This window comes from Bufo bufo, chromosome 2 (genome assembly GCF_905171765.1).
Source record: "Bufo bufo chromosome 2, aBufBuf1.1, whole genome shotgun sequence".
NCBI classification, from domain to species: Eukaryota; Metazoa; Chordata; class Amphibia; order Anura; family Bufonidae; genus Bufo; species Bufo bufo.
In genome coordinates, this window is record NC_053390.1 from 368791001 (window position 1) to 368863089 (window position 72089).

Consider the following 72089-nt stretch of genomic DNA (forward strand, 5'->3'; position numbering starts at 1 on the left):
GCATTATAGCTGCATTTCCCACCCTAGTCTTATACTCGAGTCAATAATTTTTCCCATTTTTTGGGGGTAAAATTAGGGGCTCGGCTTATACTCGGGTCGGCTTATACTCGAGTATATACGGGTAACTAGCCATATATACATGTGTCATTCAGGCTTCATTAACAAAACCGGATTGCCACACGGATGAGTATATCGCCAGTCACACCCAACCATGTAGATAGGTCAACACGGAAGTCAGCCATCCCTCCCAGGACAACAGACAACACCATGTTCGAACCAAAATCCGTAGCAAAATTAAAAAGAAAAAAAGAAAATAAATTTGTTTCATTAGGTTCATCAAAAAGTCCAGTACAATGTTTACTGCACAAAACCTTTTGACAAGGGAAGGCCACATGTGGTCCACAACTTGCTACAGCGTGAACCACAACACGGCCCCCCAAACCCAACTTTAAAAAAAATAAAACATATAAAAATAAAATAAAGTAAAATATTTTCATTTTGTAAATGAAGCCAAACAACGCAGGATTCTTTTTTTAAATAATATTATTTATATACATATTTCAGTGTCTAAATATTGACAATACATAATTAACACAGCACATGCGTGAATATGAACAATCCAAACCATGTTGTGAGAATTTCACACTCTGGACTTGTTATAGTGCAAAGTAGAAAAAGTGATCCATGCTGTTTGTCTACGCACGATTAAGAACATTCATGTTTTACAGTTAACACTGTAGTAGAATGCCGACTCAAAAGTTATGATTCACAAATTATGTCTCTATGCAGAATAGGGGCAGAAAATAACCGGTAAGTACAAGGTTATTAAAAAAAATATACAGTGGTAAAGGTCTTTAATCTGTGGTTTGTACCTGGCTTAAAATTAGGTCTAATGCTCCCTGAACCACTATTTCACATTTTATTCAAGATGCATGATGGCATTGTCTTCTTCAAGACTGCTCATGGCATCATGGAAGAAAAAATGCATTGATGTATTAATAACCTGGTCACTCGATCTGTTGAATTAGTCATGTCACCTCATTCTTGCAAAACATACTGTTGCTGAACATAGACTTGAACAACTGCTGCAACCCCAGAATATAGCACTGGACCCTTAGGCTTGTAAAGTAGGCCCTAGGCATGATGGGTGAATCACTTCATCTGACTCTCTTCTTGTTAAGCCTATCACTCTGGAACATGGTAAATCTTGAATCATCTGACAACATAACATTCTGCCATTGCTCCAGAGTCTGATCTTTATGCTCCCTAGCATATTGATTTTTGTCTCAAATTTCAGTCAATATTATTTGATTTTTCATACTGGTAAACAAATGTTCAGTCCCAATGTCTTGAGTTCCCTTTTCATTGTGCTTTTAAAAAAAAGCACTTACTTTCACTATTAAACATTGCCCGGAGTTCGATTGTGGTTTTAGTAAGATTTTATTTCATAAAATGTTTTAGTTATTGCCTAGCAGGATAATAAAGTTTATATTTCCATCTATCTTAAATATTCATCTTTCTACTTGTCAGTTCTAGGGTTCAATTTTTTTTTACAGTGTTTAGAACTAGGGTTGAGCGAACCCGAACTGTAAAGTTTGGGTTCGTACCGAACTTTAGGATTTTTGGACCCCGGACCCGAACATTTCCGTAAAAGTTTGGGTTCGGGTTTGGTGTTCGGCGCTTTCTTGGCGCTTTTTGAAAGGCTGCAGAGCAGCCAATCAACAAGCGGTTAACTGTCTGACCTTAGAAGCCATCACAGCCATGCCTACTAATGGCATGGCTGTGTTTGGCCAGAGCAGCATGTGACCCAGGCTCTATATAAGCTGGAGTCACATAGCGCTGCACGTCACTCTGCTGTTACAAGTGTAGGGAGAGGATGATGCTGGACTTGTGATTTCAGTGAGAGCATAGGAGAGAATCTAACTCAGCGATCTACAGACAAATAGTTGTGTGGGTGCAGGGCACTATCGTTTTACCCTGCCCTGAGCTCATTGACCAAAAAATACTAACTTTTACAATTCTGTTAGTTAGTTAGGTGGTTGGCGGCGGCCATTTTATGCATGCTCAGTGCACCAGCAGTGCACCTGAGCTTTTGGGACTTTGCAAATCACAATTTTTTTGGGCAAACTACAACATCTGGATTAGTCAGTGTGCAATTTAAGCTAGAAATACAGCCATCATTTTCGGGGGTTTGAAAAACACACTTTTTTTTTTCTTCAAAAAACAGTATTTTCCATATCAGCAAGTGTTAAATTCAAGTTTAATCTAAACAGCTTTCATATTCTGTTACCAAAAAAACACTTTTTTTTAGCAATCTGCAACATCTTGATTAGTCAGTGTGCAATTTAAGCTAGAAATATACCATATTTTTTGCCCCATAAGACACACTTTTTCTCCCCCCAAAATGGGGGAAAAATGCCCCTGCGTCTTATGGGGCGAATGCTGGCAGTTTTACATCGCAAGCTGCGATGTACGAGCGAGCGGGGACTCGGGGAGGGACTGGAAGGAGGAGCTGGGCAGTGCAGTCAGTGTACTATAGCCCCGCCCGATGCTCCGGTATACTAATATAAGATGTCTTATTCAATTAATAGTTATTAAACTTGCCCACTCACTCCTAATAGTACCTTACATCCTAACCGCTTCTGTAGAATGCAGGCAGGCAGGGCGGGCGGGCGGCAGCGTAACTCCCTGATTTTACGTGCCTGCGCCGCCTACTTTATGAATGAAGCAGGCGGCGCAGGCAAGTGACGTCAGTGAGTGACGCGCCTGCCTGCCTGGGTTCTACTGAAGCGGTTAGGATGTAAGGTACTATTAGGAGTGAGGGCGCATGTTTAATAACTATTAATTGAATAAGACATCTTATATTTGTATACTGGAGCGGCGGCGCGGGGGGGATCTGTGGATTACATTTTTATGGGGGACATCTGTGGATGGCACAGTTATGGGCTGGGGGGGTCTGTGGATGGCACTGTTATGGGCTGGGGGGGGTCTGTGGATGGCACTGTTATGGGCTGGCGGGGTCTGTGGATGGCACTGTTATGGGCTGGGGGGGGTCTGTGGATGGCACATATATAACAGTGCCACCCACAGTTCCCCCCTCTAACAGTGCCATCCACAGATCCCTCCTGTAACAGAGCCAGCCACAGATCCTCCTGTAACAGTGCAAGCCACAGATCCCCCCATAACAGTGTCCGTCACAGATCCCCCCATAACAGTGTCCGTCATCCACAGATCCCCTACATAACAGTGTCCGTCATCCACAGATCCCCCCATAACAGTGTCCGTCATCCACAGATCCCCCCATAACAGTTTCTGTCATCCACAGATCTCCCCATAACAGTGTCCGTCATCCACAGATCCCCCCATAACAGTGTTCGTCATCCACAGATCCCCCCATAACAGTGTCCGTCATCCACAGATCCCCCCATAACAGTGTCCGTCATCCACAGATCCCCCCATAACAGTGTCCGTCATCCCCAGATCCCCAGTAATAGTGCCATCCACAGACCACCATTAGTTCCAAACCCACCAAACACACAGAACACCTTTTTTTTCTTATTTTCCTCCCCAAAAACCTAGGTGCGTCTTATGGGCCGGTGCGTCTTATAGGGCGAAAAATAGTATTTTCCAGATCTGCAAGTGTTAAATTCAAGTTTAATCTATACAACTTTCATATTCTGTTACCAAAAAAAACACTTTTTTAGCAATCTACAACATCTTGATTAGTCAGTGTGCAATTTAAGCTAGAAATATACCCATAATTTTCTGGGGTTTGAAAAAAAAACTTTTTTTCCCCAAAAAACAGTATTTTCCAGATCTGCAAGTGTTAAATTAAAGTTTAATATATACAGATTTCATATTCTGGGGTTTGAAAAACACACTTTTTTGACAAAAAACACAATTTTCAGGCCTTGCAGCATCAGCACATATACTGCTGTCAAATTCAGTTGTTAAATAAACACTCGTTTGGGCACAAAAATTTTTGTTGGCAGCCTTTGATGGAGATGTCATTGTGAGATACACCCTTAATACATTTGGGTTACATTCAGAGATTTTAAATACAGCCATTTGAAATACAGCCATTTTGGGCAAAGAAATATTGAATTCAGGTTTACACTGGTTCAGGCCCTGTGAGATACTCCCTCTACATACAGGGGTTTGATTCAGGGATTTGAAATACAACCATTTGAAATACAGCCATTTTGGGAAAAGAAATATTGAATTCAGGCCTACACTGGTTCAGGCCCTGTGAGATACTCCCTCTACATACAGGGGTATTAATCAGGCATTTAAAATACAGCCATTTGAAATACAGCCATTTAGGGCAAAGAAATATTTCGTTTAGGCCTACACTGGTTCATACCCTCTGAGATACTCCCTCTACATACAGGGGTTTGATTCAGGGATTTGAAATACAGCCATTTTGGGCAAAGAAATATTGAATTCAGGCCTACACTGCTTTAGGCCCTTTGAGATACTCCCTCTACATACAGGGGTTTGATTCAGGGATTTGAAATACAGCCATTTGAAATTAAGCCATTTTGGGCAAATAAATATTTAATTCAGGCCTACACTGGTTCAGGTTCTGTGAGATACTCCCTCTACATACAGGGGTTTGATTCAGGGATTTGAAATACAGCCATTTGAAATACAGCCATTTTGGGCAAAGAAATATTGATTTCAGGCCTACACTGGTTCGGGCCCTGTGAGATACACCCTCTACATACAGGGATTTGATTTAGGGATTTGAAATACAGCCATTTGAAATACAGCCATTTTGGGAAAAGAAATATTTACTTCAGGCCTACACTGGTTCAGACCGTGTGAGATACCCCCTCTACATACAGGGGTTTGATTCAGGGATTTGAAATACAGCCATTTTGTGCAAATAAATATTACTTTAGGCCTACACTGGTTCAGGCCCTGTGAGATACTCCATCTACGTACAGGGGTTTGATTCAGGGATTTAAAATACAGTCATTTGAAATACAGCAATTTTGTGCAAAGAAATATTTATTTTGGGCCTACACTGGTTCAGGCCCTGTGAGATACTCCCTCTACATACAGGGGTTTAATTCAAGGATTTGAAATACAGCCATTTGAAATACAGCCATTTTGGGCAAAGAAATATTTACTTCAGGCCTACACTGGTTCAGGCCCTGTGAGAAACTCCCTCTACATACAGGGGTTTGATTCAGGGATTTGAAATACAGCCATTTTGTGCAAAGAAATATTTACTTCAGGCCTACATTGTTTCAGGCCCTGTGAGATACTCCCTCTATATACAGGGGTTTAATTCAGGGATTTGAAATACCGTCATTTAAAATACAGCCATTTTGGGCAAAGAAATATTTACTTCAGGCCTACACTGGTTCAGAACATGTGAGATACCCCCTCTACATACAGGGGTTTGATTCAGGGATTTGAAATACAGCCATTTTGGGCAAAGAAATATTGAATTCAGGCCTACACTGGTTCAGGCCCTGTGAGATACTCCCTCTACATACAGGGGTTTAAATCAGGCATTTGAAATACAGCCATTTGAAATAAAGCCATTTAGGGCAAAGAAATATTTAGTTCAGGCCTACACTGGTTCAGGCCCTGTGAGATATTTCCTCTACATAAAGGGGTTTGATTCAGGGATTTGAAATACAGCCATTTGAAATACAGCCATTTTGGGCAAATAAATATTGAATTCAGGCCTACACTATTTCAGGCCCTGTGAGATACTCCCTCTACATACAGGGGTTTAAATCAGGCATTTGAAATATAGCCATTTGAAATAAAGCCATTTAGGGCAAAGAAATATTTAGTTCAGGCCTACACTAGTTCAGGCCCTGTGAGATACTCCCTCTACATACATTGGTTTGATTCAGGGATTTGAAATACAGCCATTTTGTGCAAAGAAATATTAAATTCAGGCCTACATTGGCTCAGGCCCTATGAGATACTCCCTCTACATACAGAGGTTTGATTCAGGGATTTGAAATACAGCCATTTGATATACAGCCATTTTGGGCAAAGAAATATTTACTTCAGGCCTACACTGGTTCAGAACATGTGAGATACCCCCTCTACATACAGGGGTTTGATTCAGGGATTTGAAATACAGCCATTTGAAATACAGCCATTTTGGGCAAAGAAATATTTACTTCAGGCCTACTCTGGTTCAGGCCCTGTGAGATTCTCCCTCTATATACAGGGGTTTGATTCAGGGATTTGAAATACAGCCATTTGAAATACAGCCATTTCGTGCAAAGAAATATTTACTTTAGGCCTACACTGGTTCAGGTCCTGTGAGATACTCTTTCTACATACAGGGGTTTGATTCAGGGATTTGAAATACAGCCATTTAAAATACAGCCATTTTGGGCAAAGAAATATTGAATTCAGGCCTACACTGGTTCAGGCCCTGTAAGATACTCCCTCTACATACAGGAGTTTGATTCAGGGATTTGAAATACAGCCATTTGAAATACAGCCATTTTGTACAAAGAAATATTTAATTTAGGCCTACACTGGTTCAGCCCTACGAGATACTCCCTCTACATATAGGGGTTTGATTCAGGGATTTGAAATACAGCCATTTGAAATATAGCCATTTTGGGCAAAGAAATATTAAATTAAGGCCTACACTAGTACAGGCCCTGTGAAAAAATCCCTCTAGATACAGGGGTTTGATTCAAGGATTTGAAATACAGCCATTTAAAATACAGCCATTTTGGGCAAAGAAATATTTACTTCAGGCCTACACTAGTTCAGACCATGTGAGATACCCCCTCTACATACACAGGTTTGATTTAGGGATTTGAATACAGCCATTTGAAATACAGCCATTTTGTACAAAGAAATATTTAATTTAGGCCTACACTGGTTCAGGCCCTACTAGATACTCCCTCTACATATAGGGGTTTGATTCAGGGATTTGAAATACACCCATTTGAAATATAGCCATTTTGGGCAAAGAAATATTAAATTAAGGCCTTCACTGGTTCAGGCCCTGTGCGAAACTCCCTCTACATACAGGGGTTTGAATCAGGCATTTGAAATACAGATATTTAGGGCAAAGAAATATTTACTTCAGGCCTACACTGGTTCAGGCCCTGTGAGATACTCCCTCTATATACAGGGGTTTGAATCAGGCATTTGAAATACAGATATTTAGGGCAAAGAAATATTAAATTAAGGCCTACACTAGTACAGGCCCTGTGAAAAAATCCCTCTAAATACAGGGGTTTGATTCAGGGATTTGAAATACAGCCATTTGAAATACAGCCATGTTGGGAAAAGAAATATTTACTTCAGGCTTACACTGGTTCAGACCCAGTGAGATTCTCCCTCTACTTACAGGGTATATTCAGGGATTTGAAATACAGCCATTTGAAATACAGCCATTTTGGGCAAAGAAATATTGAATTCAGGCCTACACTGGTTCAGGCTCTGTGAGATACTCCCTCTACATACAGGGGTTTAAATCAGGCATTTGAAATACAGCCATTTGAAATAAAGCCATTTAGGGCAAAGAAATATTTAGTTCAGGCCTACACTGGTTCAGGCCCTGTGAGATATTTCCTCTACATAAAGGGGTTTGATTCAGGGATTTGAAATACAGCCATTTGAAATACAGCCATTTTGGGCAAATAAATATTGAATTCAGGCCTACACTATTTCAGGCCCTGTGAGATACTCCCTCTACATACAGGGGTTTAAATCAGGCATTTGAAATATAGCCATTTGAAATAAAGCCATTTAGGGCAAAGAAATATTTAGTTCAGGCCTACACTAGTTCAGGCCCTGTGAGATACTCCCTCTACATACAGGGGTTTGATTCAGGGATTTGAAATACAGCCATTTTGTGCAAAGAAATATTAAATTCAGGCCTACATTGGCTCAGGCCCTATGAGATACTCCCTCTACATACAGAGGTTTGATTCAGGGATTTGAAATACAGCCATTTGATATACAGACATTTTGGGCAAAGAAATATTTTCTTCAGGCCTACACTGGTTCAGGCCCTGTGAGATACTCCCTCTACATACAGGGGTTTGATTCAGGGATTTTAAAAACAGCCATTTGAAATACAGCCATTTTGGGCAAAGAAATATTTAATTCAGGCCTACACTGGTTCAGGTTCTGTGAGATACTCCCTCTACATACAGGGGTTTGATTCAGGGATTTGAATTACAGCCATTTGAAATACAGCCATTTTGGGCAAAGAAATATAGATTTCAGGCCTACACTATTTCAGGCCCTGTGAGATACTACCTCTACATACAGGGGTTTAAATCACGCATTTGAAATACAGCCTTTTGAAATAAAGCCATTTAGGGCAAAGAAATATTTAGTTCAGGCCTACACTGGTTCAGGCCCTGTGAGATATTTCCTCTACATAAAGGGGTTTGATTCAGGGATTTGAAATACAGCCATTTGAAATACAGCCATTTTGGGCAAATAAATATTTAGTTCAGGCCTACTCAGGTTCAGACCCTGTGAGAAACTCCCTCTACAAACAGAGGTTTGATTTAGGGATTTGAAATACACAAATTTGAAATATAGCCATTTTGGGCAAAGAAATATTTACTTCAGGCCCACACTGGTTCAGGCCCTGTGAGATACTCCGTCTACATACAGGGGTTTGATTCAGGGATTTGAAATACAGCCATTTGAAATACAGCCATTTCGTGCAAAGAAATATTTACTTTAGGCCTACACTGGTTCAGGTCCTGTGAGATACTCTTTCTACATACAGGGGTTTGATTCAGGGATTTGAAATACAGCCATTTAAAATACAGCCATTTTGGGCAAAGAAATATTGAATTCAGGCCTACACTGGTTCAGGCCCTGTAAGATACTCCCTCTACATACAGGAGTTTGATTCAGGGATTTGAAATACAGCCATTTGAAATACAGCCATTTTGTACAAAGAAATATTTAATTTAGGCCTACACTGGTTCAGCCCTACGAGATACTCCCTCTACATATAGGGGTTTGATTCAGGGATTTGAAATACAGCCATTTGAAATATAGCCATTTTGGGCAAAGAAATATTAAATTAAGGCCTACACTAGTACAGGCCCTGTGAAAAAATCCCTCTAGATACAGGGGTTTGATTCAAGGATTTGAAATACAGCCATTTAAAATACAGCCATTTTGGGCAAAGAAATATTTACTTCAGGCCTACACTAGTTCAGACCATGTGAGATACCCCCTCTACATACACAGGTTTGATTTAGGGATTTAAAATACAGCCATTTGAAATACAGCCATTTTGTACAAAGAAATATTTAATTTAGGCCTACACTGGTTCAGGCCCTACTAGATACTCCCTCTACATATAGGGGTTTGATTCAGGGATTTGAAATACACCCATTTGAAATATAGCCATTTTGGGCAAAGAAATATTAAATTAAGGCCTTCACTGGTTCAGGCCCTGTGCGAAACTCCCTCTACATACAGGGGTTTGAATCAGGCATTTGAAATACAGATATTTAGGGCAAAGAAATATTTACTTCAGGCCTACACTGGTTCAGGCCCTGTGAGATACTCCCTCTATATACAGGGGTTTGAATCAGGCATTTGAAATACAGATATTTAGGGCAAAGAAATATTAAATTAAGGCCTACACTAGTACAGGCCCTGTGAAAAAATCCCTCTAAATACAGGGGTTTGATTCAGGGATTTGAAATACAGCCATTTGAAATACAGCCATGTTGGGAAAAGAAATATTTACTTCAGGCTTACACTGGTTCAGACCCAGTGAGATTCTCCCTCTACTTACAGGGTTTGATTCAGGGATTTGAAATACAGCCATTTGAAATACAGCCATTTTGGGCAAAGAAATATTGAATTCAGGCCTACACTGGTTCAGGCTCTGTGAGATACTCCCTCTACATACAGGGGTTTAAATCAGGCATTTGAAATACAGCCATTTGAAATAAAGCCATTTAGGGCAAAGAAATATTTAGTTCAGGCCTACACTGGTTCAGGCCCTGTGAGATATTTCCTCTACATAAAGGGGTTTGATTCAGGGATTTGAAATACAGCCATTTGAAATACAGCCATTTTGGGCAAATAAATATTGAATTCAGGCCTACACTATTTCAGGCCCTGTGAGATACTCCCTCTACATACAGGGGTTTAAATCAGGCATTTGAAATATAGCCATTTGAAATAAAGCCATTTAGGGCAAAGAAATATTTAGTTCAGGCCTACACTAGTTCAGGCCCTGTGAGATACTCCCTCTACATACAGGGGTTTGATTCAGGGATTTGAAATACAGCCATTTTGTGCAAAGAAATATTAAATTCAGGCCTACATTGGCTCAGGCCCTATGAGATACTCCCTCTACATACAGAGGTTTGATTCAGGGATTTGAAATACAGCCATTTGATATACAGACATTTTGGGCAAAGAAATATTTTCTTCAGGCCTACACTGGTTCAGGCCCTGTGAGATACTCCCTCTACATACAGGGGTTTGATTCAGGGATTTTAAATACAGCCATTTGAAATACAGCCATTTTGGGCAAAGAAATATTTAATTCAGGCCTACACTGGTTCAGGTTCTGTGAGATACTCCCTCTACATACAGGGGTTTGATTCAGGGATTTGAATTACAGCCATTTGAAATACAGCCATTTTGGGCAAAGAAATATTGATTTCAGGCCTACACTATTTCAGGCCCTGTGAGATACTACCTCTACATACAGGGGTTTAAATCACGCATTTGAAATACAGCCTTTTGAAATAAAGCCATTTAGGGCAAAGAAATATTTAGTTCAGGCCTACACTGGTTCAGGCCCTGTGAGATATTTCCTCTACATAAAGGGGTTTGATTCAGGGATTTGAAATACAGCCATTTGAAATACAGCCATTTTGGGCAAATAAATATTTAGTTCAGGCCTACTCAGGTTCAGACCCTGTGAGAAACTCCCTCTACAAACAGAGGTTTGATTTAGGGATTTAAAATACACAAATTTGAAATATAGCCATTTTGGGCAAAGAAATATTTACTTCAGGCCCACACTGGTTCAGGCCCTGTGAGATACTCCGTCTACATACAGGGGTTTGATTCAGGGATTTGAATTACAGTCTTTTAAAATACAGCCATTTTGGGCAAAGAAATATTGAATTCAGGCCTACACTGGTTCAGGCCCTGTGAGATATTCCCTCTACATACAGGGGTTTGATTTAGTGATTTGAAACACAGCCTTTTCAAATATAGCCATTTTGTGCAAAGAAATATTGAATTCAGGCCTACACTGGTTCAGGCCCTGTGAGATACTCCCTCTACATACAGGGGTTTGATTCAGGGATTTGAAATACAGCCATTTGAAACACAGCCATTTTGGGCAAAGAAATATTGAATTCAGGCCTACACTGGTTAAGGCCCTGTGAGATACCGTATATACTCGAGTATAAGCCGACCCGAGTATAAGCCGAGCCCCTAATTTTACCCCAAAAAAATGGGAAAAATTATTGACTCGAGTATAAGACTAGGGTGGGAAATGCAGCTATAATGCAGAGTGTATGTGTATATAATGCACACACTCTACATTATATACACACATCTGCAAGAGGGTGACTCCCTGTATTTAATGCAGAGTGTGTGCATTATATACACACACACTCTGCATTAAATACAGGGAGCCATCCACAGATCTCCCCCCTAAACAGTGCCATCCACAGATCTCCCCCCTAAACAGTGCCATCCACAGATCCCCCCTAAACAGTGCCATCCACAGATCCCCCCTCCCCTAAACAGTGCCATGATGGCACTGTTTAGGGGAGGGGGGATCTGTGGATGGCACTGTAGGGGGATCTGTGGATGGCACTGACACCCACAGATCCCCCTACAGTGCCATCCACAGATCACCCTACAGTGCCATCCACAGATCCCCCTACAGTGCCATCCACAGATCCCCCTCCCCGACGCTCACAGCAGTATATTTAAACAAATCAGTAACCTTTAACTTTGGATATCTTACTTTGTCTTTGCTTCGGTAATACAGGCAGTGCGGGGAGCGGCGCTCACTCACTGACGTCACGCGCCTGCTCCCACTAGGCGGCGCAGGCGCGTGACGTCAGTGAGTGAGCGCCGCCCCCCGCACTGCCTGCTATTACCGGAGCTAAGACCTAGACTCGAGTATAAGACGAGGAGGCTTTTTGAGCACGAAAATATGTGCCAAAAAACTCGTCTTATACTCGAGTATATACGGTACTTCCTCTACATACAGGGGTTTGATTCAGGGATTTGAAATACAGCCATTTGAAATACAGCCATTTTGTGCAAATAAATATTGAATTTAGACCTACACTGGTTCAGGCCCTGTGAGATACTCCCTCTCCATACAGAGGTTTGATTCAGGGATCTGAAATACAGCGATTTGAAATACAGCCATTTTGGGCAAAGAAATATTGAATTCAGGTTTACACTGGTTCAGGCCCTGTGAGATACTCCCTCTACATACAGGGGTTTGATTCAGGGATTTGAAATACAACCATTTGAAATACAGCCATTTTGGGAAAAGAAATATTGAATTCAGGCCGACACTGGTTCAGGCCCTGTGAGATACTCCCTCTACATACAGGGGTATTAATCAGGCATTTAAAATACAGCCATTTGAAATACAGCCATTTAGGGCAAAGAAATATTTCGTTTAGGCCTACACTGGTTCATACCCTCTGAGATACTCCCTCTACATACAGGGGTTTGATTCAGGGATTTGAAATACAGCCATTTTGGGCAAAGAAATATTGAATTCAGGCCTACACTGGTTTAGGCCCTTTGAGATACTCCCTCTACATACAGGGGGTTGATTCAGGGATTTGAAATACAGCCATTTGAAATTAAGCCATTTTGGGCAAATAAATATTTACTTCAGGCCTACAGACCCTGTGAGATACTCCCTCTACATACAGGGGTTTGATTCAGGGATTTTAAATTTTGCCATTTGAAATACAGCCATTTTGGGTAAAGAAATATTTACTTCAGGCCTACACTGGTTCAGACCATGGGAGATACACCCTTTACAAACTGTCGTACTATTCTACTATTAATTAAACACCCATTTAGGGCAAGATCCTAAATTAGAAAAATATGAGGAGAGCATCAAATAAGGGACGTGGCCCAGGTTGTGGTGCTGCTGGTGGAGCTCCTGTTGCAGGGAGAAGAACGTTGTCGATCTGTGCCAGCTACACGCACAAGTGAAACCCCTTCTTCAGGTGCGAGTAGGCGACAAAACCTGCGGTATTTGGTCGAGCCTAATGCTTCTCTATGAATGGTGAGGCCTTAACAAGTACCGGTGATAGTAGATTGGGTTGCTGACAGTGGATTTAGTTCCTTCACATTGTCTCCCACCCAGTCTCCTGCTAAAAAAGACCATAGTTGGCACCTGCAGCCCATGTCCATCAGTCTTTCACCTCACGTCCTTGCAAATCAGCCAAGCAGTCTGAGCCCCAAGTCATGCAGCAGTCTCTTCTGCTTTTTGATGACTCTGTTAGCAGGGTTTCCCAGGGACATCCACCTAGCCCTGCCCCAGAAGTGGAAGAGATTGAGTGCACCGATGCCCAACCACTTATCTTTCAAGATGAGTACATGGGAGGACCATCGCAGCACGTCTCGGATGATGACGAAACACAGGTGCCACCTGCTGGGGCTTTCGAAAGTGTGCAGACCGACAAGGAAGGCGGGGGTGAAGACTGTGTGGAAGATGATGTGGAGGACGATGAGGTCCTCGACCCCACATGGAATCAGGGTCATGCGAGTGACCTATGCAGTTCGGAGGAAGAGGCGGTGGTTCCACAGAGCCACCAGCACAGCAGAAGAGGGAGCAGGGTGCAAAAGCGGAGCGGCCGTCCTCTAGACAGTACGCCTCCTACTGCCCACCGCAGCAAGGGACCGAGCACACCAAAGCCAGTTCCAAGGAGTTCCCTGGCATGGCAGTTCTTCAGACAATGTGCTGACGACAAGACACTAGTGGTTTGCACGCTGTGCAATCAGACCCTGAAGCGAGGCATAAACGTTCTCAACTTGAGCAGAACCTGCATGACCAGGCATTTAAGTGCAAAGCATGAGTTGCAGTGGAGTAGACACCTCAAAAAACAAGAAAGGTCTCTGGCTCCTCCTGCTTCCTCTTCTGCTGCAGTCATGGCCTCTTCATCCACCTCTGGAGTGACAGTGCCACCTGGTACCCCGCTAACAGAGGATCTGCCAGCAACACCAACACCTGGGTCATCAAGCAGCTCCACAATGTCCCACGGAAGCTTTCAGCTCTCCATATCCCGAATGCTGGAAGGGAAGAGGAAGTACCCTACTACCCACCCGCGATCCCTAGCCCTGAATGCCAGCATTTCTAAATTACTGGCCTTTGAAATGCTGTCATTCTGTCTGGTGGAGACGGATAGTTTTAAAGGCCTTATGGAGGTGGCTGTCCCACAGTATGTCGTGCCCAGCCGCCACTACTTTTCAAGGCGAGCCATCCCTTCTCTACACAACCAAGTAGGGGACAAAATCAGGTGTGCACTGCGCAACGCCATCTGTGGCAAGGTGCACCTGACTACGGATACGTGGACCAGTAAGCACGGTCAGGGCCGTTATATCTCCATAACAGCAAACTGGGTAAATGCAGTGGAGGCTGGGCCTGAGGCGGATAGCAGTTTGGCGCATGTCCTTCCACCACCGAGGATTGCAGGGCGCTTCAGTTTGCCTCCTGTTGCTTCCTCCTCCTACTCTGCTTCTACATCCTCTACCAGCTCCTCATCCTGGCAGCGTAACACCTTCACCACCAACTTCAGCACAGCCAGGGGTAAACGACAGCAGGCAGTTTTAAAACGTATCTGTTTGGGGGACAAACCCCACACCGCGCAGGAGCCGTGGACGGGCCTTGAACAACAGACCGATGAGTGGTTTGTGCCAGTCAGCCTCAAGCCCGGCCTGGTGGTGTGCGATAATGGGCGAAATCTCGTAGCAGCTCTGGGACTAGCCGATTTGACTCACATCCCTTGCCTGGCGCATGTGCTGAATTTGGTGGTGCAGAGATTCCTTAAAAATTACCCCGACATGTCAGAGCTGCTGCATAAAGTGCGGGCCGTCTGTGCGCGCTTTCGGCGTTCTCACCCTGCTGCTGCTCGCCTGTCAGCGCTGCAGCGTAACTTCAGCCTTCCCGCTCACCGTTTCATATGCAAAGTGCCCACGAGGTTGAACTCCACCTTGCACATGGTGGCCAGACTGTGCGAGCAGCAGCAGGTGATAGTGGAGTTTCAGCTGCAGCACGCACGGGTGAATCGCTCGGCGGAACAGCACCACTTCACCACCAATGACTGGGCCTCCATGCGACACCTGTGTTCCTTGTTGCCCTGTTTCGAGTACTCCACCAACATGGCCACTGCCGATAACGCCGTTCTCAGCGTTACTATCCCACTTTGCCTCCTGGCGATGATGGAAGAGGATGTGGCACATAAGGAGGAGGAGGAAGAGGGATCATTTCGTAGGGTTTCCGGCCAGTGATTCCCAAGTGGCTCAGAGGGTGGATTCCTGCACCCACAAACCCAAGTTACACAATTGTCCAGCAAGGGCACAGTTCTGGAGGATGAGGAGGTGGAGGATAAGGAGGAGGAGATGGAGGTGGAGCAACCATGTTCACAGCAGGGTAGCACCCAGACCAGCTCATGGCCATCACTGGTGCGTGGATGGGGGGATACAGAGGACACAGACGATACACCTCCCACAGAGGACAGCTTTTCGTTGCCTCTGGGCAGCCTGGTACACATGAGCGATTACATGCTGCAGTGTCTCCGCAATGACCGCCGAGTTGCCCACATTCTAACTTGTGCTGATTACTGGATGGTTACGCTGCTGTATCCCCGTTACAAGGACAACATACCGTCCTTAATTCCCTCACTGGAGCGTGATCGTAACATGCGCGAGTACAAGCACACGCTGGTAGACGCACTGCTGGTGGCATTCCTACCTGACAGCGGGGGCACAGTGGAAGCACAAGGCGAAGGCAGAGGAGGAGGAATAGGTCGCAAACGCAGCTGGGGCACCGCCAGCACCTCAGAAGGCAGCGTTAGCATGGCCCAAATGTGGAAAAGCTTTGTCAGCGCGCCACAACAACCAGCATCACCAGCTGATATGGAGCGTCTTAGCAGGAGGCAGCATTTTACCAACATGGTGGAGCAGTATGTGTGCACACGCCTACACGTACTGAATGACGGGTCTGCCAGCTTCAACTTCTGGGTCTCCAAATTGGGCACATGGCCTGATCTTGCCCTTTATGCCTTGGAGGTGCTGGCCTGCCTTGCAGCCAGTGTATTATCTGAACGTGTGTTTAGCACGGCAGGGGGCGTCATCACAGACAAGCGCAGCCGCCTGTCCACAGCCAATGTGGACAAGCTCACGTTAATTAAAATGAACCAGGCATGGATGCCTCAGGACTTGTCCTTACCTTATGCAGAATAGTCATGTATACCGGCACTAAGCAGCCATTGTTATACTGCAGCGCAATTGCTCATGTTTGTATTTTGGATATTTCACGCTCTTTTGGAGTGTACCTTAATTTTACAAAATTAAATTAAAACCAAAAACCTGTGTTGGCTATCTCGTCCTTCTCCACCGCCGCTTCCACCTACTCTGCTACGTCCACCGCCTCCTCAAATTCCTACTCCATATGGAACTCCACCTCATAAATCCATTTTTTTTTTGTATGTGTTTTATTTTATATCATTTCACTACTTTGTCATTTACATTTTCGGGGGAAATTCACAGATTTTTGGGTGTATAGTACCACTGCTAAACCTAGTAGACCGGTAAAAAAAAAAAATTAAATTGTCACTTACATTTTCTGGTGAAATAAACAAATTTTGGTGTGTATAGTACCACTGCTATACCTAGTAGACCGGTAAAAACTAAAAAATAAATTGTCAGTTACATTTTATGGTGAAATTAACAAATTTTTGGGTGTATAGTACCACTGCTATACCTAGTAGACAGGTTAAACAAACAAAAAAATTGTCATTTACTTTTTCGGGTGAAACTAACCAATTTTGGGGTTTATAGTACCACTGCTATACCTAGTAGGCCGGTTAAAAAATAAATAAATTGTAATTTACATTTTAGGGTGATATTCACCAATTTTGGTGTGTATAGTACCACTGCTATACCTAGTGGACCAGTAAAAAAAAAAAAAAAAAATTGTGATTTACATTTTCTGGCGAAATTAATAAATTTTTGGGTGTATAGTACCACTGCTATACCTAGTAGACAAGTTAAAAAAATAATAATTGTCAGTTATATATTCTGGTGAAATTCACCAATTTTTGGGTGTAATATACTCCTCCTCTACCTAGTTGACAGCTTAATAAATTTCAATATTTTTTCTGTTACATTCTTGGGTTGACATTATACAATTTTAGACGTGAAAAAACACCTGCTATGCATAGGTGACAGGGAATAAAATTGAATATATTATTCAGTAATTAATGCGCCACATCCTTTCATTCAATGCTTAAACTTTGAAAAGTTGTCACACTTTTACGCTTTAATAATTTCTCCCATACTTCAACTCTATAATTTTAAATTTTAAAAATGGAATCCTACCTTGGATGTGGTCTTTCTTTATCACGCTCCCTCTCTGGTCTGGAACCCTGATTCCCGGCCACACGTGATCACCATGGTAGGCGCATAAAAGAACATCGAAAGTTGATAGAGCAGATATCAAATTGGATCGTGAACATCACGGGGACGTGCGACATGGTGGGGCAGTAAGTATGCACACGCCTACACGAACTGACTGACAGGGGTCAGCCCCTGCAACTTCTGGGTCTCCAAATTGGGCACATGGCCTGAGCTTGCCCTTTACCCCTTGGAGGTGCTGGCCTGCCCTGCAGCCAGTGTATTGTCTGAACTTGTGTTTAGCACGATTGGAGGGGGTTATCACAGGTTATATTTCCCAATGTTTTGGGGTGTACCCTAATTTTGAAAATAAAATGTAACCCAAAAAGCAGTGTAGGCTACCTTCTCCTCCTCCACCGCCGCTTCCACCTACACCGCCACATCCACCACCTCCTCAATCTCCTACTCCATATGGACCTGGTCCTCCTAGATCAAGATTATTATTATTTTTTAGGGTGATATTTTAAGTCCCTATCCACATTTGTTTGCAGAGCACTTGCCATGCTCTTAACCACATTTTGACGACATTTGCAGCCCTCTAGCCCTTGCAATTTTTTGGAACCTAAACTGATAGATTAATGGCTATTAAATAGTAAAATTCTTATTGCCAAAGGAAAAATATCTCTCTAGTTATTCTGCTTGAAAACTGGTAAAATGGAAATAATGACAAGGCTTCTCTATTGCTCTAGAGTCTATTCTATACTTTGATGAATTTCAAGTGTTTAGTCTTTGCAATAATACAAAGAGGCAACTCAAGGGCAGGCAGTCCTTGATTTCTTTTCTTGAGCGAACAAAATCTGGTGTTAAAACATTTCTCACTGTTGTCAACAGAGACAAAAAAAAAATCCAAAGACATCCAAAATTGGCATATACTGTGTGTGTGTGTGTGTGTGTGTGTGTATATATAGATAGGAGTGGATCTGGGTTCTGAATTTGTGGTGTCCAGTCTGAATTTATTTACATTTGCCATTACTGTCTTAGGTAACTTTCACAGTGCAGCTTACAGTGTACATTTGCTGTTTGGTAATGCCTACTCATAGACCCCCACTCACTCCACAGAGTGTCCTTTTGGTCTTCAACTGGCTCTCACATGTTGGAATATCTTTTTTGAAATATAGAATATTGATAGGAGAAAAAGGTCATAGGGTGCATCTAGTCTGCCTCTATATTATTATTTTATGATAGATGTGTTTATCCCAGGCATGTTTGAATTCACTTAGTGTCGATTTTACAACTACATCTGCTATTAATTTTCTCTAAGCCTGAACTACTCTTTCGATGTAAAAATATTTCCTGACATTGGTTCGGATCTTCCCCTCAACTAATTTTAGCCTGTTCCCCCTTGTTCTTGGTACAATAGACACAGAAACATTCAGTTAAAAAGTATATATCACCTAGTATACATTTTTCCTTCAGGAGGCTATCTCCAACAGAGACTGCAAAATGCTGTGTGAAAGTAGCTTTTTTTTATTACTCCGTTAAACAATAAACTCTTCCAACAATAAACAGCTAAAAGTGTATTCCCATCTACATGCTTGCACAGCATGATGTCATCATTTTCTAATTTGGGGGGCTGAGATTACAAGAGCATCCATTGTAGCACATGTGTGGCAGGTGTCTACCCTAACTCTCTGAATCTCAGTGGAGTTCTATGGTACATTTCCAGAGTATTTGCAGTAGCCCTGCAGCTGTTCTATATAGCTGCAGAGAACTGGCAACTGCCCTGGAGCTGTTCAGTAGACCTGCAGAGCATAGGCAACTGCTGAGCTCTGATACTGTTAATGAAAGTTCTATTATCAGCAATGGGAGCATGCATGTACAAGCAAGTGGCACATTGATGTCAGAAAAGAGTCCCTTGTCTGTGCTTTAAATCAGACTGGAGAGTACCACCCATTGGAATGTCCAGAAAATTGAAAACACCAGAACTTCAGCGGAGGTAAGACAGAAACATAGAAAAAAAAACAATATTTTTTTATTACTAGTGGGGACTGACTGATCAGAACACCACTTTAATTTATATATGCTTTGGTAGAAGGGTTGCATCATGTCACTCAATGTGCCTTAGAATGTGACCTGCAACAGTCACATAGGATATATATATATATATATATATATATATATAGCAACAAGAAGGACAAGCCATAAAGATATGCAAATCGAGGAAGTAGCAGGTGTCGCTAAGATATGTAGATGATCAAATTATCAACCACCTAGATCCACTCTGTGGCATGTGGGAGGGCCATAAAAGCCAGAGTAAAAGTAAAGTTTTTAGCTTCATGAAACCTCAAAAATTGGATCAAGGGGCGTGGTCTGGCAGCCAAGTCTAATGGCTGTATATTAAGTTAGCTCCAGCACTGAGCAACTTTTAAAGCGACATTGTTCTATGTTCCACGCTTCCAGCAAAATACTCTCCTACAGTAGAAGATGCCCTCTTCCTCTCCCGCTCACTTCAGCGACTTACCACTATCACTGATCAGTTCTTTTTCACCAGCGATGCATAGAAACATAGAAACATAGAATGTGTCGGCAGATAAGAACCATTTGGCCCATCTAGTCTGCCCAATATACTGAATCCTATTAATAGTCCCTGGCCCTATCTTATATGAAGGATAGCCTTATGCCTATCCCATGCATGCTTAAACTCCTCCACTGTATTTGCAGCTGCCACTTCTGCAGGAAGGCTATTCCATGCATCCACTACTCTCTCAGTAAGGTAATACTTCCTGATGCAGCATTAGAGAGGCTCCCCCCCTGCACAATATACCAAATCTTCATCTCTAAAGCAAGTCTCCGCTGTGTGCAGCGCTTGTGGACCAGACACCATCTTCCTCTTCCACCATGAGGAGCCCAGAGAAGCAAAAGCCTAGACTGTAGAAGGCACAGCAATCAGTGAGTATATACTCACCTTCAACATCACATTTCTCTGGCTCCTTAGAAGGTTTCCTGACATCTGATCAGCTTGCTGAAGTAATCTTCTCGAAGATATACTTAGGACATTTAGCCAATTTCTACATGATCAGTTCTCAGCTTTGCTTACCCCTCTATAGTCCTCAGGGAAGGATTTGGATGATAAAGTCTCCAAAACTGAGACTTTGCATCTTCTCACAATCAATAATTGGACGCTCACAATTAGATATCTGACAACATTAACCAGATGAAGGCTAAGCTTGTGGATTTAAAAGGTCGATCCAGAAGAATTAACATAAAATTCTGCAGTGTTTCTAAATATGTTGCAGCCACTGATCTTAAACAGTATATTTGACATTATCATAATCCTTGAGCCCACAGGGTTCCAAAACCTAGCTATCTCCCTGAATCCATGCCAAGGGATGTATTAGCCAGAAAACAATTTTTCCATATCAAAGAGATAATACTCGGAGATGCCATCATCACCTTATCAAAACGTCAAACTTTATACAAACTTATCAACGACAACCTTACCAGCGACAGTTTACCCCTATTACAACCTACTTACATAAACAAAAACTGGCCTATCATGGGGGCTTCCAATCAAGATTTATATTTACTGCAGTGGGGTCATGCACTCCATTACATCTGTGGAGAATGGATGGAAACGCCTCTTTAGAATCAATTGGAGCCAGAGTGGCATACCATCATGTTCAAGCGTGGTACCAAGTATGGATGACGTTCTAAGCTTCCACATGATGCCTATATTCATCTGTGTTGTGACTCTCAGTAACGACCAAACCCCCTTCATAGTTAACACAGCTCATAAAGCTGTTGTTCAGTCCTTTCTTACTGTTAGTGAAGTTTATTAACCACTTATGTTTGTGTTCTACTTTGTTCTACTTTTTTAATTTTTTTTTCTGTGCTGGCATTTCTCTTTGACATTCCAATGGTTTCCTGATATGTTTTGTCCGATATTTATTAGAGGTTTATTATTTATAATTTATTATTTCTATGGATATGCAATGAAAGGTTTTACTATGGATATTAATCTTGTTTCTTTGAATGTCCGAGGACTTAACAGTCCCCAAAAAACAGTTTTCATCTGGGCGGAAGCTGTCCATCAAGGTGCAGACATTTTATCTATTCAAGAGGCACACATTGTGTCTAAAGGTGTACGTTAGATCAAGCACACTGTTTCCTCATGTGATTCAATTACATGAACGTAAAAAACAACAAGGTGTTATACAACTGTTTAGGGATACTGTTGCCCTACAACCATAACTAGCACGATTGATCCTAAAGGGTGATTTATAATCCAAGTGTGTAGTATTAATAACAACACTTTTACGGTTGTTGCTCTTTATGCACCTCTCACCAATTGTGTTTTCTCACTTGGCTAATAGTAAACTTAGGACAGTTCAACAAGGTCACCTTATTTGTTGTATTCAACAATTTTCTTGATGTATCTCTGGATTCCACAACCCACCTAACCTTTCAAACAACTCTTGGTCTGTTCCTTCTTCAGGAGAAACTATATGATATTTGACACATGGAACATGACTTAGAATGAAATTACTTATATTTTTCTAATTCCCATAGCTCTTATTCTCACATAAATCTATTTCTTATTGACAGCTCTTTACTATGAGCAGCTGAAGCATCTAAAATTTATATTATTAAGTGGTCTGACCATACTGCAATCTCCCGGAAACTGACAGACTATTTTTCCACCAGAGAAACCCTCTGGAAATGTAACTCCTATCTTCTATCGAACCGTACTTATAGACAAATTTTAAATAAGGCCCTAGATGAATATTTTAAGCATAATGCTGGCTCAGTTTCAAATCACCATAGTATTTGGTGTGCTCACAAAGCCTTTCTAGGAAGTATTTTTATAAAAGTAGGCCATAGAGCCTGGGAGGACAAAGGAAAAGAGTACTAGAGATATTCTATCACAAATCCAATCCTTGAAAATGTTAAATAAGTCCCAACCCACTACAGAACATTCTAAATTACCATACTCAAATCCCTCTGTCTTCAATTGAAAGACTGTTTTCTGTATAAATATGAGCAGAATTTAAAACACATCAAAGCACTTTACTATTATAAGAATAATAAAGCAGAGAGATTATTAGCGAACCGCATAAAAGCCTAATTAGCTAAATCAGGGATCCCTTATTTACTCAGTGATCACTCATTCGCTTTTTTACGGTGGTCATTAAGGGGTAGTGTTGATCGAGCACCAAAGTGCTCGGGTGTTCGTGTGCTCGGGTGGAGCATCCGAGCACAATGGAAGTCAATGGGAGAACCAGAGCATTAAACCAGGCACACCCTGCTCTGAAGAGGGGAGGGTGTCTGGTTCATAGGAAAAGGTCAGAAATTGATGGAAACACCACTGAAATGGTTCGGGAACAGCATGGTGAGGATGTCTGGATGCATCTTGGACTACCAGGTCACTGCTGGGAATGATGTTGTCCGAGCAGTACGCCTCTTTTACAGACTGACAATAATACGCACCAAACCAAAGATAAAATCGATTTTAGAGGAAAAATTGTTAGGAACATTCTTTCCTGTATATTCACTTGTATATAAAGTGCAAGTGCTACCAAAAATAACAAGGAAGAGGCACTGCGATACATCCTATATATCACATAATGGAGGTCTTCATTCACATTGGGGTACAATTGTTCAGGTAGTGGGACTCCTACACTCATAAAGCTTATGCACTAAGTGAAAGGGCTTGCAAAAATTACAAGGAACCGACTCTCAAAAACACTGCATGTGAGCTGACCCTCTAAAACATTACATGCGAGGGCCTGCAGGTGAGATGACCCTCTGAAACATTATATGCGAGGGCCTGCAGGTGAGCTGACCCTCTAAAAGATTGTAGGTGAGCTGACCCTCTAAAACATTACATGCGAGGGCCTGCAGGTGAGATGACCCTCTGAAACATTACATGCGAGGGCCTGCAGGTGAGCTGTCCCCTAAAATATTGTAGGTGAGGGCCTGCTGGTGAAATAACCCTCTAAAACATATGCAAGGGCCTGCTGGTGAGCTGACCCTCTAAAAGATTGTAGGTGAGGGCCTGCTGGTGAGCTGACCCTTTAAAACATAATATGCGAGGGCCTGCAGGTGAGCTGACCCTCTACAACATTAGGAGCGAGGGCAGACTAATAAGCATGTTGATATAATAGAAGAGGAGGAGCACGAGAAAAGGAAGATTAAACCATATACCCTTTTTTGTGGTGGAAGGGTGCATGAGAATACAGTGTATTCAGTACATTATAAAATCACATTTAAAGCGCCTTTATATTCAGCGGCTTTCCTCTGGTGGAGTAGAGAAGTCAGGGGCAATCCAGGCCTTGTTCATTTTGATAAGAGTCAACCGGTCAGCATTTTCAGTTGACAGGAAAATGTCCTTATCAGTTATTATGCCCCCAGCAGCACTAAATACCCACTCTGACAAAACACTGGTGGCAGAGCAGGCCAGCACCTCCAAGGCATAGAGCGCCAGTTCATGCCACGTGTACAGCTTGGACACCAAATAGTTGTAAGGCACAGATGGATCATTGAGTCTGCTACGTACTCCTTCACCATCTTCCAAAATTTTTCCTTCCTTATGACAGTAGGCCACGCATCAGGGTGAGGGTGTGGCGGGGTGTCATGAAACTGTCCCAGGCCTTGGAGAGTGTTGTCCTGCCTCTGTTAGAACTGCTGTGTGTTCCCTTTGTCTCCCCTTCTCGGTTGCCCAAGGAACTACGTACTCTGCCGCCAGCGTTGTCACCTGGAAATGTTTGGAGCAGTTTTTCTAAGGACCTTCTGGTATTGCACCATTTTGCTAGTCCTCTCCATCGGGGGTCGAGAATGGCGAACAACCAATAATCGGTGTTGGCCAAAATGCGTAAAACGCGTGGGTCACGGGAAAGGCAGCCTAACATAAAGTCAGCCATGTGTGCCAGAGTCCCAACATACAAGATTTCGCTGTCCTCATCAGGAGGATGACTCTCAGTCTCCTCATCCTCTTCCTTCTCTTCTGCCCATCCATGCTGAACAGATGGAATAAACCTGCTATGGGTACTGCCCTCTGTAGCGGAGGCAACTGTCTCCTGCTCCTCCTCATCATCATCATCATCCAATTTGCGCTAAGAAGACGAAATGGAGGGTGGTCTGGCTATCTCCCTGTGTAATGTCTTCCCCCATTTCCACCTCTTCCACAAGCAAAGCGTCGGCCTTAATTTTGAGCAGCGAGCGTTTGAGTAGACACAGAAGTGGGATAGTGATGCTGATAATAGCGTTATCACCACTCACCATCTGTGTTGATTCCTTAAAGTTTCTTAAAACCTCACAGAGGTCAGACATCCATGATCACTCCTCGCTTGTGAAGAGCGGAAGCTGACTGGAAAGGCAACGACCATTTTGCAACTGGTATTCCACTACTGCCCTCTGCTTCTCTCAAAGCCTGACCAACATGTGGAATGTCGAGTTCCAGGGCGTGCTCATGTCGCACAACAGTTGGTGAGCTGGCAATTGTAAGCGCTGCTGCAGCGTTGACAGACCGGCGGAAGCTGTTGATGACTTGCAGAAATGGGCACACACGCTGCGCACCTTCACCAGTAGCTCAGGCAAATTGGGGTAGGTTTTAAGAAACCGCTAAACCACTAAGTTGAAGATGTGGGCTAGGCATGGGATGTGTGTGAGCATGCCGAGCTCCAAAGCCGCCACCAAGTTATGGCCATTATCAGACACAACTACTCCTGGTTCTAAGGCGAGTGACGAGAGCCACAGCTCAGTCTGGTCTCTTATCCCCTGCCACAGCTCTGCAGTGGTGTGCTGTTTGTCACCTAAGCAGATCAGTATAAGCACGGCCTGTTGTTGCTTCCCCACTGCAGTGCTACACTACTTCCAGCTACCGACTGAAGGCTGACTGGTACGCTGCGCTGGGACACGGAAGTGAATGTGGTCGCTGATGGTGCTTGCGAACGTCCAGGTGCAGGGCGGGAGGCATCAGGGCCTGCGCTTTCGACAGGGGATTGGCCAGCACGTAATACAGGGGAAGAGGAGCCAGTGGTGTGACTCACAGACACTGATTGTGGACCCAGGCATTCGGCCCACCTTTTACGGTGCTTTTATGCCATGTGGCGGATCATGCTGGTGGTGGTGAGGTTGCTAGTGTTTATGCCCCTACTCATTTTTGTATGGCACAGGTTGCAAATTACAATTATTTTGTCGTCCGCACTTTCCTCAAAAAAGCACCAAACTGCGGATCACCTATCCCTTTGCAAGGGAGATTTCCACAAGGGTGTGCTCCGGGGAACAGTTGAGGGCCTGTTTGGTTTGGCTCACATTTTCCCTTTTGCCACCCCACTGCCTCTTCCAGCCTGTTGCGGTGCTGCGGATCCCTCCCCCTCTGTACTGCTGTCCTCGCTCGGCTTGCCACCTTCCCAGGTTGGGTCAGTGACTTCATCGTCCACCATCTCCTCTTCCACTTCTTCACTCTGCTCATCCTCCTGACTTGTTGACTTAACAACAACCTCAATTATTGAAAACTGTGTCTCATCCTTATCATCAACCTCTTGAGACACTAATTGCGGTTGACTTATGGGCAACTGTGTCTCATCATCATCATCCACCTCGTGAAATACTAATCTTCTTGTGACTTTGGATGCTCAAGAGTTTGGGAATCAGGGCACAAGATCTCATGTCCCTCTTCAAGCAGGCTTGTCAAGAGGCCCAAATGAAGGAATGGCACTGAAAAGAGCTCCTTTGAATATCCGAGTGTGGGATCACTTTTGTTTGGCAAGACTCTCCATGGTGGGAGCAAGGAGGATCAGGGTCAGGATTGTGTTGACCAGACTCTTGGCTACTGAGACTGGACTTGGTGGAAGACAGGGTGGTGATTAAGCATTATGGAAGCATTGCAATCCAACAGACCACCTGATTGCACTGGTCTGACTTCAAGAGCATTGTCCTGCGCCGCCCTGCAAACTGGGACATGAAGCTAGCTATCGTGGATGATTGTTTTGTTTTTCTTGTGCTCTGGCAGCAGGCACAGTTTTAACGCACCCAGGGCCACGGCCTCTGCGTGCACCATTAGCATCACCATCAGCATAGTTTTAAGGTATACAGCTGTGTAGAGTATGGTTGACATCTTTGTTTAATATATGTATTTTTTTTAAGAATTACCTACCTCTGAAAACAAGAATAAAGGGATCTTAATAGAAGCTTTTTTTGGAGTGAAAGATGATGAAGCATGCAGACTTTAATGGCCCCTATCACACTGTCAGTATTTGGCCAATTTTTTGCAACAATATTTGCTCAGTATTGGTAAGGAGAAAAAAAAGGAGTGGGTACAAAACAGAGATAACATGTGATGGAAATATTTGCATGTCTTCTGTGTTTTGGATCCACTACTGATTTTGGCTTCCAAATCATGATCAAATCCTGATGCAAAATACTGACCATGTGATAGAGGTCTTATGGATGCTCCAAAGACAGGATTTGTTGTGTTTTTCATTTTTCAGATTTCTGACAGATCAGAAGAAGGGTAAAATGAACAAGACTAAACAGGAACACTAGTGGCCCTGTCACTGAGTGGTGAAGGTGGCAACAGCATGAGGAGTCAGTATAAAAGAAGAGGCAGCTTCCAGTGAGTTGAATAATAGTACTTTTAATCCAAGAAAAGATGGTACAAGCAATCCAAATGTGCAATGTTTCGGCTATACCTTTGCCTTCCTCATACCATGCTTAAAAGCACTATTATTTAACTCGCTGGAAGCTGCCTCTTCTTCTATACTGATCATATGAATGGGCTTTTGGATACAGCTCTGGAGGCGTGCATCTAGGCTCCCAGGACTTGATCCCTCTGGTGAGTGCTGTATTTTTTGAATTTTAGCATGAGGAGTCAACACAGTGGTGCAGTCAGAGTGGGAAGGTGGGGGGCAGCAGTGGCAGTCACAGCACAAAATGGTTGGTGGCAGTAGGAAAAGATGGCAGCAGAGGCAGCAGGTGTGGCTGAGTCACGTGGCCAGAAGTATTGGGCCATTTTTCACAATGTTCTGGCTCATACTGCAGTCAGAACATTACTGCCAGAATGATCTAGTCTGATGCATCAGTTTCCAGTGTGTTGAAATCCTGGCTGATGCATGCTTGATTCATCCTTAGAAAGGTTAATCTCTCAATATTTTTGTTGAAAGGCAAGTTCTCTGTGGTAACTATGCCCCCAGCCATACTAAATTTGTCCAGGGCAAACTTGGCCAGTTGCGGCCACAATTCAGATTTGGCTGCCCAGTAGTCAAGGGGATCTTGGATCTGGGGTGACAAGGTGCATTCCAAGTATGCTACCACCTGCTGGTTCAGGTTCTGCAGCTGCTGGTGGGTGGTTTCTTCAGTAGGTGGGTAAAGTTAAGTGCTCGCTAGAGACTCAAGACTTAAGTTTCTGCTAATGGAGCTGGTGCTGCTCCTTGCCCCCATTCTCCGCTATCAGTCAGCTAAGGTGGCCAAGAAATTTAGGCGCCACGTCTCCTGTCCCCTGGCAAGCCAGATTTATCAGCATCTGCTCCAGGATGTGAAGGAGTGGAATAAAATCATTCATCCCATAGTCCTGGTGACTGACAAATAAAGTGGCCTCCTCAAAGAGCCTGAGCAAACGGCAGGTATCGCGCATGAGCTGCCACTGGATAATGTCGAAGTTACACAGGGGAGCACCCCTGTTCACCTATTGTCACGGAACCATGAACCAGACGTACAACAAGAGATAAGTGAAAATAGAAGGCTTTATTGAAAATAAAGCTGTAAAGCAAAAGTCCAAACGGATGGTGAAACCGAGCAGAGTCTTTGCGAAGCCAGAGGTCAGGAACCAGAAGGGTAGTCAGATGAAGCCAGGATCAGGAACCAGCAGGGTAGTCAGACGAAGCCAGGATCAGGAACCAGCAGGGTAGTCAGACGAAGCCAGGATCAGGAACCAGCAGGGTAGTCAGACGAAGCCAGGATCAGGAACCAGAAGCAGCAGCAGTCTTAGAAGCATGTGAACACAAGAGGACCAAGCAAGGAACTGAAGCCACAGACCTCCTATATATATGAGCTAGGCATCCAGCTCCTCCCAGGGGAAGGAGGAGCCGCAGGGTGGAAGGCTACAAGAAACCCAGGACCCAAGATGGCCGCCAGCACATGTCAAACGAAGGAGAGCAGCAAGCAGGTAAGACCATGACAGTACCTCCCCCTCAAGGGCCCCTCCTCCGCGGAGCACAAAACGGTTTCTGAGGGAAGCGTGCGTGGAAGGCTCGGAGCAAGGCAGGAGCATGGACATCTGCGGAGGGAACCCAGGAACGCTCCTCTGGACCATAACCACGCCAATGGACCAAAAACTGCAACCGACCGCGGACCAGGCGTGAGTCCAGGATATTGCTCACCTCATATTCCTCACGATTGCCCACTTGGACCGGACGAGGCCGAGGAACCGAGGAAGTGAAACGATTACACACCAGTGGCTTCAACAGGGAGACATGAAACACGTTGGAGATCCGCATGCCAGGAGGAAGCGCAAGGGCATAGGCTACCGGGTTTACCCTGCGAAGCACTCGGAAGGGACCAACAAAGCGAGGCGCCAGCTTGGGAGTGGGCACTCGAAGGTTGAGGTTGCGGGTGGACAACCATACACGGTCTCCGACCTGGTAGGAAGGAGCAGGCGCTCGTCTGCGATCAGCCTGGAATCTCTGGCGCTGCGCAGAGACCTCAAGGGACTTCTGGATCTGTACCCAAGAAGCACGTAGGACGGAAAGGTGATCCTCCACAGCCGGAATATCCTGGGGAGAGAATACCTCCGGTAACACGGCAGGTTGGAACCCATAATTGGCCATGAAGGGAGACGTCCCAGAGGAAGAGTTCACCGCCGTGTTCCTGGCAAACTCAGCCCAAGGCAGGAGGTCAACCCAATTGTCTTGGTGATCGGAGACATAGCAACGAAGGAATTGCTCCAAGGCCTGATTGGATCGTTCTGCAGCCCCATTGGACTGAGGGTGGTAGGCCGAGGAGAAGGAGAGATGAATCCCCAACTGGGAGCAAAAGGCGCGCCAGAACCTGGACACAAACTGACTCCCCCGATCCGACACAATCTCCTTAGGCAAACCGTGCAACCGGAAGACCTCCCTGGCAAAAATCGTGGCCAACTCTTGTGCAGAGGGTAACTTCTTGAGAGGAACACAGTGGCACATTTTGGAAAACCGATCCACAATCATGAGAATGACCGTATGGCCTCGGGATGCAGGGAGGTCCACAATGAAATCCATCCCCAGGTGTGACCATGGGCGCTCCCCGGTGGCTATGGGTTGCAGAAGGCCCAACGGAAGGTGCCGAGGGGACTTACTCTGGGCACAAACGGAGCATGCCGCTACATATGCGGCGATGTCGGAACGTAGGGAAGGCCACCAGAACAGACGTGAAACAGCCCAGGACAGCTGATTCTTTCCAGGATGCCCCGCGGTCTTGGAGTTATGGTAGGTTCGCAACAACCGAGTGCGCAACTCCTCAGGCACAAAACATCTGCCGTTGGGTCTCCCAGAGGGAGCACCAGATTGAGCCGCCAAAATCTGCTCACCCAGGGGAGAGGTCAGGCTGGTGCGAATGGCGGCCAGGATCTGATTCGGAGGTATGACCGAAGTCGGAATCGACTCCTCCCTGGACAGCTCGGAGTACTGCCGTGATAAGGCATCCGCCCTGATGTTCTTGGAACCGGGTAGGTAGGAGACCACGTAATTAAAACGTGACAAGAACAGAGCCCATCTGGCCTGACGTGGTGTCAATCTCTTGGCCTCAGAAAGGTAGGTCAGATTCTTGTGGTCCGTCAGGATGAGAACCGGAACCACCGAACCCTCGAGCAAGTGCCTCCATTCTTTAAGGGCCTGCACGATGGCCAATAACTCCCTGTCACCAATCTGATAGTTGCACTCCGCGGAAGACAGTTTCCGGGAGTAAAACCCACAAGGAAGCAGAGGACCCTCTGGTGTTCTACGCTGAGACAGAAGGGCGCCTACTCCCGTCTCAGACGCGTCCACCTCGAGGACAAAGGGCAACCCAGGGTTGGGATGCGACAGAATCGGAGCCGACACAAAGGCGGACTTTAGGGCCTCAAAAGCTCGGATGGCCTCGAGCGGCCAGACCTGGGAATTACTGCCCTTCCTGGTCAGATCCGTGAGAGGCTTGGCCAGCATGGAAAAGTCCCTGATGAACTTCCGATAATAATTGGCGAAGCCCAAAAAGCGCTGCAGGGAACGAAGACCACTGGGCTGGGGCCACTGTAAGACAGCCGAAACCTACTCAGGATCCATGGAGAACCCCTCAGCGGAAATGATGTAACCTAAGAAGGTTACCTGGGATCGGTGAAATTCGCATTTCTCAAGCTTACCGAACAGCTTGTTCTCTCGTAACCGTTGCAACACTCGTCTGACATCCAGAATGTGGGCCTCCATGGATTCAGAATATACCAAGATGTCATCCAAATAGACTACCACACACTGCTGCAACAGGTCACGGAAAACATCGTTGATGAATTCCTGAAAGACTGCGGGCGCATTGCACAACCCAAAGGGCATAACCAAGGATTCGTAATGACCGGTCCTGGTGTTAAACGCGGTCTTCCACTCATCGCCCGCCTTGATCCTTACCAGGTTATATGCCGCCCTCAGGTCGAGTTTGGTAAAGACCGTGGCCCCTTTAAGGCGATCGAACAGCTCGGAAATCAAGGGTATCGGGTAAGCGTTCTTGATCGTGATGCGATTGAGACCCCTGTAATCGATGCAAGGCCTCAACTCACCGCCCTTCTTTTTCACAAAGAAAAATCCAGCCCCTGCCGGGGACGAAGATTTGCGAATGTGTCCGCGTGAAAGCGCCTCCCTCACGTACTCCTCCATGGCCTCATTCTCCGCTACCGACAGTGGATAGACTTTGCCACGAGGAGGAACGGCACCAGATTGTAACTCTATGGCACAATCGTATGGGCGGTGCGGAGGTAGGGCAACCGCGCGCACCTTATCGAATACATCCCGGTACTCCTCGTATTCAGGAGGCAACAGAGAGTCCGAGGAAGTACACAGCAACTTGACAGACCCATGGATGCAACTAGCCCCACACTGCGGTGACCACGAGAGGATCTCGACCGATCTCCAATCGAAAGTCGGATTATGCTTCTGGAGCCAGGGGTACCCCAAGACCACCGAGTAGTGTGGAGACGAAATAACCTGGAGGCAGACCGACTCTCTGTGAACGGCACCAATGGCTATCCCCACTGGAAGGGTCTCATGAGTGACGTGTGGCGGCAGAAGGGGTCTGCCGTCTATCGCCTCAAGAGCCAGTGGGGAACCTCGAGCCTGCAGAGGAATGGAATTGGCGGCAGCGAACACACTATCAATGAACAAACCACCAGCACCAGAGTCCACCAACGCCTGGGTCGTCACCGAGCCCCCGACCCAGGAGAGGACAACAGTGATCAGTGGTTTGTCAACACGGGAAACCGGGGACGAGGAGACTCCACCCAAGATCTGCCCCCGACAGGATCTCAGGGTACGAGCGTTTCCCGGACGGTTCGGACATGCCAACCGAAAATGCCCACCGAGACCACAGTACATGCATCGGCCCTCGCGTCTCCGGAGTGCCCTCTCCCCCTCGGACAGGCGAGCAAACCCCAGCTGCATGGGTTCACCCCCAGACAAGTCATCCCCAGGAGGCGTGGGAGGAGAGGGAGGCACGGGTGGGACAGCAAACGTAGGCACCAATCTGTTAGAAGACCTCCGCAGGTTCTCCTTAAAGGAAGGTCTCTCCCTGAGTCTGGTGTCAATCAAAATCAGGAAAGAAATAAGAGACTCGAGCTCAACTGGTAGGTCCTTAGCTGCAACCTCATCCTTCAAGGCATCCGAGAGACCATGAGAGAAAGCAGCGACCAGAGCCTCATTATTCCAGCCCACCTCTGCTGCCAGGGTACGAAACTCAATGGCGTATTCAGCTACGGATCGTGAACCCTGTCTGATGGACATAAGGAGCTTCGCAGTAGAGGCAGCACGAGCCGGCACATCGAATACCTTCCGAAGAGAAGCAACAAAACCGGAAAACTCGGCAACCACCGGATTGTTGTTCTCCCATAAAGGGCTGGCCCAGGCCAAGGCCTTGTCCGAGAGCAGCGAGATCAAGAAGCCCACCTTTGATCTCTCAGTAGGAAAGGCATGTGGCAGCAACTCGAAATAAATGCCCACCTGGTTAAGGAAACCTCGGCACTGAGTTGGCTCTCCCCCAAAGCGCTGTGGAAGAGGGGCAGAACCGGTCATACCCCGAAACACCGCAGGCGCAACAACAGGTGTCGGGGTAGACTCTGGCGCAACAACCGGAGCGGCAGTAGGAGCGAGCCCAGGAGCGACAACCGACCCATCGGCAACGGGAGCGAAATGAGCCGTGCGTTCAAGCAGGGTTTGCAACGCCACAGCGAACCGACCCAACAGGTGATCCTGCTGATCAAGTCTGGCAACCAGCGTGGGTAGCGAGGATGGCCCTGTACTGTCAGAATTCATGGCTTGGTCCTAATGTCACGGAACCATGAACCAGACGTACAACAAGAGATAAGTGAAAATAGAAGGCTTTATTGAAAATAAAGCTGTAAAGCAAAAGTCCAAACGGATGGTGAAACCGAGCAGAGTCTTTGCGAAGCCAGAGGTCAGGAACCAGAAGGGTAGTCAGATGAAGCCAGGATCAGGAACCAGCAGGGTAGTCAGACGAAGCCAGGATCAGGAACCAGCAGGGTAGTCAGACGAAGCCAGGATCAGGAACCAGCAGGGTAGTCAGACGAAGCCAGGATCAGGAACCAGAAGCAGCAGCAGTCTTAGAAGCATGTGAACACAAGAGGACCAAGCAAGGAACTGAAGCCACAGACCTCCTATATATATGAGCTAGGCATCCAGCTCCTCCCAGGGGAAGGAGGAGCCGCAGGGTGGAAGGCTACAAGAAACCCAGGACCCAAGATGGCCGCCAGCACATGTCAAACGAAGGAGAGCAGCAAGCAGGTAAGACCATGACACCTATATCATCAAGAAATCTTTCACGGCCTTCCACTGCTCATATAGTCGGCCAGTCGGTCCAACATGTGGAGGGTGGAGTAATATCTTCCTCACTGAAAAGCAGAGTACAACCGGCGGCATACATCACTTGCCTGGCAGATGGAGCAGAAAAGGAAAGAGGCAGTTTCAGGAATAGGTGTGGGCACAGAGCTCCTAAGCCATGCCAACTAAGTGTTGTGTCAGAGGAACCCCCAGACTCCTGGCTGTGGATGTCTGATGTCATTTGAGATAATGATAAAGACCGAGTCAACCATTCCAGGAAAGCAGGATTGGTCGTCAAAACATGACCACTAGATGACATTGGAAGCTCTGGCCTGTTCCTGCGGCTGCTGCTACCACCACCCCTTATTCTGCTGCTACTTTTGCTGGCTCCAGCAACATTTTTGTCATTGCTCATTCCCTCAGAGGGCCCTGGCACCTATTTGTTGGACATACTATTCTGTAACAGTAACTGTATATGTAAAATAAGTTATTCAATGTCAATGTGGACACCCCAATACAAGTTATATTAGACTGCTTATTCACTCCAATATGAGAATATGTTATTGTTTATCTATGAAACAGGTGGGCACCCCAATAACAATTATATTACGCAGGTTATTAAAACTAACAAAAACTAGGTATAACGGTATACGTCCCTTATTAGAATAATATGATTATCAAAGCCTAATAGGAACGTTAAAATACAAAATAATAAATGTTTATTGATTATGTTAGTTAAGGTATAATTGGATCGTGAACAAATAAGTGGGGGTGCATTTCTCACATTAGCACACCACCGATCCATTGTTTTCGCTATACGGTGTTCGGTATAACACTACTAACCATATAGTGTAAACACCGCTTTAAGCCTGTTTGTGCAAATGAGTTGGGGTTGCGCACCTTATTTTTTAAATAATTATAATCAATAAACATTATTTTGTATTTTAACGTTCCCATCAGGTTTTGATAATCGTATTACACATGTTATTCACCCCAATATGAGAATCAAGGCCTAATGGAATTATTTATCTATGAAACAAGGTAGACACCCCAGTAACAGTTATATTACACAGGTTATTCACCCCAATATGAGAATCAAGGCCTAATGGAATTGATTATCTATAAAACAAGGTGGGCATCTCACTAACAGTTATATCACACAGGTTTTTCACCCCAATATGAGAATGAAGGCATAATAGAAGTACTTATGTATTACACAAGGTGGCCACCCCAATAACAGTTACATTACACAGATTATTCACTTCAATATGAGAATCAAGGCCTAATGGAATAGTTTACCCATTAAACAATATTTGAACCACAATAACAGTTATATTAGACAGCTTATTCACCCCAATTTGAGAATCAAGATCTAATGGAATTGCCTTTTTATTAAACAATAACACATGGGATCTCCCTACACTGTCCATATCCCAGATTATACTATTAAAAGCTTTGTAAAACACTTTTCCTAGCACTTGTCACATCTCTTCCTATGCTCAGTTCACTGTAAAATGGCAGAGACCAGGCAGGATGAGGCTTTTTATAGGGCTGTGACATCACAGGGGCTGATTATCCGGCTGCACGGCATTATGGATGATTCCTCATTCCCAGGCTTCTTACTTTTCCTTTATAACATGTGCAGCAGCCATTTTAGAAAAAAATCTGATTCGTTACCACAAAGCACAAGGAAATTCAGATTCGTGGTTTTCGATTTGCTCAACACTAACTGTCAAGGTAGAGTTGCCTCTAGCAATGGAAAGCAATTAACTGCAATACAGAGATAAATCATGGTTTTCATGTGGATTAACAACTGAGCCATGCAAGTGAAAACTTATTTTGTGAGCTTTACAACCTATCTTCACTATTTGTCTGCTGAGCAGAGCAAATCCATGCTATAGAACTGTGATTGTTGAGAAGAGGGTCTACTTCTTTTGTATTCTTTCTGTGCTCAGTTCCATAATATGAAGCAAGGATATTATATATAGAGATGAATTAATCTATTTGCATATTCGGAGATTCGTTTCAAGCTCCAATTTTTTTAGGCAACGGATTGAACCCAAATCTTTTCTGGTTCAATTTGGACGAATCTACAGGGTGGGCCATTTATATGGATACACCTTAATAAAATGGAAATGGTTGGTGATATTAACTTCCTGTTTGTGGCACATTAGTATATGTGAGGGGGGGAAACTTTTCAAGATGGGTGGTGACCATGGCGGCCATTTTTAAGTTGGCCATTTTGAATCCAACTTTTGTTTTTTCAATAGGAAGAGGGTCATGTGACACATCAAACTTATTGGCAATTTCACAAGAAAAACAATGGTGTGCTTGGTTTTAACGTAACTTTATTCTTTCATGAGTTATTTACAAGTTTCTGACCACTTATAAAATGTGTTCAATGTGCTGCCCATTGTGTTGGATTGTCAATGCAACCCTCTTCTCCTACTCTTCACACACTGATAGCAACACCGCAGGAGAAATGCTAGCACAGGCTTCCAGCATCCGTAGTTTCAGGTGCTGCACATCTCGTATCTTCACAGCATAGACAATTGCCTTCAGATGACCCCAAAGATAAAAGTCTAAGGGGGTCACTGGATATGCGAAATAGCTACATAATGATGTGTTTCCCTCTTTATGCACTGAAGCTGGCACGTTCCCTGAGTTTTTCCAGCAAGATGGTGCACCACCACATTATGGGTGTCAGGTCCGAGCATTCCTAGATGAACAGTTTCCTGGAAAGTGGATTGGTTGTTGTGGGCCAGTTGAATGGCCCCCAAGGTTTCCCCATCTGACCCCCTTAGACTTTTATCTTTGGGGGTCATCTGAAGGCAATTGTCTATGCTGTGAAGATACGAGATGTGCAGCACCTGAAACTACGGATACTGGAAGCCTGTGCTAGCATTTCTCCTGCGGTGTTGCTATCAGTGTGTGAATAGTGGGAGAAGAGGGTTGCATTGACAATCCAACACAATGGGCAGCACATTGAACACATTTTATAAGTGGTCAGAAACTTGTAAATAACTCATGAAATAATAAAGTTACATTAAAACCAAGCACACCATTTTTTTTCTTGTGAAATTCCCAATAAGTTTGATGTGTCACATGACCCTATTCCGATTGAAAAAACTAAAGTTGGATTCAAAATGGCCGGATTCAAAATGGCCGCCATGGTCACCACCCATCTTGAAAAGTTTCCCCCCTCACATATACTAATGTGCCACAAACAGGAAGTTAATATCACCAACCATTCCCATTTTATTAAGGTGTATCCATATAAATGGCCCACCCTGTAGTAAAACAGCGCATAAGCAATTAATAGTGTTCTGTCACCACCAGGCAGGAGGTAATTGCTGTCAGATGCAGCCAAGCAATAACTGTAGTTTGCAATGATAGCGATAAAAGTAGATACAGTTACACCAGAAGTTGTATCAGACCGAGGGGAATGGTGAGGGAAAAGGGAAAAAATCGTAAAAAAATTAACAAAACGAGATAGGAGCTTTTCATAAAAAACAAATCTGTGTTTAAGAGGACTAGAGGAGCTTATATACCAATTTCCAAGGCAATTGGAGCGACTTTGGTTCGGAACAAATAGATTTGGACCCGAACCAAACTTTTAAAAATTTGGTGAATCCAAAACGAACTGAATCTTGGAAGATTTGCTCATCTCTAATTACTGTATGTATTTATTGCACTTTACAGTGACTTGTGCTTATTCCTGGGGCCACGCTTGGTATCACTTTCTTTTTTTCACAGCCTTCTTGTCAGTACTGTGATTTTGTTTCATACAGTTTATAAGAAAAAATTATAGGGAACCTGTCACCTAAAAAACGCCTCCCAAAACGCCAACATTACCTTAAAGTAGCCAGCAGTATGTTCCTAAATATCCTTTTCTTCCTCCGGCCAGATGCATCAAAATCTTGAAAAACAAACTTTAATCCCCTGCACGCGCTATGTAACAGCAGAGTTTGAAGTCAAGAGGGCAGCGGCCTCCTCGCTTCAAGTCAAGATAACCATGCCCCCTTTCCCTGCCCCTTCGCCTCTGATTGACAGCCACGCACGTGAACGTCTGACGCGAACGCACACTCGGCCGGCTTTGCTGAACAGCCGAAAGCTATCGGCTGTCAATCAAAAGCAAAGGGGTATGGAAAGGGGGCGTAGTTATCTTGACTTGAAGCAAGGAGGCCGCTTTCCCCTTGACTTCAAACTCTGCTGTTAAATAGAGCGTGCAGGGTATTAGAGTTTGTTTTTAAGATTTTGGTGCATCTGGCCAGAGGAAGAAAAAGATCTTTAGGAACATGCTGCTGGCTACTTTAAGGTAATGCTGGTGGTTTGGGAGGCGTTTTTTAGGGGACAGGTTCCCTTTAACAATTTGCACAAGTAATGTTTTTGAATCAACTTTATACACTACATCAAACCTATATAGAAACTACAACTAGAAAAAGAGTAACAGAAACTTTCTAGCGATAAACATGTTCGTCATAAACTATAAGTTAAGCAAGTCACTTATTGCTTCGAGAGACACTCTGCAAAATTGAAAAAGAAGGGGTAAATTACTTTGCGGTTGAAAATCAGTCTGTTTTACTGATCAAAATGCTGTCAAGAGATTGTACTATTAGTTTCAAGGATGACTGTAGAGGATGAGCTTAATGTCTTCAAGTAGCCAAGATAAATGACTCTCAAATCAATACACTGGATTCTAAACTTGCTGTATTGCACGGCTTTATAGCTTTTGTTTGCATTGTAAGGACATTTCCTCAAAGTATTTGAGAGTAATATTCCAAAACACAATATCAATTATACTCTGGGAACTTTCCCTGAACTTTTATCCTTTGGATAGTTCTTGAGGGGTTTGAAATAAAACTATTTTTCAGTGTTGTTAGAATTGTAGTAGTCACTGTTGTATTTTTGTGCCCACATATTTGAAGTAAAATATTTGTGCACAGGCTACAATTTAAACTTTTCAACCATTTGAAAGTAAATAAAAGTAAATATACATCAGCAAGCAGAGAAGAAGATGCTTTTTGTAAACAGTGCTATAAAGTATGCTGTCTATAAGTCAGGACAGACCGTTTGCATTACATTCTGAATATGTGTTCAATAGGCTCTAAATATTTAGGGCAGACAAGTACGCATAACATTCAAAGTGTGCATAGCTGGATCTTCAAACAAAAATGTACTCATCTATTTCAACAAATTATATTATTTTTGTACTATAACATGCACTTTTAAGCTAGAAAAAGTATTGCTAAAAAGTGCTTGCGTCTTTTAGGCTCCATTCACACATCCGCAATTCCATTCCGCATTTTGCGGAACGGAATTGCGGACCCGCGCTTCCGGGTCCGTAATTCCGATCCTGAAAAAAATAGAACATGTCCTATTCTTGTCCGCAATAGCAGACAAGAATAGGCATATTCTCTTAGTGCCGGCAATGTGCGGTCCGCAAAATGCGGAACGCACATTGCCGCTATCCGTGTTTTGCGGATCCGTAGATCCACAAAACACACTCGGATGTGTGAATAGACCCTTAGTCTGCAGTTAGGGAGGTCAAGCAGTGCCAGACCACCCTGACTGCTTTCTTAAAGGGGTTATGCCATGAATAATGTAAAAAATTTAAATCATACATTATATAGTACATGACAACCTCTTTCTAACAAAGCTAGAACCAGCCCTGTACCTCGCATGGTTCCAGAGATCCCCACATGCATTGCTCTGCTAGGTTTATATCAAGCTGACAGATCAAAGGGAGTGTATTTTCTGCTGCAGCTCAAGGGGCGTGTCTCAGCTCTCCCAATCACAGCTCAGGAGGCAGTTAAATGATGAAACTGAGCATGTGCGGCCATCTTAGTGAGCGTGTCAAAGAAATAAGAAAAAATCAAACAGCAGGTGGCACTATATACAGATACATTTTATTAAATAACTCAGTAGCTATGCTAAATTTTTAATTACATGCAGTTACAAAAGTATTCAGATGCAGGTGCTGGTTTGAAAATTGTTGAATATTTTTTGTGGGACAACCCCTTTAATGATCTAGCAGAATGCTCATATAGCAATGTGCTCCTACACACTTCTTTCTCTCCCTGCCTGACACTGATCTGTGTGACTAGTGCAGGCAGGAGAGGAGGCTGTGATCATGGAGAGTTCAAGTTGCAGTGAACGAGATGAAAGCTCTGAATAACTGCAGCTTAAGGCCTCATGAACATGACAGAGATAAATGGCAGCGTGGCCCGTCACACGGCCATTTGTAGCACCACTAAAAGTCTATGGGGCTATTCACACGGCCGTCAGTGAATAGCGTCCATCAACAAATAGTACATTGCCTATTTTTGGCTGTTTCCATGGACAGATGAATCCCATTGAAATCAATGGGATCGTTTTTAATCACTGCTTATACAGAGAGTGCACGTGTCTAACGGCTGTTAAAAACAGGTGCACTTGAACAATATGGCCATTTAGGGGTTTAAAACCTGCGATATGCGTGAGGAGGTAGCCACGTGGGAGCACGCGGTGACATCATCGCACACATCGCAGGTCCTTTGGCAGGTCCTGTTCAATGAAGAGAGAAGAGACTGCAGCAGCGCAATCAAGTGGACGGGGTGAGTTTTTTTTGTAAAATCCACTTAAAAACTGTTGGGGGCCACTATGGGGGCATTATTTACACAATAGGGGAATTTATTTAAGAAGTGGGCCTGCATGGGGGGCATTATTAAAGCTGGGGCAGTAAAAAAAAATATGACACTATGGGGGAAATTATTTTAGCTGGGGTCCTACATGGGGGGTAGTGGGCATTATTAAAGCTGGGGGCAGTAAAATAAAATGGCTACACTATGGGGATATTATTTTAGCTGGGGGCATTATTAAATCTGGGGGAAGTAAAAAAAAAATATTTCTACAATATGGGGGACAATATTTTAGCAGGTGGCCTACATAGGGGGCATTATTAAAGCTGGGGGCAGTAAAAAATAAAATATTTCCTACATTATGGGGAACATTATTGTAGCTGGGGACCTACCATCCTGTGGGTGTTCTCAGAATGGTGGGTCCAGAAACAACTGCCAATCAAATTCATCAGTTTTTAATGTCCGTTTTTAACGGAAATGAAAAACAGACATAAAAAAAGGACACATAGCCAGAAAATGGACACACACCGATGGAAAATGGCCATGGTCGCACGCATGTAGCCTACGGACTTTTAATGATGCCACAAGTGGTAGGGGCCAGATCAAGAATCAGGGCCGGCCTTAGGTGTTCAGGCGCCCTGTGCGAGCTAACCTTGTGGCACCCCCCCCAAGAAAAAAAAACACTGCTTGTTGCTGGCATCATGGCATAGGCTGGCTGACTATCCAACCAAGTAGTTACCAGCCCACACACCCCAAAGGCCGGTGTAATGTTTCACTTCCCTACTTCGTGAGATTTCCCTACCCTCGTCACTTCCGGTCGCACCGGACATGACGTGAGGAGGTGTGCAGCGCCGCGCAGGCGCACAATGACAGGTTAGGGAAATTTCACAGCAGAGTGCGCATGCGCCAGGAGCCTCGCCGGCAGTTAGGGTAGGGAAAAACTATGGGCCAATGCGCAGGCGCAGTGATCGGATGGATGTTCTCAGCTGAACACTGGCCGACACTGTGCATGCATCGGGAGCCTCACCAGCGGTTAGGGAAGGGAAAAATTACGTACGGGCCAGTGCTTTTTCCCTACCCTAACCGCTGGTGAGGCTCCCAGCGCATGCGCAGTGTCGGCCGGTGTCCAGCTGAGAAAATTAGTTTCCAATGTAGTATTAATAACAATTAAATAATAAACATATTGCATTGTCTACTTACCACCAGGACAATAAGATGATCTGGTCTCTGGCTGCAGTCTGGCTCTGGGGACTCCATTGTCACTCTCTTCCCCCCCCCCCCCTCCCTCCCTTGTCACTCTCTCCCCCCCCCTCTCCCTTGTCACTCTCATTATTCCCCCCCCCTCTCCCTTGTCACTCTCATTATTCCACCCCCCCTCCCTTGTCACTCTCATTATTCCCCCCCTCTCCCTTGTCACTCTCATTATTCCACCCCCCCTCCCTTGTCACTCCCATTATTCCCCCCCTCTCCCTTGTCACTCTCATTATTCCCCCCTCTCCCTTGACACTCTCATTATTCCACCCCCCTCCCTTGTCACTCTCATTATTCCCCCCCCTCTCCCTTGTCACTCTCATTATTCCCCCCCGCTTGTCACTCTCATTATTTCCCCTCCCTCCCCCCTTGTCACTCTCATTATTCCCCCCCCTCCCCCCTTGTCACTCTCATTATTTCCCCCCCCCTCCCCCTTGTCACTCTCATTATTTCCTCCCCCCCTCCCCCCTTTTCACTCTCATTATTTCCTCCCCCCTCCCCCCTTGTCACTCTCATTCTACTCCCACCTCCACCTCTAGTGTAGCGTGGCCGAGCTCTGTTCGATCCGCGGTACAGGAGCATTTGTTTCCTGTACCCGGCCGGACTGACAGGAAGTGCACACTAAGTGAGCACTTCCTGTCAGTCCGGCCGGGTACAGGAAACAAATGCTCCTGTACCGCGGATTGAACAGAGCTCGGCCACGCTACATTAACAGCACACAGCAGGCACAGGCAGGATTCTTTAGAGCGGCAAGCGCTCAGCCTCAGCCGCTCAGGCGGCGCAGCATGAGGGGCGCCGCCGGCCGCCTGAGCTTACATAAGCAATTTTTTTTTTTTTTACACCGCAACGGGCGCCGGGCGCCCCCTGCTAAATGCAGGGGTGGGGGAGATGGAGGGGGCGGGGGGCCCGCTCCGAGGGAGAACACAAGTGCCGCCTCGCCTGCTGCATATTACATTGCGAGCTGTCGGCCGCCAGGCGCCCCTGTTGCTATGGCGCCCTGTGCGGCCGCACAGCCCGCACACCCCAAAGGCCGGCCCTGAGAAGAGCATACAGTGATTGTATGTGTACAGATTTTTTTTTTTAATAAAATAGTTTTGTGTGTGTGTGTGAGAGAGAGAGAACTAGAGTGAGCTGTATATGCAGCAGTGATGGGTGTAGCAAAGCTGTGTTTGGTAGCTATCTCTGCAGCAGAACTGCATCTATGTATATGACAGTTGTGTATGTAGCAGACTTTGTGTGTGTATATACATAGGTCAGTTGTGCGTGCAGCAGAGCTTTGTGTGTTTGTATTCAGAATGTATAGAGATGAGCAAATAAAAGTTGACGAAGTGGAATTTGATCCGAATTTCAGGAAAAATTATATTCGCACCGAATCTGAATTTCCTCACTCTTCATGGTAACGAATCTAATTTTTTCCTAAAATGACTGCAGCACGTGGAGCAAGGAACTCTTGGAAGGCGCAATCATCCATAATACCATGCATGCAGCCAATCAGCATCCAGCCAGCTCTGTGATGTCACAGCCCTATAAATAGCCTCAGCCATCTTGGAATTCTGCCATTTACCAGTGTACTTAGTGCAGGGAGAGACGTCAGCAGGCGCTAGGGACAGTGCTAGGAAAAACTTCATTGTGCTAAAAAATCTATTTAAAAGTTCAGGGAAAGATTATTCAAGGTGTAGGGAAAGGATAGGGGGAATCATTCCACAGCATTTATGTTGAACAAGGTTCCGTAAGGAAGGTTACAGCCTGGGTAATAGGAACAATCCTATTACACCTTGCTGCACTGACTGGGGATCCAAATTGCCATTATACAGCTCTGTAATTCCAGCAAATCGTTCTTGTTATTAAGGTGAAAGTGCTGTTTGATACAGCCATTAACAGGGTTTGTAACAAGGAAATATTTATACGTCTTATTTGCCCTTGTGCGGTGCAGTTATATGTTCTAAAGCATTTCTTGGCTTGTATTAGTGGGAGAAAAGGGCTTATTAGCCGTTGTGTGGTGACGTGCAAAAATTACAGCCCTTTTTGTATCTAGTGCATTAGTGACAAAAGAAAAATGTATTTGCCGTTCAGCGGTGCAGTTATATGTTCTAAAGCCCTTTTTGGAGTGTAATAGTGGCAACATAAAAATATATTTGCCATTCAGCAGTGCAGTTATATGTTCTAAAGCCCTTTTTGGTTTAAATTAGTGGCAAAAGAAAAATATATTTTCCGTTCAGCGGTGCAGTTATATGTTCTTAAGCCCTTTTTGTAGCGTATTAGTGGTAAAAGTAAAATATATTTGCAGTTCAGCGGTGCAGTTATATGTTCTAAAGCATTTTGTGGCATGTACAAGTGGAAAAAAATAAGGCCCTATTTGCCGTTCAGCGGTGCAGTTATATGTTCTAAAGCCCTTTTTGTCATGTATTAGTGGCAAAAGAAAAATATAGTTGCAGTTCAGCGGTGCAGTTATATGTCCTAAAGCCCTTTTTGGTGTGTATTAGTGGCAAAAGTAAAATAAATTTGCCGCTCAGTGCTGCAGTTATATGTTCTAAAGCATTCTGTGGCATGTATAAGTGGGAGAAAAAGGGTCTATTTGCCGTTCAGAAGTGCAGTTATATGTTCTAAAGCCCTTTTTGTCATGTATTAGTGGCAAAAGAAAAATATATTTGCCGTTTGTGGTGCAGTTATATGCTCTAAAGCCCTTTTTGTCATGTATTAGTGGCAAAATAAAAATATATTTGCAGTTTGCGGAGCAGTTATATGTTTCTAAAACCCTTTTTGGCATGTATTAGTTGCAAAAAAATATATATTTGCCGTTCTGCGGATATATTCCGGAGCCCTTTTATAGGATAGATACGTATGTCCTATTAGCCGTTCTGCGGTTAATTATGATTGTTACATAATTTTTTTGGGGGTGTATTAATAGGAAAAAGAATAAGGGAAAATTGATGGGTGATTGTAGACTTTCTTCTGTATGAACCAAAAAACGGTGATTAGCCATTCATTTGTGAAATGTTTTTGTGAAACAGCTCTTTTGGGGAAAATTGATGGGTGATTGTAGACTTTCTTCTGTATGAACCGAAAAACGGTGATTAGCCATTCATTTGTGAAATGTTTTTGTGAAACAGCTCTTTTGGGGAAAATTGATGGGTGATTGTAGACTTTCTTCTGTATGAACCGAATTACGTAGATTAGCCATTCATTGGTGAAATTTTTTTGTGAAACAGCCTTTATGGGGAAAATTGGGCGGTAGCTATAACTATGGTCATGGACAATATATGCCCTTTATGGTCCCCTGTGTAAATGTAATGTAGGCGATGCCGCTTCCACCTCCATGTTCTCACGCCGTTGGTCCTGCGACAATGTCCGCCTCTACCTCCTCATCCTCCACCGTGTCCTCAGCTTCCACTGCAGGGACAATTCACAGTGCCCCTCAAGCATACCACATGTGCAGGGCACGGCAGTGTCATGCTGTTCTACACCTCATTTACCTGGGTGAACAGAGTCACACAAGGGAGGAACTGCTCCATGCCTTCATCAAGAAATCGAATCCTGTCTTTCTCCGCGACAATTCAAAATCTGTACCATGGTGACCGACAACAGGAAGAACATTGTGTCAGCGCTGCATAGCACACGTGTTCAATTTGGTTGACAAGCAGTTCCTGAAGTCTTCCACTGATCTGCTAGACATCCAAAAAATGGCCAGGAAACTTTGCATGCACTGCAGCAACTCATACACCACATTGGACCATGACGCCTCGTGATAGGAACGTCAGAGGTGGAGGCGGGGTCGAGAACACCTGAATGACGCTACCGGAGTGGGTGGCGTCCTTCTGAGTGACGTTCTAAGAGTGGGTGGAGACCACCTGAGTGACGCCCCAGGATCGGATGGCGTCTTGTGGAGTGACGCTCCAGGAGGGGGCGGAGACCAGATGAATGACGCTCCGGGAGTAGGGGGAGAATACCTGTACAATATTGTAGGAATGGATGGCATGTATAGGATGATAGGACCACTATAACAGAATGAGTTGGAATAGGTTTAGGATATGAGAAGATCATGTGGGGGATATATGCATACAAAGGGGCTGAATTTATTAATTAATTTATATATTGAGTTTGGATATTAGCGGTAACCCGAAAGGGCTTATTTATGAATTGGCAAAAACAATTTACACCAGTGTGTATTTTTATGTGTATTTTTGTGTATTTTATGTTTACATCTTAAAAATGATTGTACCAAAGAAATAATGAATGGAACTTTGTGTTATATGTTGTAAAACTGTTATTTGAAAACATATTATATGGATCGGAACCACACCCGCTTGAATAATGAGACAGCTGGGCTATTTAAAGGGCCCGTGTGTGAACATGCTCAGTCATCGCCCTTGAAGAAGCGAGGTAGCGAAACCCGGGTCGGGCAGGAACGTGACGATCATTTTGTAATTTTATGCCTTTTGTCTACTGACCTGTTGTAAGTAGAATAAAACCTTTTATTATAACATTCTCAAGGGTGCTTCACTATCTTGCCTATCTCCTTAAATCTTGTAGAGGAGGGGGTCTAGGAGGACCGTACCCTCTGGCTGTCGAGGAGAGGGGCTGACACCCTTGTATCATCCACCTGGGACCGGAATACATAATTTCCAGCAGCGCTGTTCCAAAACCTATTGACTTGACTCTGCCTGTGTGAAACCTACCACACTATCCCGGGACCAGCAGCAGCGCAAGTAATTGTCCGTGTTGGGACACAGGACTGACTTTCTGTTTTATCTGTATCATACACCACAAAGCACACCCTCCTTGAGCTGCAGCGGCATCCCCCAACACAGGCTGATATGCAACGTTTCCACACGTTGGAATTCAACCCTCCATATGTTGGACCAACTGTACGAACAGAGAAAGGCCATAAACTATTTCCTGATGATCCAAGCAGAAAGGAGTACTCCCCTGTGTAACTTCGATGTCAGCCAGTGGCAGCTCATGCATGACACCTGCCGTTTACTCAGGCCCTTTGAGGAGGCCACGTTATTTGTCAGTCGCCAGGACTACAGGATGAACAAAGTCATTCCACTGCTTCATGATGCTGGTAAATCTGGCTGGTCAGGGGACTGGAGATGTGGCGCCTAGAAAGATGGCGGCAGAGTTTGATATATTTGTCTGTCAAGATCTCTGTTTACAGTCAGTGAACAGGAACATCATTTATCGCAAGGATATGCAAACACATACCAATGGGGTGTTAACCCCCAGAAGTAGGTCATCGTAGCGAAGGAGCAGTCATTTTCACAGTTCGAGGTATCCTCCCGGAAGCTTGACCTCTGCACGTCAACGGTCTGCATTCCAAAGCTTGTCTAAAAGAAAATTCCTGCAGTGCACCCCCTTGGAGGAAACTCTTGATCCGGCACAGGCTGCTTTGCTCCTTCAAAAACAATGGACTCTGTAGAGCGTGACACCGATGTATAATTTCTCATACACCAGACATAAAGAGTATTCCAAGCACCAGTCTGCCCACATAGCTGCCAAGAAGCAGAAGGGTCTTGCCATTGAAGTGGGCTCAGAGCTGAACCTAAAAGCCAAATTTTCCTGTTTACCTGGACTCAAAGGAATGGACAGAGATCCACTGGCTGAGCTCATACAGATTTCATCCAAGCCTCCACTCATCAAGAAAAGCACATAGGACCGAATTGTGTGGACATGTTGGTTCTGCAAGACGTACACAGAGGACGATCTATTGGAGGTGTTACCAGAGACATTTACTTGCCTTCTGCTCTTCCTGTATTACGGAAACGAGGCATTGGGACTAGTGATGTCCTTACGGATCGCCCGGCGGTCGGTTTGCGGCGAACTTTGTGCATTCACGATCTGCCGAACATGCGAACATATTCTTTTGCATTGCGCTGAACTTTGACCCATGACACATCCATCAAGTGGGACAGGACAGCCGATTCAGATGTTTCAGCACATGGACACACCCCCAACCCTACAACAGAACCCGATCTGGCAGCCATTTTACATTATGTGTTTTGCCAGTGTAGGGAGAGGTTGGATTTTGGAGCAGAGACAGGCTGTTAGGACTTAGGGACACCAAACGCTAGCTAATAGGGCCACAAAAGTCCTGGACCTGTAACAATGTGCTATCGATAGGTGTGATTCACAGAGGAGTGTAATATACTTATAATATTTGTATGCTTCCAGAAAATACTGATTGAGGTCTGCCATATATCAGCTTCCACAAAATAATGATAGAAGTTTTCCATATACCTGTGTCCACAAAATACAGATTGCGGGTTTTGATATACCTGCTTCAACTAACAACTGATTGAGGCCTTCTATATATCAGCTTCCACAAAATACTGATTGAGGGGTTTGATATACCTATTTCCACAAAATACTGATTGAGGGGTGCGATATACTTGCTTCTACAAAATACTGATTAAGGGGTTCTATATATCTGCTTCCACAAAATACTGATTGAGGGGTGCGATATACAGGCTTCCACCAAATACTGATTGAGGCCTGCGATATACCTGCTTCCACAAATACTGCTCTTCTCTAGGGACTTTGGCACAGGGTCATTTTGAAAATGACAGGCAGAAGAAGAGGCAGGCCATTCCGCAGGGGTGGTAGGGGTCGGGCAGGTTCACCAGGCCGGAGCCCAAGTAGGAAGTTGGAGAAGGTGCCTGCGATTATGTCAAAGGACGCACCAGAGTTGGTTGAGTGGCTCACTCAGCCTTCAGCTTCTGCACCCTCCTCATCCTCTGTATCTGCACCCTCCTTAATCTCTGCTGTATGCACCCACAAAGACACCACCACCACCATAGCCCCCCCACTCGAGTCAGAGGAGTTATTTTCCCAGACCTTACCGATGCGCAGCCATTCTTGGCATCAGATGAGGAGGTAGCAATGGCCGCCACACAACGGTCTGACGACAGTACCCAGATCAGCCCAAGGATGGTGGTCACCGCTGTTACTACCTACTCCGAGATCTCAGTCAGTGGTGGTGAAGGTGGCGATGATGACGTATCTATGTACGTCACGTGGGTGCCCACAAGAGAGGAAGAGGAGGCACAGGAGGCAAAAAGCAGACTGCAAATGTATCTGATGCGAGCCATCCACCATGCACGGTCACATCTTGTGCTCCCATGACTCCGCAGTGTGGGCTTTTTTTAACGTGTCAGCTGCTGATTATAGTGTTGCCATCTGCAGCCTGTGCTGTCAACGCATAAGTCGTGGTACGCCCAAAACTCACCTAGGGACGAACGCCTTAAGAAGGCACCTGGCCTCCCATTACCGAGCCCAGTGGGAGCAATGCCATCAGAACCCACAAAGCCACACTTCCGGCGCTCCACGTCCTGCCTCTTCTCCTTCTCCTCTCTCCTCCCATTTGTCCTCCAGTCCACCTTCCACCATGCCGTCGTCACGTTCATCTGGCACAAGGCAGGCTTCCGTGGCCCAAATGTTTGAGCGTAAAAAAATGATGACACAGTATAAGACTGCAATGGAAGGAGATATTTCTCCCAGAAGGGCATTCCTGAACTCACAGGAGCGCGCATTCATAGGATTGCGCAGAATACAAGTTTAACTACAGCCTGCCAGCGCTGATCATTGGCTGGCAGGCTGTAGATTTTTAAAATAACCAATCAAATAGGTATATCAGACGCTATTTTGTAAATAGCGTCTGATATACCTGCTACCTGCTCCTCTGGTGGTCCCTTTTGCTTGGATCGACCACCAGAGGACACAGGCAGCTCTGTAAGTAGCACCAAGCACCACACACACATTACACCCCCCCTTGTCACTTATTAACCCCTTATTAACCCCTGATCACCCCATATAGACTCCCTGATCACCCCCCTGTCACCCCCCTGTTATTGATCACCCCCCTGTAAGGGTCCCTTATCACCGCCAGTTAGTTAGCTACTTGTTAGGTAGTTACCGCCCAGCCCACCGCACCGCAGTCACTGATTAGTCGCTGATTAGCGTCATCGCTGTCGCTAATCAGCACTAGTACTATATAGTATCTGTAAGTGATCAAGACTGATCGCAATCAGATCTATATCAGTACATTAGGGTCAGCTTAGGCTCTACAAAAAACGCAGTGTTCGCCCGATCAGGCCTGATCTTTTGCCCACACTTGCGTTCAGTCCGCCCCACCGCAGTGACAGAATTATTTTTTTTCTGATCACTGCAAAAACACCGTAAAATCGCTGCGCCGCTATAAAGATCACTTTTGAGATTTTTGGATCTTTATTAGCGATCGCAGCTTTACTTCGCAAGCACTCCTTTTTACTAGGCAGGTGTGCTCTTTTTCCTGGGTAGTCTCAGAGGAATACCCCCTAAATTTAGTTAGCCCAAAATGTCCAAAAAGGGGTATTCCGCTGAAGAGTACTTTTAGCATTTCACAGGGCATTTTTACGCATTTGGATTCCAAACTACTTCTCACGCTTTAAGGCCCCTAAAATGCCAGGGCAGTATAACTACCCCACAAGTGACCCCATTTTGGAAAGAAGACACCTCAAGGTATTCCGTGAGGGGCATGGCGAGTTCATAGAAGATTTTTTTTTTTGGCACAAGTTAGCGGAAATTGATTTTATTTTTTTTATTTTTTCTTGCAAAGTCTCAAATTCCACTAACTTGTGACAATTTTTTTTTTTTTACATGAACTCACCATACCCCTCACGGAATACCTTGGGGTGTCTTCGTTCCAAAATGGGGTCACATGTGGGGTATTTATACTGCCCTGGCATTTTAGGGGCCCTAAAGCGTGAGAAGTAGTTTGGAATTTAAATACGTAAAAATGCTGTGTGAAATCCTAAAGGTACTCATTGGCAGGGCCGTATTTAACAAGGGGCAAAAGGGGCAGCTGCCCCGGGCCCAGCTGCTCCTGGGGGGCCCAAGGCAGCTGCCTCTTGAGCCCTGCTAGCCACTGCCCCAGGTGTCAGGCTCTCAGCTACACAGGGGGTGCTGCCGGCACTCCAGGCAGCGTACTGTGAGAGCTGTGATTCTCTAGGACATTAGATGACATCATCACCATGTGACCAGTAACCTAGCAATATTACTGGTCACATGGCTATGAGGTCATCAAGGTTCTTTCTACCAGGAGTGTTGCTGTAGAAGTTTGCCTTAACTGTGGAGATTTTTTTTGTGAAGATTACATCAGAAAAAGGTGACAGGGGCTGTTATGCTAATATACTGTAAACTACTGTATAGTGGGGTGCTGTATAGTGTGGGGGCCTGTATACTGTGGGGCCTGTATACTGTGGGGGGCTGTATACTGTGGGTGCTGTATATTGTGGAGTGCTATACTGCTGTACTGTATAGTGTGGGGGGCTGTATGCTGTATACTGTGGGTGCTGTATATTGTGGAGTGCTATACTGCTGTACTGTATACTGTGGGGGGCTGTATACTGTGGGGGGGCTGTATACTGTATACTGTGGGTGCTGTATATTGTGGAGTGCTATACTGCTGTACTGTATAGTGTGGGGGGCTGTATACTGTATACTGTGGGTGCTGTATAGTGTGGAGTGCTATACTGCTGTACTGTATACTGTGGGGGCTGTATACTGTTTACTGTGGGTGCTGTATATTGTGGAGTGCTATACTGCTGTACTGTATACTGTGGGGGGCTGTATACTGTGGGTGCTGTATATTGTGGAGTGCTATACTGCTGTACTGTATAGTGTGGGGGGGCTGTATAGTGTGGGGTGCTGTATCGTGTATAGTTTTGGGTGCTGTATACGGTGAGGTGCTATACTGCTCTACTGTATACTGTGGGGTGCTGTATACTGTGGGCTGCTGTATACTGTGGGCTGCTATACTGCTCTACTATATACTGTGGGGTACTGTATAGTGTGGGGTGCTATACTGCATACTGTGTGGTGCTGTATACTATAGGGAGCTATACTGCATACTGTGGGTTGCTGTATACTATAGGGTGCTATACTGCATACTGTGGGGTGCTGGGGTGCACTGTAACACTAGGATGAGCCATGCCCTGGTCTCCTTCCTGCAGAGCGGTGCCCACTTCCAGCCTGAGCCCAGCTGCCCAGAGCACTGATCCTGAGCCGCTGGAGTCTTCAGAACTGGAAGTATTTACAGTCATTCACTGTACTCCAGGGGTGTGGATTTTTTGTGTGTGTGTTGTGGTGGAGGGTGTGATTGCCTGCTAAGGTGTGGGAAGGCGGGATCCAGGGGGCCCAAGTAAATTTTTGCCCAGGGTCCAATAAATATTAAAGACGGCCCTGCTCATTAGAATTAGGGCCCCTTTGTGCACCTAGGCTGCAAAAAAGTGTCACACATGTGGTATCGCCATACTCAGAAGAAGTAGGGCAATGTGTTCTGGTGTGTATTTTTACATATACCCATACTGTGTGTGAGAAATATCTCTGTAAATGACAACTTTTTAATTTTTTTTATACAAAGTTGTCAATTTACAGAGATATTTCTCTCACCCAGCATGGGTATATGTAAAAATACACCCCAAAACACATTGCCCTACTTCTTCTGAGTACGGCGATACCACATGTGTGACACTTTTTTGCAGCCTAGGTGCGTAAAGTGGCCGAAAGTCCAACGAGTACCTTTAGGCTTTACAGGGTTGCTCACAATTTAGCCCTGCCCAAAATGCCAGAACACTAAACACACCCCACAAATGACCCCATTTCGGAAAGTAGACACCCCAAGGTATTCACTGAGGGGCATAGTGAGTCCGTGGGAGATTTTATTTTATTTTTGCCAGAAGTTAGCATAAATGGAAACGTTATTATTTTTTTTTCCTCAGAAAGTGTCATTTTCCGCTAACTTGTGAAAAAAAATTAAATCATACATAAACTCACCATGCCCCTCCGCGGATACTTTGGGGTGTCTTCTTTCTAAAATGGGGTCATTTGGGGGGTATTTATACTATCCCGGCATTCTAGCACCTCAAGAAACATGACAGGTGCTCAGAAAGTCAGAGCTGCTTCAAAATGCGGAAATTCACATTTTTGTACCATAGTTTGTAAACGCTATAACTTTTGCGAAAAACCAATAAATATACACTTATTGGATTTTTTTTATCAAAGACATGTAGCACAATAAATTCTGACACAAACTTGTATAGAAATGTAATTATATTTGAACAATTTTACCAGAAAAAGTTAAAAATACACAATTTTTTTTAGAAAATTGCGGTCTATTTTGATTATTATCAGAAAAGCGAAAAATCTCAGCAGCAATCAAATACCACCAAAAGAAAGCTGTATTTGTGAGAAGAAAAGGAGGTAAAATTCATTTGGGTGCCAAGTTGCATGACCGAGCAATAAACCATTAAAGTTGTGAAGTGCCGATTTGTAAAAAAGGGCCTGGTCACTAGGGGGTATAAACCTGTGGTCCTTAAGTGGTTAAAGAGATTTCCAGTACTTTGATATTCATGGCCTTTCCCTAGATTAGATCATCAATATCTGATAGGTGGGGGTCAGACACCTGGCACCAGGTCGGCTATTTGAATAGGCCACGGCGCTCTGGTGAGTTCTGTTGCTTCCTCAAAGCTCTGTACATTGTATAGCGGTTGTGCTTGGTATTGCAGCCTAGGCCCATTGAGCTACAAATAGTCTATGCGACCAATGAACACAACATCTCTGGCCTAGGAAGAGGCCGAGATGCTCATCAGAGTGCTGCAACCTCTTCACACAGCTGATCAGCAGGGGTTCCAGGAGTTGGACCCCAACAATTAGATATTGATGACCTATCCTGAGGATAGGACATCAATATTAATCTCCCAGAAAATCCCTTTAATAAAATTACCCAGAGCATTGTAAAATGCTGTAAACCTTGATTCAAATTTGAAAGAAAATAATTCATAAGGCACAGTTGTCACAAGACTGTATACCTTTATGATTTGTCACTCTGCAATCCAGACAAGTCTGTCCCAAACATCAGAAGAGGTGTGGTACCTCAGTTAAAGTCACTTACTAGAATCAACGGCAGTTTCAAAATCATTGTTTAATTAACCTATAATTTCTGTGGAATGTGACCATACATCTCTGCTGAACGTCAGAAGTATGACCAGATCATTCTCAAGATCCTTAGAGATAATTTATTATTGCTCACACCAAATAATCCAGTGCTCCAAGTTATCTTCAAAGTAGTATTTAAGTGGAAATGTACATTACTGTTATGAAAATACATCAAAATAAAAAATATTTTTTTAGTTGTAAAATATTCTGCACATATAAAATCATCAATGTTACAAATAAAAAAATCAAATAATTTCATTCTGTATTAGCGCGCGTTCTCAGGAAATCTGAGGTCTCACGAGATGACGTCAATAGGCGTCACTGAGACCTGAGAGCGCTGCCGTCGGGACGCCTATCGGCGTTACTGTGACGCCAAGTGGTTAAAGGGGAAACTAAAGTTACGAAAAACACAACTTAAGTATTTACAACTTTTTAAACTGCTTCGTTGACACAGGAAGACAGTGACAGTCTATACGTTTTTGTAATTTTGTAACTTTTTGTGTATAGAGCTGAGGACATGGGTTACTAGATGGCTGCTAGCACATCCGCAATACTCAGTCCACATAGCTCTGTGTGCTTTTATTGTGTAAAAAAAACGATTTGATACATATGCAAATTAACCTGAGAGGAGTCCTGTCCCTGAGATGAGTCAGGGACAGGACTCCTCTCAGGTTAATTTGCATATGTATCAAATCGGGTTTTTTTACACAAAAAAAGCACATAGAGCTATGGGGACTGGATATTGCGGATGTGCTAGCAGACATCTAGTAACCCATGTCCTCAGCTCTATACACAAAATCCCGGTGACAGGTTCCCTTTAAGAATGAAATACCTTTTATAAGTGACCTACGTGACCTGCTAGGGCATATTACCCCTTGTTTTCTACGACCACCTGTGAGTTTTAATGTACCTTATGTTTTTAAAAATTGTGTCATAATAAATATTTACTTCTTTATATGTCTCTGGTTGTTGCTATATTTTGGTGTTAGATTTTGGGGCATATGCCGGAGCATTTTTGTTGCGGCCCTTATCTATGATAGGTGTTAATGTTCACAATGAGCAAAGGTATGTTTGAACAAAAAAAGGGCACCGTATTTCATGAAAAGTACACCTCTCCAACCATTGAGCACATTAAGTGTGGGGATGGATCAATCATACTTGGGTTGTGTTGCAGCCAATGGCACAGGGAACATTTTACAGGTAGAGGGAAGAATGGATTCAATGAAATTCCAGCAAATTATGGAAGCAGACATAACACCAACTATATAAAAAAAAAGCTGAAGTTGAAAAGAGGATGTCTTCTACAAATGATCCTAAGACACACCTCAAAATCCACAATAGACTACAGCAAAAGGTGCAAGCTGAAGGTTTTGCCATGGCCATCACAATCCCTTGATCTGAAAATCATTGAAAATCTGTGGATTGACCTCAAAAGAGCAGTGTATGCAAGACAGCCCAGGAATCTCACAGAATTGGAAGACTTTTGCAAGGAAGAATGGATCCCTCAAACAAGTATTGAAAAGACTCTTGGCTGGCTACAAAAAGTGTTTACAAAAAGATGTGATACTTGCTAAAGGCGGTGCTACTAGATACTAATCATGCAGGGTGCCCGAACTTTTGATTCAGGCCTTTTTCCTTTTTTGTTATTTTAAAAATTTAAATGATGAAAAAAAAATTTTTATTTTTATTTTTGCTTAAAATACAAAGTGAAGGTGTCATCTTTAACTTTTTGCCTTTTGGAGATCATTTCATTTTCAACAGTAACAGTAATTTTAACCAGGGGTGCCCAAACAATTGCATGATACTGTACAGTACACCACATGAGGACTTTGCTCTGCCCATACTATCAACAGTTCTATTTGTAGAACTATTTTTAAGCCAAAAATACCAGAACTTATACACACACATTATTATTTAGTGGATCCTTTCAGCAATAACTGGATTCCATTTCAAAATGGATCATTCATAGCTGTCAAAATATCTCTAATGAGCAAAATCCATGACTTGGACAGAGCCTTAGGATATTTCCACATGCTGCAGAATGGTTGCAGAAATTTCTGTGACTGAAATTAATTTGAATGTATCTGGATGGAGTTGTAATGGCAGCAAGGACATGCTTTTCCGCAAGACCTATTCAAGTGATTGGGACAGTCAAAGAAATTTCTACAAGAAATTTGCCATGCATAAATATTCTTTTAGGGTCAGTTCATACATAGGTTTTAGTTCCATGTTTCTGAACTTTCATGTTTTTGTAGCATTTTTTGCACCTGTGTTTTATGCATTTATGCACCTGTGTTATATGCATGCTGAAAAAATACCAGCTCTAGATGTTAGCTGACAGTCTATGGGAAATCTGAAATGAGTGACACACCTACTAATGCTACTGGCATTTTTTTTCCAATCTGGGGATATTTTTCAGGCTCTGGCATTTTTATGCCTCTAGCATGCTGATGCAATGTAATTTTTTTCAGCTCTTTTTCCATCCCCTCTCTCTGTAGTGGAAGAACCCCTAAGAAAAAAAAACTTGTGTTAACTAGAAATGAGAAAATCAATTTTAAACAAATCAAATTTGCTATGAATTTCCCAAAAATTCTACATCCAAACGAAGCTGAAGTTTTGATGACTCAATTCGGACAAATCATGCAAAATGGTGTCTGCCATTTTATAAATCAAATTCAGCACACTAGTAAGGTAAACAGGACAGGGCATGGGAGGACAGAGGATCACGTGATGGTCTTGCTCATAATTCCTTGCAGTCAGCCTCACAGCCAACTAGGAGGGATGATACAAAATTTTCTATGTAAGGTCCCAAAGTAGAGATGTCATTCTGAGCTCAGCCACTGATGTGATGTCATGACTCTCACAGACACAGCAATTGCAGAAAATCATAAAAATATCAGACCACTATCCGGCGCTGCTGGCATATAAATCAATCCTTGGGATGAATAATATTCTTTTATTTAAAGTCAACGCGTTTCAAGGGCGAAGTGCCCCCTTCGTCAGGACAATTTACAGAAATTGGACACGCAAGACGGAGAGCTTAGGGTCTTTCAGGGGCAGTGTTAGCATTTCAGAAGATATATTTAATATATTTATAATTATTATACTTTAATTAGTTAGAATCACTTGATAGAAATGTACTTTTTAGTGTGCGTGTTACATGCTTGAGATGATTATTGATATATACATTCTCTGTCGCATTGCACATCAGTTTTTAAAGAGACAATACTCTTTTTTTTATGTGCAGGAACAATCTAACAGCCAAATTAACATTAAAAAAATACTACTGGCTGATGATATCTTAAGCATCATAGTTGCAGTGGACCCTTTGCAATTGCACTTTGATTTTTCCAAAAACTTTTCTACAGATTAGGGTGCAAAAAGCATATTTACTGTATAACCAATAGGATATATTTTGATCGCAGAGGTTATTCAATGACACAATTATTTTCCAAAAACTGGTTGTAATTTTTCTACAGTTGGCTGATGATATTTTAAGCACCAAAGGTGCATTAGACATTGTGCAATTACACTTTTTTTCCCAATACCTGTTGTAAAGATTCATGGCTAGCACTGATGCCTTGCAGCGCTGTGGTCCTAGGTTTTCGAATCCAACCAAGGACAACATCTGCATGGAGTTTGTAATTTCTGCCCGTGTTTGTGTGGGTTTCCTCCAGGTACACCGGTTTCCTCCCACACTCCAAAGACTGATAAGGACCTTAGATTGTGAGCCCCATTGGGGACAGCTTGATGCTAATGCCTATAAAGGGCTGCAGGATATGTCAGCGTTATATAAGTGTGCAAAATAATGAAATAAAAAATTCCACAGCTAATACAAGTACAATAAGTTTTTTTATTGCATCACTAGCAGGGTATATTTTGGTCACAGAGGTTGTACAATTTACCTAAAACCTGTTACAACTGTAGCTTCTGCAGTTTATTATAAGTTTTTATTATGTGCATTTTCCAGAGTACCCAGCTAAGTAGTATTTACCACAGACACTTTGCAACTGTACTTTTTTTCAAAAATCTGTTGCCAAGTTTCTACAGTTAACAAGTGTACAGTAAGCATATTTTACTGCGCCACCAGCAGGGTTTATTTTGATCGCAACAGTTGTGCAATTGTGCAATTTTTTCCAAAATCATATGTTATTGGCATTAAGGCGATGTATGGAGCAGGCTCACAAGCTAAGACAGTGCCATACACAGTGAGTGCTGGCTATATAATCGCAGTTATCAAGATCGGAGATAACGTAGATCCCTGTCATTTTAACCCTTCTAAAGCTGCGGTCAATTGCAACCTGGGCATCTTAGCAGTTAAACAGAGGGAATGGGCTCCCTCTGTCCTCCAATCGGAAGCCCCGTGCCTCTATTACATGGTAAAAGTGATCAGAATATTACATATTCAAGTCCCCTAAATGGATTAAAAATGTCCTAAAAAAGCAGTGAGCGTAGTTGCACTCCCAAACGCTGGCCTTCATGTCGGCCAGCATCTGGGAGTGCAACTAAACTCACTGCTTGATAAAGGGCTTCAAATGACATAGGCCTGAAACGTCGCTATGCTATACTGATATGCACTAACCTATCTGGCTGAATAAATATTTCACTTTGCAATCATCACTGGAGTGCTGTCTGAATATATGATATACTTTGAAGAAGTATGATCCTGAGTAGTGTTGATCCAGCACCGTAGTGCTCGGCGGCTCGGGCCGAACACATCGGGAGCACCCGAGTATAATGGAAGTCAATGGGAGAACCTGAGCATTAAACCAGGTACCTCTGCTCTGAAGAGGGGAGGGTGCCTGGTTCATAAGAAAATGTCAGAAATTGATGGAAACACCACCGAAATGGTTCTGGAACAGCATCTGGAAGCATCTTGTACTGACAGGTCGCTGCTGGGAACGATGTTGTCCGAATAGTACGCCAGTTTTACAGACTGACAATAATACGCACAAAACAGAAGAAAAAAAATCAATTTTAGAAGAAAAATTGATATGAAACATTCTTTCCTGTATATTTACTTGTATATAAAGTGCAAGTGCTGCCAAAAATTACCAGTAAAGGCACTCCGATACAACCTGTATATCATATAAAGGAGGGACTCATTCACATTGTGGTACAATTGTTCATGTAGTGGGACCCCTACATTTATAAAGCCTATGTACTAAGTGAAAGGGCTGCCAAAAATTACAAGGAACCGGCACTCCAATACACCCTTTGTTACACATAAAGGAGGGCATCATACACAGCCTTGAAAATTATGATTGATGGCCTGCTGGTGACCCTCAAAAAGATTTGGAGCAAGGGCCTGCTGATCTGACCATCTAAAACATTATGGGTGAGGGCCTGCAGCCGCTTTGGTGACTCTAGATGACCTGGGGACGATTGCACGTCCCCGTGACGGCGACGATCCATTCGGATGTCTGCCCTATCAACTTTCGATGTTATTTTCAGCCCAAACCATGCAGACCATGGGTAGTGGGGGAATCATGGTTCGATTCCGGAGATGGAGCCTGAGAAACAGCTACGGCTACTATATCCAAGAAAGGCAGCATGCGCAAATTACCTATTAGGTATACTTAGGCGAGGGCCTTCAGGTGAGCTGACCCTGTAAAAGATTTTAGGTGTGGGCCTGCAGATGAGCTGACCATGTAAACATTTTTAGGTAAGGGCCTGCTGGTGAGCTGACCCTGTAAAAGATTGTAAGTGAAGGCCTGATGGTGAGCTGACCCTATAAAAAATTACAAGTGAAGGCGTGCTGGTGAGCTGACCCTGTAAAAGATTTTAGGTGCGGGCCTGCTGGTGAGCTGACCCTTTAAAACATTATATGTGAGGGCCTTCAGGTGAGCTGACCCTGTAAAACATTATATGCGAGGGCATGCAGGTGAGATGACCCTCTAAAAAGTTAAATGCGAGGGCCTTCAGGTGAGCTGACTCTGTAAAAGATTTGAGGTGCGGGCCTGCTGGTGAACTGACCTAGTTAAAGATTGTAGGTGAACGCCTGCTGGTGAGCTGACCCTCTAAAAAATTATATGCGAGGGTCTGAAGGTGAGCTGACAGTGTAAAAGATTGTAGGTAAGGGCCTGCTGGTGAGCTGAAACTGTAAAACATTATATGCAAAGGGCATATATGTGAGGCCATTATATCTGACGAATAAGCATGTTGATATGATTAAAGAAGAGGAGGAGGATGAGAAAAGGAATATTCAACCATATACCCTTGTTTGTGGTGGAAGGGGTGCATGGGAATACAGTGTATTCAGTACATTATAAACAACACATTTAAAGTGCCTTTGTGTTCAGCCGCTTTCCACTGGTGGAGTCGAGAAGTCATGGTCAATCCAGGCCTTGTTAATTTTTTATAAGAGTCAACCTGTCAGCATTTTCACTTGACAGGCCGATATGCTTATCTGTTATAATGCCACCAGCAGCACTAAATACCCGCTCAGACAAAACGCTGGCAGCAGGGCAGGCCAGCACCTTCAAGGCATAGAGCGCCAGTTTGTGCCACATGTCCAGCTTGGACACCCAGAAATTGTAAGGCACTGAGGAATAATTGAGGACGCTGACACAGTCTGCTATGTACTCCTTCACCATCTTCCAAAATTTTTCCCTCCTTGTGACACTAGGCCGTGCATCAGGGTAAGGGTGCTGGTGGGGTGTCATGAAACTGTCCCAGGCTTTGGAGAGTGTTGCCCTGCCTCTGTTGGAACTGCTGTGTGTTCCCCTTGTCTCCCCTCCTTGGCTGGCCAAGGGACTACGGACTCTGCCTCTAGCGTTGTCAGCTGGAAATTTTTGGAGCAATTTTTCAGCAAGGATCTTTTGGTATTGCACCGTTTTGCTCGCCCTCTCCACCAGAGGAATGAGAGATGAGAAGTTCTCTTTGTAGCGGGGGTCAAGAAGGGTGAACAACCAGTAATCCGTGTTGTCTAAAATGCGTATATCGCCCAGGTCACAGGAAAGGCAGCCTAACATGAAGTCAGCCATGTGTGCCAGAGCACCAACAGGCAAGACTTCGCTGTCGTCATCAGGAGGATCACTCTCAATCTCCTCATCCTCTTTCACCTCTTCTGTCCACCCACGCTGAACAGATGGAATGAAACTTCCATGGGTACTACCCTCTGTAGCGGAGGCTACCACTTCATGCTCCTCCTCCTCGCGCTGAGAAGATGAACTGAGGGTGGTCTAGCTATCACACTGTGTAATGTCTTCCCCCATTTCCACCTCTTCCACATGCAAAGCGTCGTCCTTAATTTTGAGCAGTGAGCATTTGAGTAGACACAGAAGTGGGATGGTTACGCTGATAATAGTGTTATTACTGCTCACCATCTGTGTTGATTCCTCAAAGTTTCTTGAAACCTCACAGAGGTCAGACATCCATGCCCACTCCTCGCTTGTGAATAGCGGAAGCTGACTGGAAAGGCGACAACCATGTTGCAGCTGGTATTCCACTACTGCCCTCTGCTGCTCACATAGCCTGGCCAACATGTGGAACGTCGAGTTCCAGCGCGTGCTCACGTCGCACAACAGCCAGTGAGCTGGCAATTTCAAGTGTTGCTGCAGCGTTGACAGACCAGCAGAAGCTGTCTATGATTTGCGGAAATGGGCACACACGCAGCGCACCTTCTTTAGTTGCTCAGGCAAATCGGGGTAGGTTTTGAGAAACTGCTGAAAAACTAAGTTTAAGACGTGGGCTAGGCATGGGATGTGTGTAAGCTTGTCGAGCTCCAAAGCCACCACCAAGTTACGGCCATTATCAGACACAACCATGCCTGGTTGTAGGTTGAGTGGTGAGAGCCACAGCTCAGTCTGGTCCCATATACCCTGCCACAGCTCTGCGGTGGTGTCCTGTTTGTCACAAAAGAAAATAAGTTTCAGCAAGGCCTGTTGCTGCTTCCCTACTGCAGTGCTACACTGCTTCCAGCTACCAACTGATGACAGACTGGTGCTGCACACGGATAATTCAGAGGTGGAAGTGGAGGAGGAGAAGTGGGAGTTGGAGCCACTAACGTAGGTGCTGGCCGAAATCCTGATCGACGTAGGGCCCGCAATCCTTGACGTCGGTAGCACCTGTGCCATGCCAGGGTACGACGTTGCTCCCGGCCTCCACAACATTCACCCAGTGTGCCGTCAGGGAAATGTAGCAGCCCTGGCCGAATGCACTTGTCCATGTGTCCGTAGTTAAGTGGACCTTCCCAGTAACTGCGTTGGTCACGGCACGTGTGATGTTACGGGACACATGTTGGTGTAAGGCGGGCACGGCACAACGTAAAAAATAGTGGCGGCTGGGGACTGCGTAACGAGGGATGGCCGTCGACATCAGGCTGCGGAAGGCCTCAGTGTCCACAAGCCTAAATGGCAACATTTCCAGGGCCAGTAATTTAGAAAGTCGCGCATTTAGTGCTATGGCCTGTGGGTGGGTGGCTGGGTATTTGCGCTTGCGTTCAAATGCCTGGGGTAAGGACATTTGTACGCTGCGCTGGATATGGTCGCTGATGGTGCTTGCAAAGGTCCAGGTGCAGGGCGGGATGCATCAGAGCCTGCGCCTTCGACAGAGGATTGGCCAGCATGTAACACGGGGAAGAGGAGGCAGTGGTGTAATTCGCAGACACAGATTGTGGACCCAGGCGTTCGTCCCACCTATTACGGTGCTTGGATGCCATGTGGTGGATCATGCTGGTGGTGGTGAGGTTGCTAATGTTCATGCCGCGGCTCATTTTCGTATGGCACAGGTTGCAAACAACTATTCTTTTGTAGTCCGCACTTTCCTCTAAAAAGCGCCATACTGCGGAACATCTACTCCTTGACAAGGGAGATTTCCGCAAGGGGTTGCTCCATGGAACAGTTGCGAGCCTGTGTGGTGTGGCCCGCCTTCTCCCTTTTGCCACCCCACTGCCTCTTCCAGCCTGTTGCAGTGCTGCAGATCCCTCCCCCTCTGTACTGCTGTCGTTGCTCGGCTTTCCACCTTCCCAGGTTGGGTCACTGACCTCATCGTCCACCACCTCCTCTTCCACTTCTTCACTCTGATCATCCTCCTGATTTGCTGACCTAACCACAACCTCAGTGATTGACAACTGTGTCTAATCCTCTTCATTAACCTCTTGAGACAGTAATTGCGGTTGACTCTTTGGCAACTGTGTCTCATCATCATTAACCTCAATAAACACTTATTGCTGTTCCCCACCATCATGTTCTTGTGACTGTGGATGTTCAAGAGGTTGGGAATCAGGGCACAAGATCTTATGTCCCTCTTCAAGCTTGATTGGCGAGAGGGCCAAATCAAGTAATGGTGAGGAAAAGAGATCCTCGGAATATCCAAGTGTGGGATCACTTATTTGGCCAGACTGTAAATGGTGGGAGGAAGGAGGATCAGGGTGAGGATTGTGTTGACAAGACTCCTGGCTACTGAGACTGGACTTGGTGGAAGACAGGGTGGTGCTTAACTGACTGGAAGCATTTTTTGCTGCAATCCAACCAACCACCTGGTCGCACTGGTCTGACTTCAAGAGTGGTGTCCTGCGTCGCCCTGCAAACTGGGACGTGAAGCTAGGTATCTTGGATGATTGTTTTTCTTGTGCTCTGGTGGCAGGCACTGTTTCTCCAAGCCCAGGGCCACGGCCTCTGCGTGCACCATCAGCATCACGGCCACTGCACCGTCCCTTACTGCTCAACTTCTTCATTTTAAATGTGATATATGCTTGAAAGTATGTCACACGTAAAGTAGCGTAGGATTTGGAAGTGTATGTGCAAAATCATTTACGAAGGTATTTGTGATGAGGAAACGTTATACTGGACAGGTACCACAGGTAATGTCACAGTTCACAGTGTCTACGGAAAAAGTGTACTGGATGTCACTGATATTTTAGGAATGCACACACTTTAAACAGGAGATGTGGTGCAGATAATTTAACTGTCCGCAGGGGACACCTTCCACGGAAAAAGTGCACTGGATGTCACTGATATTTTAGGGATGCGCACAATATACACAGGAGATGTGGTGCAGATAATTTAACTGTCCGCAGCGGCCTATTACACTGTATTTTGCGTAGGATGCACTAAAAATATATATTGCTGCTGTCACACACAACAGTCCTTAAAAGGACTTTTGGGTCTCTGAAAAGTATTTTTGTATAAAAATCTTCCTATTACACTCCCTACACTGTCTGTCCCTTTCTTTGCACAGCTCTCCCTAACACTGAGCAATTTAGCGCAGTTTGTGCTACAAACACCTATTGCTGCTGTCACACACAATAGTCCTTACAAGGACTTTTGGGTCTATGAAACGTTTTTGTAGAAAAATGTTATTAAATTACACTCCCTACACTCTCTGTCCCTTCCTTTGCTCAGCTCTCCCTGACTTAGAATGAGCCTAACACACGTCATCGGGTGCTATATAGCACCCAATGACTCGTTCCAGCCAGCCAATCACTGTAATGCCAGTAGCCAACATGGCTACTGGCATTACAGTGAGGGCAGTACTTACCTTTACGTTTATTGGCTGCTTAGCATCCACGAAACGTGCGGGAAGGAGACTCGAGCATTGCGCTCGAGCACATGCGGTACTTGGCCGAGTACCGCGATGTGCCGAGCATGGCGATGCTTGAGCCAAACTGATATTCGGCCGAGAATGCTCGCTCAACACTAATCCTGAGGTGACGAAGGGATCTTAAAGGGACATGCACCCAGAAAAAGCCATACAATTGATGAGTGATGTGGCCCCCTCTGCCTAACTACTGAAGGACACAGTAGTTACAGTTACCATAACACATAGAGCTACAAAAATTCTTTATATATAGAAGTAATACAGCTACCATTTTTTAGGCTTTAGAAATTTATCTAAAATGGAACCAAATAAAAAAAAAATGGTGAATAATGTTTTATTAGGGTGGGTTCAGATGCAGTAAAACACATTTTTTGCAGTAGAAATGTCAGATCTAGTTGTTAGCTGAAAGTCTATGGGAAATGTGAAATGTAGGATACACAACTGTTTTATGGCTACTGTTTATTCTTTTTTTTTATGCTGCATGGTGAAGCTCTTGCCTTTCTTTCTAGTGTTTTGGGCATTTCTTTCTTTATAGGAAAGAAAATGGCAGAAATAAAATGATGTTACAGGAAAAAAAACGACACTAAAAAGACACCATATGGCTACTTGCACATGAGTGCAGATTTCAAATCAGAAATTCAGATTGGTTTTCTATGCAGATTTCTGTGCTTTTCCTCAACAAAAACCACATGTGTTACTTCTGTTTTTTTGGTGCAGATTTTTGGCAGATCTCACCTTTGCATCGCAAATGGTGAAATCTGCACAAAAAAGATTGCGTCGGGTCAATTTCCGCTTGGAAAGAAAACAAAAGTGTACGGGAGATTTCTGACACCCACTTTGCTGGTACTGTATGATGCTGCATTTTTTCCACTTTGAAAAGCTGGGAGCAATCCACAATGTGTGCAGGCACCCTAAGACCCGCACATAAGATCCGTATGAATTTCAGTGTGGATTTATGTGCGTTTCTAAAGCATAGCCGCACCAAAATTCACAATTTCTAATTGTGGATGTTGGTGCGGATCAGATGCGGTTTTGCTGAAGATCTGCACATGGGTGCAAAAATGCAAAAGAACAGAAAAATCCCAACAAAAGCCTACATTTAAAAGCACCTTAAATACAGTACAGCATGTAATGTGGGAAAAATAGGTTAGCAGTTTCTACAGCTTTTTTCAGGAAGCAAAACATTCAACAACAAAAAATTGTACGCGAAGGGGCCCAAAAAGAAACAAATATATACAGCCATTGTCTGTCACTACATATTTCTCCACATTTCCTGCAATATGCATTACGTATATAATTAAGCATGGCTCAGAGGAGCGGGGAGTTGATCTGTTATCCATGTTTTTCTCATTTTTCTTTTTAGCTATTAGAAAATGAAAACAAAGTAATCAGTTGAAGCACCGGAATGATCTCTTGCCGCAAGAGCCATTTGAGGTCATTAAACAGACTGTATATTGCATCCACTTCATTGTGTTGGAGTCATCTGTTTAGCACATCAACAGGTGGGACTTACATTAATAATGCACCTGGGTAATATTCCACATGTTTTAAAGGGCAAGTGGGTGCAATAATTAGAGTAGCATATGCTTGTTTACGAGCGTCTGAATTTGTGTTAGGAAGTCAATGAACATATGTGTTGTATTGCTGAGGTATGTGGGCAATATCTCATGATGTATCATTTATTTCTCATCATTTAGCATCATCATTGCTGCCCATTCCCAGCTGCAGAAGAAGAGCAAAGCATATGGCAGGCTGAAAACCTGGCTCCACGTGTATTATGTTATTAGTTTGATAAAAAAAAAAAAAGGGTGAAATCCACAGCAAAAACCACAAACATTAGATGTACTACCATGTGTTTTTTCCGCTCAAGAATTTTTTTAGAGTGTTTTCTATATCATGTGCAGGTACTGAGCCCTTAAGATCCTTTCACACAGCGGAATTTGCCATTGGAATTTTGGCATGGATTCCACACCAGAAAATTCACCAGTGGTAGCACAGTGGCTGTCTCCTATTGTTCGCAATGAAAGTGCGACAGTGATGACATTTGTGTGGCCACGGGTTTAAAACTCCAACTGTGTCAAGAAGGGACATGTCCCCTTTTGGCACAGTGTCTGGTATGAGTCTATTGGAAGCTGGGGATGGTGTCCACTCACAGTTTAGCTCCATCCAGTGAGGTTAAAACACAAGGTGGTCTGCGGCATTCAAAGAGGAGGAACCGAGGTAGAGATCGTAGTGGCTTCTGCCACGAAAAATGTGATGGTTGTAGACAGCATTAAACTACACCATGGAACATACCCTATGGGCCTGTTCACATGGCACAGTTTGCCGTCAGAATTTGTGAGAAGATTGTTTGCAATAGGAGGTAGAGTTGCCATTAGCGGGGCCAGCAGTTTAATGCTGCGACCTTTCCCTTCTTGGAGTGGTGTCTGGAAGCTGGCCGCGGGAAGCTACAACAGAGGTCCGCTCCATTCAGCTGGGCCAAACTCCGAGCTGGTCCACAGTATTAAAAGTGGGGAAAAAAACGCTATGGCTTCCGTTTCAAAATACGTGGCAGATTTTGACTGTCAAAATCCACTGTCTAAACATACCCTAACACGTCAAAGCCAAACTAACTTAATTAGCTTCCTCTGACAAGTGGAGTGTTTTTGGCCGTTTTGTCAGTGGAGTATGCTTTGCAACAAATTTATGTATTTGAGCCACATCTGGCATTTTGTATTTGCTAAGGGGCAGAAAGATGTTTTGAAGGTAGAGTTAAATTATTAGTCAGATTTATCACTTGCAATATTTTAAAATTTGATTTACTATATAACTTTACAATTAGGGTTGAGTGAACCCGAACTGTAAAGTTCGGGTTTGTACCGAACTTTGGGATTTTTGGACCCCGAACCCGGACCCGAACATTTCTGTAAAAGTTTGGGTTCGGTGTTCGGCGATTTCTTGGTGCTTTTTGAAAGGCTGCAGAGCAGCCAATCAACAAGCGTTTAACTGTGTGCCCTTAGAAGCCATCACAGCCATGCCTACTAATGGCATGGCTGTGATTGGCTAGTGCAGCATGTGACCCAGCCTCTATATAAGCTGGAGTCACGTAGCCCTGCACGTCACTCTGCTGTGCTTAGTGTAGTGAGAGGATGCTGCTGCTGTGAGGGAGAGAATAGGACAGAATCTGTGATCAGAACTCCAATTGAACTCAGCGATCTACATAGATTTAGTTGTGTGGGTGCAGTGCACAATCTTTTTAACCTGCCCTGAGCCCAGTGACAGAGAAAAATAACTTTTATCCGTCTGTTAGTTAGGTGGGCGGCGGCCGCCATTTTATGCAAGCTCAGTGCACCAGCACAGTATATGTGCTTTTGTGACATTCAAATGCAAGCTTGAAATACTGCAATAATAATCTGGTTTTAAAAAACACCCTTTTTTGGCAATATCCTACATCTGGTGCCTTTGCAGCATTAGTCAGTGTGCAATTTAAGCTAGACATACAGCTCTAACTTTCTGGGTTTTAAAAAACACTCTTTTTGGGCAAAATATACAATTTTACAGCCCTTGTTGCATCTGCACGTGTGAAATTCAAGCGTTATATACTGCTCTCATATTCTGTTAGTAAAAAAACACCCTTTTTCGGCAATATACTTAATATTAAATTGCGGCCTAGTCTGCATCTGTACGTGTGAGATACACCCTTTAGATAGTGTTGCTCTATTCTGCTATTAAAAAAACACCCATTTAGGGCAAGATCCTAAATTTGAGAAATATGAGGAGAGCGTCAAATAAGGGACGTGGCCCCGGTCGTGGTGCTGCTGGTAGAGATCCTGTTGCAGGGAGAGGACGTGGTCGATCTGTGCCAGCTACACGCACAAGTGAAACCCCTTCCTCAGGTGCGAGTAGGCGACAGAACCTGCAGCGGTATTTGGTCGGGCCTAATGCAGCTCTATGAATCTTGAGGCCAGAACAAGTACAGGCGATAGTAGATTGGGTTGCTGACAGTGCCTCCAGTTCCTTCACATTGTCTCCCACCCAGGAAGTCTCTCCCAATTATTAGTTCATACAGTAACTTTGTGGTGACGGCCACCTCATGAGTCCACTTGCCGACCACCGTTGATAGAGAGACCAGGGTGATGGGATAGTCTTTTAAGTCCCCATGAATGCACACAACGCCGACCTTTCGGCCAGTATACTCGACGGGCCGCACCAGGTCAGATCTTACCAGGGACACCAGGCTCCCTGAATCCAGCAGTGCCACCGCCAGAGTGTCCCCCACTTACACCTGGCACAGGTGGCTATTGTCTACAGTCTCAGAGGTACCTGTGGCACACAGCTTTCTGGCATACAATGAATGGCATATAGTTGGTATCCATGGGTTCACCCCAATTGGGACAGTCGGCCCTTATGTGCCATGCTCGTGACACTGCCAGCAAACCACCAGAGCTGGGTCTGCAGGGGACACGTCCCGGGTGGGTTTGGCTGTCACCGGCCACTGGGTCTGGGGTGGAGATTTCCGGGTTTTGACTGGTCCCCTCCCACAATAACCCACCTGCATATATCTAGTGGCCTCATAGCGCTCCACCAGGTCGACAATCTCTAAGGCATTACCAGGAGACACCTGGACGATCCAGTGCTAGAGAGGGTACGGCAAAACCCTCCAAAACACATCCGCCAACAGACGGTCTAGCATAGCAGTAGGAGTCAATATGTCAGGCTGAGGCCATTTCTGCAACTGGTGTAGCAGGTCATAATATTGTGGTCTGGCAGGTTCAGCCAAGTTAAATTCCCACTGGTGCACCCGCTGAGCCCGGACCAATACATTTACTCCCAGTCTTGCCAGGATCTCGCCTTTTACGGTCGGGTAGTCAGCCGCTTGATCATTGGGAAGATCAAAAAACACATGCTGGGGTCCAGATGCCAGGAACGGAGCGACGACCTTAGCCCACTGGTCTCGGGGTAACTTCTCCCTCACGGCCACCTTTTCGAACATCGCCAGATAGGTCTCGACGTCATCAGAGGGGGACATCTTAGGGATCGCAGGATCGTGGACGTTCTGGGACGCTTCGGCCGCTTGCAACGCCATTACATGTTGTAATAGCAGCTGGTTAGTTTCCTGCTGCTGCTTGTTAGCCTCCCGCTGCTGCAAGTTAGCCTCCACGAGGGCTTTCACGACCGCCTCCATTTTGTCAGGGGACACGGGTCGTAACCTTGCCGGCCTAATATAGGGCATGCACTTGTGCCCGGGAAAAATAAAAACTTTTCAGCCTTCAGGCCTGCCTCACTGCGTTTGCCCGCATCCGACACCAATTGTGGGGTTTTGCTCTGGTAAACAGGCTGGCGGACGCAGTATAGAGGCAATCACAAAGTCTGTAACTTAAACAGTTCTGTGTTTATTCACACATAAGGAAACACAAAATGACCGTTCACAGTCTTGGTGTTTGTTCACACCATGCAATGTCCATAGAACAAAAATCTTCACCTGGTTAGCAGTCTTTCTCCCAGCCGTCCACAGCAGGCTTTAGGTGCCTGTTTTCCAGCATTCGGCTTTCAAGCCTTTAGCACGGCACCAATTCACAGATCCCAAAACAGTCTCCACAGCTTCCCTGTCAGATGGAGGATCATCCACACCCAGCTGAGACTGCTGGCTGGGTTTTTAATAGGCCAATAAAGACCCGGCCTGCACTTTGGCTACTCCCAGTAAAAGCCGGCCCGGATCAGCTTTGCAGCCATACTAACAACAAACAGTGTCAATCAGCACTAGATGCCGCTGACACTTAAAACTACTGGCTCTTACCTCACCGAGGCCAGAAACCTCGGTGACACATACCTTCCATCAATGACAGCCCCTTGCGCCTTCCTACAATGGACATAGCTACATATGGAGTCAGAGCGGGGACTCCTAAGCAGTGGACTCACACTGAGGGATTCCCTCATTGTACACGGATCTTCTGCATAGAAATAGAGGCTAAATTAGATTTAAATGCACTGGCTCGAGCACACGTGGTGTTCGGCCGAACTCCGCGATGTGCCGAGCATAGTGATGCTCGAGACAAACTGGTGTTCGGCCGAGCATGCTCGCTTAACACTACTTCTCATCTCTCATTCATGTGGTGGAGAGGACGAGCAAAATGGTGCAAAGCTGATCTGGGCCAGCTCTTACTGGGAGTAGCCAAAGTGCTGGGTGGGTGGCTTCTCTCCACGCTCCAGGCCGGGTCTTTATTGGCCTATTAAAAACCCAGCCAGCAGTCTCAGCTGGGTGTGGATGATCCTCCATCTGAGATGGAAGCTGTGGAGACTCTGTTTTGAAATCTGTGAATTGGTGCCGTGCTAAAGGCTTGAAAGCCGCATGCTGGAAAACAGAAGGTCTCTGTCGAAAAATTGCTCCAAACATTTCCAGCTGACAACGCTGGCGGCAAAGTACGTAGTTCCTTGGGAAAGTGGGGGGAAAAGAGGGGAACACACAGCAATTCAAACAGAGGCAGGGCAACACTCTCCAAGGCCTGGGACAGTTTCATGACACCCCGCCAGCACCCTCACCCTGATGCGCGGCCTACTGTCACAAAGAGGGAAAAATTTTGGAAGATGGTGAAGGAGTACGATGCAGACCATGTCTGCGTCCTCAATGATCCCTCTGTGCCTTACAACTATTGGGTGCCAAGCTGGACACGTGGCACGAACTGGCACTCTACACCTTGGAGGTGCTGGCCTGCCCTGCCGCCAGCGTTTTGTCAGAGCAGGTATTTAGTGCTGCTGGTGGCATAATAACTGATAAGCGCATCCGCCTGTCATCTGAAAATGCTGACCGGTTGACTCTTATCATAATGAACAAAGCCTGGATTGCCCCTGACTTCTCTACTCCACCAGAGTAAAGCGGGTGAACATAAAGGCACTTTAAATGTGTCTTTTATGGTGTATTGAATACACTGTATTCCCATGCACCCCTTCCACTACAAAAAAGGGTATATGGTTCAATCCTCCTTTTCTCGTCCTCTTCCTCCTCCTCCATCATATCAACATGCTTATTAGGCTGCCCTCGCTCCTAATGTTTTAGAGGGTCAGCTTAGTAGCAGGCCCTCAACCATAATTTTTTCGATGGTCAGCTCAGCAGCAGGCACTCGCCCTTAATGTTTTAGAAAGTCAGCTCAGCAGTAAACCTAAACCCCTAATGTTTTAGATGGTCATCTCAGCAGCCGGCCCTCACCCCTAATGTTTTACATGGTCAGCTCAGCAGCAGGCCCTCGCCTATAATGTTTTAAATGGTCAGCTCAGCAGCAGGCTCTTGCCCCCATAATGTTTTAGATTTTCAGATCAGCAGCAGGCACTCGCCCCTAATGTTTTAGAGAGTGAGCTCAGCAGCAGACCCTCACCCCTAATGTTTTAGAGTGAGCTCACCAGCAGGCCCTTGCTCCTAATGTTTTTGAGGGTCACCAGCAGGCCATCAATCATAGTTTTTTAAAGGGTATGTATGATGCCCTCCTTTATGTGTAATAAAAGATGTACTAAAGTGCTGGTTCCTTGTAATTTTTGGCAGCCGTTTCACTTTATATGCAAGTAAATATACAGAAAATAATGTTTCCTAACAATTTTTTCTCTAAAATCAATTTTATCTTCAGATTTGTGCGTATTATTGTCAGTCTGTAAAAGTGGCGTACTACTCGGACAACATCGTTCCCAGCAGCGACCTGGGAATCCAAGATGCATCCAGACATCCTCCCCATGCTGTTCCCAAACCATTTCGGTGGTGTTTCCATCAATTTCTTACCTTTTCCTGTGAACCAGACACCCTCCCCTCTTCAGAGCAGGGGGTGCCTGGTTTAATGCTCGGGTTCTCCCATTGACTTCCATTGTGTTCGGGTGTTAATTATGCAGAACATGCCTCTGTTGCTCCCCTCCCCTTCCTGCCCCCTGGCCAACCTACCAAAAGTGTTTTTAAATTTCCTTGTATATGTCACTTTGTTATTGTCCTGATGAAGGGGATGCTCCGTCCCAGAAACGCATTGACCGTTTATTATATTTTTAAAAATATAAAGAAGAACATTTAAAGAACACTGCTTCTCCATCC